The sequence below is a fragment of the Gouania willdenowi genome, chromosome 12, assembly GCF_900634775.1.
Source record: "Gouania willdenowi chromosome 12, fGouWil2.1, whole genome shotgun sequence".
NCBI classification, from domain to species: domain Eukaryota; kingdom Metazoa; phylum Chordata; class Actinopteri; order Blenniiformes; family Gobiesocidae; genus Gouania; species Gouania willdenowi.
In genome coordinates this window covers 1,834,883-1,897,262 of record NC_041055.1, presented here as the reverse complement: position 1 = coordinate 1,897,262, position 62,380 = coordinate 1,834,883, and the positions used below count along the sequence as shown (strand labels likewise).

Here is a 62,380-nt window from a genome sequence, read left to right as displayed (position 1 = left end):
TGTAGTTTGTGTGTGTTTTATCGAAGTCATTTTATGAATTTTTGAAGTCATTTTGGTCTTTGTTTTTATTTTGTCATTTGTGTGTTCGTTGGAGTCATTTGTGCCTTTTTGCTCTTAATATGTGTAATTTTCTGTCTTTTTGTAGATTTATATTTTAATGTTGTTTATTTTCCAGCACTTTGTTTTTTAATGTAGTCTTTTTGTTTGTTTTTGGAGTCATTTTGTGTGTTTTTTGTCAGTTTGTGTTTATTTATGTCAGTTGTTGTGTTTTTGGAGTCATATTGTGTGTTTTTGTTCTTCTGTCATTTTTGTGTTCTCTGAGTCATTTGGCATTTTGTTGTCAGTGTGTGTAGTTTTCATTTTAGAAAAGTAATTTAAATTTTTATTGTAGTTGGTGAGGTTATCAAAGTCATTTTAGTCAATTTTTGAGTCATTTTGTGTCTTTGTTCTTATTCTGTCATTTATGTGTTTTTTCGAGTCAGTTGTTTTTATGTTGTCAGTTTGTGTAGTTTCTGTAATTTTGCTTGTTTTTTTGTAGCCACTTGTGTATTCCATGTCATTTTGGCTATTGTTCATCATTTTGTGTGTTTTTACGTTGATTTAGTGCAGGACTGGTTAATATAGTGGAGAGACCCTGACGACTGTCTATGAGAAAGCGCTATATGAATTGATATTTATTATTTTTCCTTGTAATTTTGTGTTTTTCCATCATTTTGTGTGTTTTGGAGTCATTTTAGTTAAGTTTTTACATTTTTGTTTTAATTTTGGTATTTTCCATCATTTTTTTTCTTCTTTGTAAGCATTGTGTATTTCTATGTTATTTTGTGTATTATTCCATCGTTATGTGTGTTTGTTCCATCATTTTGTGTTTTTGAGGTCATTTTGTTCATTTTGCTTGTAATTTTGTGTATTTTTCTAATCAATTTTGTGCATTTTTGTTCTATTTCTACCTGTTTGTGTGTTCTTTGGAGTCATTTGTGCATTTCTTTGCCAGGTTTTGTCTATTTTTCCATCATTTTCATCATTCGGTTTGGTATGTTCTTGAAGGCAGTTTTGAAGGCATTTTGTGAAATTTTTTTTGTCATTTTGTGCATTTTCATTGTAATTTTGAGTATTTTTCCATGGTTTTGTGTTTTATAGGAATCATTTTGGTGTTTTTTTAGGAATCACAGTTAGAAATGCACAGAAACTAGCACACGCTGCGGTCATGACAGAGTTGGTGCGTGAGATTTAAGGCCCTAAAATTTTGGTTTGTATAAATGTGTGAGATTGTCCCAAAACATGGGGGTTTTATAATATAAACATATTTCCATTTCAAAAGGTGAAATCCATCATATCTGACCACCATTTATGAAGACTGAGTTTAATGTGTGATATTGCATTTTCTGCTTGATTTTGTAGTTAATGTAGTTAATACAAGATATTTTGTACAATATTTCTATACTCTTTTGTTTTCCAGCGGTTCAGATGAAAACGGTAACGGACCCGTTGACCACGACAGCGCTCGTCCGCTGAGAGCTCCTCGGAGTCGGGCTCAGGACTCTGAGGATACTCAGCAGACTCCCCACCACCACAGAAGAAGAACGCGAACAAATCACAATCCAAGGTAACGTTAATGTTGTGCCACGGGTTCACCGAAGGAAATGAATCATCCACAGTAGATGTTATTCTCTTCTTACAAACAAAGCAAAGGAAAAGTTATTTTAATTTTATTGTAGTTGTGTGTTAGTGAAGTCATTTTAGTGATTTTTAAAGTCTGTCATTTGTGTGTTCTTGGAGTGATTTTGGTGCATTTTTGCTCTTAGTATGTGTAATTTGCTTGTTTTTTTAGTCTTTTTGTAGATTTATATTTAATGTTGTGTATTTTTTATCATTTTGTGTTTTAATGTAGTCTTTTTGTTGCTTTTCTGAGTCATTTTGGCATTTTGTTGTCAGTTTGTGTAATTTTCTGTAATTTTGCATATTTTTGGAGTCATTTTGTGCGTTTACTTTCGTTGGACGCACAAAATTAGATCGAGTGGCCCTCGGGCCACCTGTAACCCATGTCTCATATACAACAACAAGGATATAGATAAATAAATTGTAAATAATATAAAGCAAAGTAAATATGTGTTAAATGATGATGGACATCTAAATGTGTCAGAAAATTGTCCCTGTGTTTAATAACAATGTGATTATTAAATGTAGATATTGAGTCTAGATATTTGGCCTCTGTTGCCATAGTAACACATGTTGAGCGATCATCTTTTTTTTCCCCGTAGCTCCATCGGTGCCACCTGTTGGCGTCCTCGCCCTCCCGTTGCTTTTCTGCTCTATGAAATTCTCATTTCATCCACTTTGTCGTGTGACAGCGTATGAATTATTCATCCTCTTCCTCTTCCTCTTCCTCCCGCTGGTAACCAGGCTTCATCTCCATCCTCGCTCACAGAGAATCAGATACGATACGGCCTCACACTTTAGCGGCCCCGTGTGTTGTTTTTCTTCGTACGGATGCAGAGTGGATTTTCTGCTTCTTTTTATGGATGTTTTAAAAACGGCTCCAGGGCGTGTGTTGTAATCCCCACCATGGCGTGCACGTAAAGCGATCTGTGCACGTTCCCAGCATGTTGCGTGTGATAAAAACATATCTCTGAGACTCCAAACGGTGAAATTGAAACTTCAACTCCTCACTTCTCTCTCTTCGTTGTGTCCCTCTCTCCAGGTGGTGATGGATAACTCAAAACCAAGTCTCCTTATTGGAATTTAGACGACTGTGAGTCATCCGTCTTCACTTTGTCCTCCACTAGATGAGGAACATATTCTCAAATATCAGCTCAGATGAGATAAAAGTGGTTAAAAACCTGTTGCATCAGAGATGAGGATGACACGTAGGGACCGAGTTGTAGATATTTACGGACACGGTTCACAGGTTGAAAAAGAAACAAACATGACTCCCTCTAGTGTGACCTGTAGAATCACACAGTTTTGTGTAGCGTTTTTTTTTGTTCGCGTTTTAGCGACATGGTGAAGTTTTCAAGTATATCCAGTTGCAAGCAAGGTACAGTACAAACCACGCCCACACAAGCAAATTTTCAATACGCTGAGAATGTGCGACGGTGGCCGGTGAAGAAAGTTTTAATGTAACCTCCAATTTAGCCAGGTAGCGGTTAGGGTTAGTGGAAAGGGGGCGTATTTTGTAGGGGGTGTGGTTTGTAGTGGCTGCTGCTGCTGCTAGACCTTTCTTGAAGTTTTACCGCTGCCGTCAACACTGCTACCACGTTAGCTAGCTACGATAGCACAATGGAAGCATTAGCCAACACAGCTACACATCACTGGTTCATGCATATCCAATATGATATTGGATATTCAATATGATTGTTATGATATGCATGAACCCTAACCGTGTTTGTATCTTTCCTTCAGTTTCTCCTGTTCCTGTGAACACGTCCCAGTCTTCAGTCCTGTCTCCCAGCCTGATGTCTGACCTGGAGGGCCTGTCCCTGTCCAACATGTCCCCCACTCTACAGGTTAGTGCAGCTGTCCCTGTCCAACATGTCCCCCGCTTTATGGGTCAGTCAGTGTCACACGCTCTGTCGGTTAGGGATTTCTGTGCTGGTTTTGTATTTTTGTTTTGGTTTTATACACTTTTTTGTTATTTTTGGTGTTGTCTGGTATTTATGGCGTTGTTTTGGGTAAATCTTTTGTATTTCTGTTGTTTTTGTATATTTTTCTGTTTTTGTGTTATTTTTGCTGTCCCTTGTGTATTTTTCTGTAATTGTTTCTGTTCTTTTGAGTCTTTTCTTGTCTTTCTGTTGTCCTTTTTGTCACTTTTCTATTTTTGGTGTTTTGGGGTTTTTTGTTGTCCTTGCGTAATTGTCATTTAAAGTTTTTTGTTGTTGTTGTTGTTTTCTGTTATCTTTTGTGTTGTCTTGTGTTTTTTGGAGTACTTTTGTAAATGTTTGTTCATTTTTAGCAATTTTCAGTAAATCTTTTGTATTTCTATTGTTTTTACATTTTTTTTGTTTTGTTTTTGTGTTATTTTTGTTGTTCCTTGTGTATTTTTCTTTAATTTCACATGTTCTCTCTTGTCTTTTTGTTGTCCTTTTTTGTCACTTCTATATACAGTGTGGCAAAAAAATATTTAGTCAGCCACCAATTGTGCAAATTCTCCCACTTAAAAAGATGAGAGCGACTGTAATTTTCATCATAGGTAAACCTCAACTATGAGACAACATGAGAGAAAAAAGGTTTTCTCACACTGTTGCTGGTATTTTGGTCCATTCCTCCATGCAGATCTCCTCTAGAGCAGTGATGTTTTGGGGTTGTTGCTGGGCAACACAGATTTTCAACTCCCTCCAAAGATTTTCTATGGGGTTGAGATCTGGAGACTGGCTAGGCCACTCCAGGACCTTGAAATGCTTCTTTCGAAGCCACTCCTTCATTGCCAGGGCGATGTGTTTGGGATCATTGTCGTGCTGAAAGACCCAGCTACGTTTCATCCTCAAAGCCCTTGCTGAGGAAGGACATTTTCACTCAAAATCTCACGATACATGGCCCCATTCATTCTTTCCTTTACACAGATCAGTCGTCCTGGTCCCTTTGCAGAGAAACAGCCCCAAAGCATGATGTTACCACCCCATGCTTTACAGTAGGTATTGTGGTCTTTCTCCTCCAAACACGACAAGTTGAGTTTTTACCAAAAAGTTCTATTTTTGTTTCATCTGACCATATGACATTCACCCAATCCTCTTCTGGATCATCTAAATGCTCTCTAGCAAACTTCAGGCGGGCGTGGACATGTAGTGGCTTAAGCAGGGGGACACGTCTGGTACTACAGGGTTTGAGTCCCTGGTGGCGTTACTGATGGTAGCCTTTGTTACTTTGGTCCCAGCTCTCTGCAGGTCATTCACTACGTCCCCCCGTGTGGTTCTGGGATTTTTGCTCACCGTTCTTGTGATCATTTTGACCCCATGGGGTGAGACCTTGCGTGGAGCCCCAGATGGAGGGAGATTATCAGTGGTCTTGTATGTCTTCCATTTTCTAATAATTGCTCCCACAGTTGATTTCTTCACAACAAGCTGTTTACCTATTGCAGATTCAGTCTACCCAGCCTGGTGCAGGTCTACCATTTAGTTTCTGGTGTCCTTTGACAGCTCTTTGGTCTTGGCCATAGTGGAGTTTGGAGTGTGACTGTTTGAGGTTGTGGACAGGTGTGTTTTATACTGATAACCAGTTCCAACAGGTTCCATTAATACAGGTAACGAGTGGAGGAGGAGCCTCTTAGAGAAGAAGTTACAGGTCTGTGAGAGACACAAATCTGGCTTGTTTGTAGATGACCAACTACTTATTTTACTGAGGGTTTTACCAATTAATTCATTAAAAATCCTACAATGTTATTTTCTGGAATTTTTTTTCTCAGTTTGTCTGTCATAGTTGAGGTTTGTCTATGATGAAAATTACAGGTCTCTCATCTTTTTAAGTGGGAGAAATTACACAATTGGTGGATGACTAAATACTTTTTTGCCCCACTGTATATTTCTATTTTCTGTATTTTGTTTGGCTTATGTAATTTATTTCTGTAATTTCGCATTTTTTTTAAAGTCATTTTGTCATATTTACTTTGAGGGCTGCACATATTCAGACCATATGTGGTGTAATGTTTTTTTAAATTAAAAATAAAATCCCCCCATTCGTTTCTCTGATAATTAAATTTTTGATTCATTTGTTTTTGGGTAAAACTCCTGACAGATCAAAGTGAATTATCAGACCCGTGTCTTCTATTGGTGATCTTCTGTTAGTGACAGAGTGAGAGAATGAAGTCCATGTCTGATTGTCTCTCTCTTGTGTAACATTTCAGCTCCAGGTTTTAACTCCTGACCTTTTCCCGTGCTCTTATATTTATGGCCAGTCTGGACCATCCAGCAGCTCTGTCCGTTCCCTCACCCTCTCCCAGTCTGTCTCGCCCCCTCACTCTCCTTATTTCCTTAAACTCTCTGTGGGCGAGTCCGCCTCCCATTCTCTCTCTGTCAGTGTTGCGTCCCCCGGTGTCTCCGTGTCTGATGGTTGACCTTTCCCACAGTGACGGCTCCTTTCTCTCCTCGCCCACAGCTGTGGGTTGTGTACCTCGTATCCTCTGGCCTCATGGGACAACTGTGTATTTGTGTCAAATACAAACCAAGAGCCACGTGTTACAAGACCTGAGTGAAAATGTGGTACACAACAAAAGCAGCTCAACTGTGAGACTATTCTCAGCTTATGTAGTAGTGCCATAGTTTTTCAACCTTTATCAGCCCGCCACCCTCAAAAATAAAGGTCCCAGAGAGCGGGGACCCCCCACTAGCTGAAGGTGGTTTGAACACAGACATGGACCATTGAAGAGCAGTCATGTGGAGACAGACCATCTATAAGGGGGAATAAAGGGAGAGATTTTTTGGGGTCCATCCATAAAGTCAGTAAAATGATGGTCCATTGTTTTATGAATCTGTGATAACCACATTTATTTATTCATCTGAATAATATCCCCTGTTATCCAGGACGTTTATTATTATTATTATAGTCATCTTAAAGATGGAAAGTCCTGGTTTTAATCACAAATAAAATGGGTTCAAAGTGACCAAATATGGTGGAAAAGGTGGTGAAATGAGATTTTAAAAACCATAGAAATGGGTTAAAAGTTGCAAATTAGAGTGGATAAAAACAGACAGAAAAAGTGGTCAAAAGGTTCAAAGTGTTTAACTGGCAAATAATGGGCATGACAAATAGTGAATGTGTATAAATTGGCAAAAATAAGCATAAAAATATTGTGAAAGAGGGTTAAGTGACAATAATGGGTCAACATATGGATCATTAAGTGGAAAAAAGTGGTCGAAAGGGTTTAAAAAAATGCCCAAAAATTAGCTGAAAAGGTCAGAAATGGTAATAATGTTAGCAAAAATGCATTAAAAGGAGCAAAATATGGCAAGAAAAAGTGCTTAAAATAGGTTATAAATATGCAAAGTTTTGGTGGAGTTAGCAGAAAGGGTAAAAATATGCATAAATTTGCTCAATTGGTCAGAAATGATTCTTGGTTTCTTGAGAGCATCCCAAAGTCTTGCGACCCCAAGGTTAAGAACCCCTACTCTAAAGGAGTGGAAATACAAGGAGCTTGTACTGAATACTGCTACATCAAGGCCGTTAGGGAGACGTTAAAACTGACAGACATTTTTTTACATAAAACCTCCCTTTTTTTGTTATTTTTTATTTCTCTTTTTATTTTTTCATTTTTTTTTCCAGGGTAAATCCTAATTTAAAAAGTAGGAACAATTACTTTAAAATGCAAAATAATCATGAAATATGGTGAAAGAGGTTAAAGTGACATCATGGGTCACATATGGATCATTAAGTGGAAAAGTGGTGGAAAGTGTTTTTAAGTAATTAAAATGTCTTGAAAGTGGAAAAAATGTGTAGAAGAGGAATTGAAATTTGATGGAAAAGTGGTAAAAGTAGGAGTAGTGTAGCAAAAATGAATTAAAAAAAACAAAAATAGTTAAAAAGGTGGTGAAATGGGATTTTAAAAACCACAGAAATTTAATAAAAGGTGCAAATTAGAGTAGGCAAAAAATGGACAGAAAAATCAAATATTGGAAACATTTAGTTTAAACTGGTAAATTATGGGCAGGGCAAATGGTGAATGTGGTTAAATTGGCAAAAGATAAGCATGAAATATGAAGAAAGTGTTTAAAAGTGACAATAATGGTCAACATGTGCACATTAAGTGGGAAAAGTGGTGGAAATGGGTGTAAAATGACGAAAAAGTCTCGAACGTGGGAAAAAGTGTCAGAAATGGGAGTATTGTAGCAAAATACATTAAAAGAAGTAAAAGTGTGATGAAAATGTGGCAAGTTTGGTGTCATGCAGAAAAAGGGTAAAAAATAAACAAAATGGGCTCAAATTGTTAAACTATGTTTAGTTTCTTGTGAACCGCTGCTCTAAAGGAGGCAAATATAATTTATGTCTCTTTATTTTTTCCTTTTTTCTCATTTTTCTTTTCTTCCCCCATCTTCACATCCTATAGTGACACATTTAACTCAACAACCCTCCAATCACAGCCACTATAAACACTAGTGTGGTTTCCTTTCATCTAAAAGGGACTTTTGGATCATTTTTTAAAAGTTTCTTACAATCATTTCTTCTTCTCCTTCCTTTCCCGTCTCACGTCGTCTGTGAGGACGCTCCTCTCACATCCTCCGTCTGTCACTCAGTGTGATTGACGGCGGTGCTGGGGCCGGCGTTGATGCGTCCCGAGCCTTGTTAGTGCGTGTGGCTCCGCGGGTGAAGGCCGCGCCGTAATGGAGAATAGAAATGCAGATTAGAGCGGGAGCTTTTCTCACATCAGCATCTGATTTGGAGTCAATTCTATGCATAAATACATGATGGGCAACTACATTCATAGACAAGGGTAAATAAGCTCTCACCTTTATACACACACACACACACACACACGGGCGTGTACACTGGCCCTGGTGTCATTTCTATTTCTCTGCAATCTGCCCACGGAGGCAGTGAGTCAGTCTCAGCTGAGCGCTCGGGCCTTTTTAGAGAATTACTGCATGGTTATCAAAGGCATTTAGATTAACCCCGGTCACTGTCTCTGACCCCCCCACCCTCCTCTCTCCACACGCCGCCGCTCCCTCTAATAACATTTTGACATTAGGATCTCTCACAAATGCCTCTTAAATCCACCCCCCTTCCCCCCGGCCCGGCCCCCAAACCTCCTCCGACCGTGGTCCGCGTGTGCGCCGCCGCGGCCCGGGCTGATAACTTTTCATTCATAATTAGCGGTCGGCGAATGGGGCTGCGTTGAGAGGAAATTGAACTGTCAGCGGAGTGGCGCAGGGCGTTTGACCCCATCACGCCCAGAGGGGGCCATCATAATTTGTTCATTTGGTGTCCATCAGGCGGGCTCCTGCGTCTCCTGCTCACACGCTGACCCCCGCCGTAGCGAGCCCTCTGGGTTCACGTCTAATTATGAATCTCAGGAAGACCCCGAGCTCCTCCCGTAGCAAAGCTACTGCCACTCACAGCGTCTGAAACAAACACAGGAATGAATATCACTAGATGGTTATTGTGCTGCTGTTAAAGCTGATCGCTTCTATAGATCTGAGTCGAGTCATTTGGGTCGTCCCCTTCTCCCAGTACACGCAACGTCTTTCAATTCATTTTAATTATATTTTCTCAGTATTACTTCAGCAAGGAGAATAATGTTTGCTACAGAAAGAATGTTTGCTATGGGAAAGAAGTCGGTCATGGGAGAACGTCGGCTAAGGGAAAAATATTGATTAGGAGAAAAACATCGGTCATGAGAGAAATGAAGGTAAACAAACGTTGGCTATGAAAAAAAATACCACAAGTTGAACCTTGGCAACGGGAAAAATGTCGGCAACGGGAAAAACATGGTGAAAAAACTTGACTACGGAAAAAATGTTTGCAACTGGAAAAACGTTGGTCTTGAGAAATATGTCGGCTACAAAAAAGTCGGCAATGAGAGAAACATTGACCATGGGAAAATAGTCAGTGTGTGTATATATATATATTTATTATTTTATTTTTTTTAATCATCGGCAATGTGAAAAACGGTCACGAAAAATGAGGGTTAAAAAAACTTTGGCTACAGGAGTCCATCAGGCGGGCTTCTGCGTCGTAGCGAGCACTCTCGGTTCACGTCTAATTATGCAGACCTCAAACTCCTCCCGTAGCAAAGCTACTGCCACTCAGCGTCTGAACCAAAACAGGAATGAATATCATTAGATGGTTATTGTGCTGCTGTTAAAGCTGATCGCTTCTATAGATCTGAGTCGAGTCATTTAAATCATTTGGGTTGTCCCCCTTCCCCAGCATTCTTAGATAATTTAAAAAAAAGTATTTCAATGTATTTGTATTGTAATTTTGTCGGTAAGGAAAATGTCAGCTACAGAAAAAACTTTAGCTTTGGGAAAACATCGGACAAGAAAATAATTTAAGAGAAAAACGTTGGCTACCACAGAAATATGGGTAAAAAACATTGGTTATGAGATGGGAAAATATGGGTAAAAAAAAAAAATAGATGCGATGGAATGTGGGTAAATAAATGCTGGTTACGTATACTGTCGGCCATGTCAGAAATTTCAGCAAAGGGAAAAACATCCGTTACGGAAAAATCGTCGGCTGTGGGAAAAACGTTGATTATGAAAAACGTCAGCTACGGGAAAAATGTGGGGGAAAAACTCGGCACAGAGAAAAACGTCGATCGGGAAGAAAACCCCGACCAAGTGAAAAATGTGAGAAAAAAGTGTCGGCCGTGTTGGAAACTTCAGCTTAGGGAAAAAACTTTGGCATCTGAAAAAATATGGATTAAAAAACGTTGGCAAGGGGAAAAAGCCGACGAAGAGAAAAGAACATCTGCTATGAGAGAAACATTGATTATGGGAAAATTATGATTCCAATGAAAATATCCTTTAAAAAAGGTCATACATTTTAATTTACACTTATAATACTAATAATAATATCCATCTCTAGCGTTTTAAATCTGAGCATTTGGACGCTTTATTAATATTATTATTATTATTGTATGTTTTAAATTTTAAAATGTCCACTTGGATCACTTCCTGTGTGCAGAAACGCTGTTGGCTCTTTAATGTGGGAACATGAAGGACACCAGTGGTTCTCAATAACGCGCCCCATTATTGCTAATGCTCCTAAATGAAAAATTTCACTATTAATTGTTTTTGAATAGCTAATTTAGGGACAAATTGACACAAATGAACTAACCTCTGTCTGCAGACTTCTGCTTACATTAAAGTAGCTTCAGGTGGCCGTAGTAACATTTCTTTAATTCAATTTAAGTCAAGGTCCCCCGTTAATTGTCATCTCCTGACTGAAGGGAACAATTAGTCCCTAAAGTCAAGCACGCGTCCCTTTACTTTATCCCCCCTCGCCTCCCGTGTAGCGCCCTAATGGGATCCCGTCCTCGTTTTCAGCGCCTCAAGAAGCAGAAATGGATTTTCAATTCATGTCCATACGTCTCCGTCCCGTTTCTTCTAAATTATCCTCCGTACGGCGGTGGCGCCATGAGGCTCCTACGGCTGCTGTTAGCCCTATGTCAGCGGGATTTTCAGGTCATTTGCCAGAGAGGATGCTGGGAATGCCGCGTCCGGGCCTCTGAAGGTGACTCGGGTGTGTGTGTGTGTGTGTGTGTCATCCATCACCTGCGCTTCCTTTAAGTTGATGCATAATAGAGCCTCTCAATCAACTTCCTCCCTCTGAGCCACAAGTAACACAAGGAGTCAAGGTTACGTCCGTCCTCTTCTCTTATTTACACTTCAGGTGTTGTGTGACGGGACAACAATGGATGGATGACACCGGTGTCACGCGCCAACTGTCCACTGTGGGAAATTGGTGATGATAAGCGGTTTGTTGGCGCCGCATGGAGACCTTGAAGCAGGATGCGTGTGTCAGGGAGGTAAATCTCCACCGCGATGCGCCCACAAACATTACGGCGCGCTTTATCGACACCGACCGCTCTGACACGTCCAAAAGTGTTGAGATAAATCTCCAGGCTGGCGGCGGCGTGACGGGCGCCTGCGAGGGCACGGTGGCGTTAGCGCACGGCAACAAATGTTGTTTTTGACCTCCTTCTTTAGGGGAGACGCTTGTTTTACTATTATTTATTATTTATCTACCCACGCCATGTTTGACCAGAGGGTGGCGATACACGCGACAATTTATACAACATCAATATACCTGGGAGTCGACCTCGTTTTAGTTCAGGGCCAAATATGAACCAGTTGGATCACAACTGAGCCGCAGGTTTTAGGCTGGAAAAAAACGAACAATTTCAACAATAATGTGCCCAAGTTTAAAAATACAAGTTGGACAAAATATGGTGTAAGTGACAGATATTTCAATGTCCTTTGATTTATTCATTTTAACCAATTTTTTATTTAGTTTGGAGAGATTTTGTGGAATAATTTGAGGAAAAGTTGCAGTATTTTGGAAAAACTTGGAATTTTTCAACAACAATTTACAACTGAATAATTTGACAATGATTCATTTTCACTTCCTCCTGCGGTCCGAATCGGATGCTGTGAAGGGCCAGATTTGGCCAGCGGGCCTTGACTTTGACACGTGCAATATAAAGTTTACACAAATGTAAAAAATGAACGTTTAACAACACAAGTGTTTCTGTTGATGACTCAAGAAAAGAAAACAAGTCTTCAGAAAGAATTTACATCACAAAAATAACACAAAACTGAGTAAAAATGTCTGTTCCTGCAAAACACAAAATCTGCTACAGAAAAAGTAAACTAAGCAAAAGTTCTTCGTGACAAAAAAGTAATTTACGATATATAAATGTTCATTGCTCCTAAAAAAAAAAGAAATTAAATAAGACAAAAAATCACATCATGATAATAAAAAATAACATAAAAAGGTGAGGTAAAATTTTAAAAAAATGTCTGATTCAGAAAAAAAAACTAAGAAAATGTCAGTAATGTAATGAGAAAAAGAAATTAAAATGTCAGACGCAGGAAAAAAAGTTAATTATGACAAAAAGTTTATACAAAAATGTATTTTGCTGTGAAACAATGTTTTTAAAAAATGAATAAATAAAATTCATTGCAATACAAAAAAAGATAAGTCTTTTATGATACAAAAATCTCAATAACGATGAGAAAATGTCGGCTGCAGTAAAAAAAAATCAAAATATTTGTTACGATACCAAAAGAAGGAAAAACGTCTGAGACGACAATGCCCTGTAATTAAAAACATTTAGTAAGTCTGCTCCAATAAAAAATTGTATTTAACTTTTTCATTATGTTGAGCTTTAGTGAGCAGAAGTTTTTATGGTCCAATGTTTCCACTGTTATTAATAATTATCTTCATCACTCCTTTTATCCAATCAGAGACTGTCTTCCTCTTTAACCACGTGGACATGTGTTGATGAGCTGCTAAAACCAATGGCAGGGTGTGAAAAGCGTGCATGTGTCTTCATGTTGTTCACTAATTATCACCGTCAGTCACCAGAGGAGCGAGCGCCGAAGTTTGAACAAACGTGAACATGTTGGAGCCGATGTCATGTGATCACTCCCACATCTGTGCTCATACGCACCTTATTTTTAAATCTTAAAAATCAGCGTGCCATCGTATCTTCCGTGCTTTTTCCTCGCCTCTCACGGCTAATGTCATTTCTTTCTCTGAAAAGGTAAAAGCATCTTTTTCTCCCATTCATTAGAGCTGCTTCTTATTGGCCCGTCTCCACGGAGCACCGCTGATTGAGGACTTTTTATAAATGTGTCTTCTTTGCCCCACAGAGGTAATGAAAGGGGGGGCTGTTTGGCGGCAGCTTAGCTAAGAGGTGGTGCGTTCAGGATGCTGATTGGACGTGGTAAATGGGAAGCGCGCGGCCCCTCGTGTGGATGCATTTACAAGCGAGAGCCACAACAAGGGTTTACAGTAGTTATGCTGCACAGATGTGCTTTAGCTGCTGTTTGTTGGTGGAACCTGAAAATTATGTCTCAGTTAAAGCACAAAATACACATAAAATCACTCCAAGCATTACGAAACCATAAAAATACACAAATGACCCCCAAAACTCATGAAATGACAGAGAAACACACAACAATGACTTTAAAAAAAATTACAAAACAGCAGAAATACACCCTAAAAAACACACAAATGACAGTGGAACACACAAAACGACTCCAAAATTAAAAAAAAAAGAAAAATATACAAAATGAATCTGAAAACACACGAAACGACTTCAAAAAAACAGATAAACGCATCTGATTTGATGGTCACATGACCAACATTCATGTCAGCATTAGAATAATGACCATCAGAGCATTAACACAGCAAACAACAAAAAGTTTGGTGTGTTTCCTGTTATTTTGTAGTTTTATTTAAATATTTTGTGTATTTTTGTTGTTGATTTGAATATTTTTCCCTCATCCTGTGTATTTTTGTGTGTTTTTTTTAAAGTCATTGTTGTGCATTTTTTGTTGCCATTTTGTGCATTTGATTTTTGTGTTTTTAGTCTTTTTGTGCATTTACTTAGGGCGCCTCACAAATTAGACTGATTTGGGATCATATCACATTTTCCCATAGTATTTTATACCATTTATCAAATTAGACACATCTGTTATTTTGCTAGACATTTACTCAACTGGTTTACTGGAGAAATGTAGTGTAAATGCGTCAAATTGTCCCAAAGAAACATGCATGTGAGGTACTTCTTTGTCTTGTTGCGGCCTGAATTTAAATCATTACATTTTTGAACAAGTGTTAGAATCTACAGCAGTTGTTCCACATTGTAAATATCTGTTGCTTGTGTTCTTTAACGTCCGTCCTCCAGGTCACCTCTCCGACGTTCAGCCCAGTGAAAACCCACGAGCTCCTGCACCACATGAGTGGGAAAGGTCTTTCCGCCACGTACCACTTCCCCCGGCAGCCGTGTTTGTACCAGCCCAGCATGGTGTCGGTTCAGCTCACCCTCACCAACCACTCGGACCAGATCCTGGAGGAGATCCACGTGGGGGAGCGCAGCCCGGCCGGCCTCAGCATCCACTGCTTCAACACCATCGGTGAGCATCAGCTCATTAGGAGTCACTGCAGCACTCACAGGCGTTGGTTAAAATGGTAATGACAACGTGTGATTGTTTTCATCGTTCAAAGGTCGACATGGGCAGACAAATGTCAAATTAATCCAGAAATAATCACAACTTTATGTATTTAAATTAAAACAAATCGTAATTAAACAGACAACAGCTTCTACCATCACTTTTATTACACAGGATTAACTCTGCTTCACGTTGCCAGATACAGCTGATAATTCTGCACAGAAACGATCAAAAATTCACTAAAATGTCCCCAAATCCTCTTCTTTATACACATTAAACCTAACCTGGCAACACAGCTTCTGCAGTGTGGTACATCTGCTCAGTGTTGCCAGATACAGCAGATGATTCTGCACAAAAACAGTCAAAAATCAGCTAAAATGCCTTTAAACCCTCCTCTTAATACACATTAAGCCCAACCTGGCAACACAGCTTGAACTGTAAGAAAGTAGGAAGTGCAAATATTTGTGTGAGAATTAATTAATTAAAGTTAGTAGAAAACAAATACCTGAAAACCTACTGACGTATGATTCAATCGCAACTTAAATTCCTTAACAATTGATCTCAGTGGAGTTAATCCTGAGTTACTGGTGAGTTAATTTCACCTTAAAATGCAGTTAATTGAGTCAATCGCAAAATCAAGTTTATCATGTGTTATAGTGAGTTAAAAGTAATGTCACCAGAAAACGACAAAACAAATACTTGTGAGCTACGTACTTAAGTTAATAGTTATTCACAAGATAAACGTGACCTATTCATGAGTTAACTGTGAAATAATCACATTTTAAAAGTAGAAAAATGACATGAAATGAAAGAACAAATACCTGAAAGTATGATTTGATCACAAACTACTTAATCTCAAGTTAATTGAGATTTAAAATCATGAATTAATTGTATGTTTGAGGTTTAATTTAGTATTTGAGGTTTATTTTTTTAAACTCACCTGTTTTCTGGAGTTTTAGCCTCTGAAAAGTCACTTTCATGACACTTCTAAAAACAGGCTGTTTTGGGGCATTCATGCATATGCTTGAGTGGGCGTGTCTACAGACGCTCTTGGAGAAGGCGTGGCTTGCACTTATATTATACTGCATCAGTGTTTAGTGTGTGGGATTCTAACTGATCGTCATAGCAATTTTCTTTTTGCTATCCACACACTCTTGTTATGGTTTTCAAGCCAAAAAACTGCACATTAGAGAAAACACATGGCTATTTAAGAGGCTATTGTGATTGTGAGTCCGACAAAAACGCTGTTTCAGGATGTGTTCATCATTAACAATCAGTTGTTTCAAACACTCACCGGAACTGCTAAGTCACTTCCATGTCCTCCTCACCTCTTCTGACCATTTATTTAAGATGATAGTTCATTGTTTTGTTCAACCGCAGCATTGCATTTGGTCACAAACACGTCTGATCATCCTATAAATGTGATACAAGGTGATTAAAGTCAAAGTGATTGTGAGCGCTCATGCTACGCTTCGGATAATCTATATACTGGACGTAAAGATATCGACCTGCCTTTGCCATGTTTGTTTAACTTGTGAGGTAGTTTGAGAGGGAGGAGCTTACATTCTTATGTAGGGTAGGAGGAGCCAGGATTGTCAGGAGGAGGAGTTTCCACCTTATGACTCATAAGGAGGCAAAAATCCAACTGTCCCCTTTGGAGTTGACTTTCTACAAAATGTGGAATAACAAGGGAGGGAGGAAACAGAGCTTTGTCAACTTTGTCCCTCTGAATGAGGCTAAAGGAATGTTTATCACCGTAGCAACACCATTAGAAAGTGATTTTTTCATAATACAGCCCCTTCAATAACGCGTTGCCTACTAATCACAAGTTAAAAGTAAAAACTTGCCTGAAAACTAGTGTAAATAATAAAAAACCCTACTGTAGTACAGAAACAAAGTATTTATACTGTACTTATTGTAATATAATCTATTGAATTAATGATTCTTTAGTTCAGAATGGTTTATGTTAGATCTCTCTATTGTTTGCACCTTTTGTGAACCTTCTACATGTGAAGTCTTCCTGTAATGGTCGACATCAACACTGATTCACCTGCAGTGAGTACACACACACACACACACACACACACACACACACACTCCCAACGACTGCAGAGTCTGGTGTTAAACCCTTTGATTCCAGTCGATCCCTGTTATTCCGTAGCTCATGAAAGCCTCCACTGTCACATATTTTTTTCTCTGTTCAATGGGAGGGTGATAACACACACACACAACGCACCACAACACCACACACACAGGAACAAATATTGGTGAGTGCGGTGGAGCGTGGTGAAGCTGCCGATTGCAGAGGATTGATTGTGTATTGAAGGAAGTGGAGCAGCCAAGTGTGGCTGATTTGGATTGATTGAGCTCTGTGACTGGAGATGGTTCTCTAAGTGGCTGAGGATCCTCGATGAATGCAGACAAAGGCTCACGTCGTACTGTTTATGTGAATGACATGAGTCTGTGTTTAAGGACAAATATTGACGTCTGTAGGAGTCCTCGAACCCATAACACAAGAAACACATTTAAACTACAGGACACGAGACTTTGACTCAGGAAATACGCAAAAAAATTTTTAAAAAAATACATTTACTGAAAAAAAGTCGTCTGAATAAATGAAACCTTAACATATTCAGGAAATGGAAGGAAGGGGGAAGTCACAATTTTTCAAAATAAAATTACCAGAACATAGAAAAAATAATTTTGTTTTTATGCCCAACATAAACCGGTAATGACCCACGACCCAGTGGTTGAGGACCACTGATATATTATTTATATTGTTGGATGGTTTTACTTTAACTTATGGTCAATAAAAGAACATTTATGGCAGTGTTTTTCAACCTTGGGGTCATAACTCTATGTGGGGCTGTCTTAAATGTCTTATAAAAAAATTACTGATTACAAATATACAGTATATAAATATCTATTAATCTATATATTGAATTCATTGACTGCGACAAGATGGGCTATTGTTGTAATTAGCGCTATATAAAATGAAGTTTAAATTGAACTGAATCATTATTAAATAATTTTTATAATCAAAACAAAACATTACATTTTAAATCTGTATAAAAGTATCTGATCATGGCTACTTTGTATCTTTAACACAGGAGAACAAACAGGATCAAAAACTAGTTCTAGGGGTGAAGAAATATCTTTGGGGTCACCATAAATTTGTGATATTGAAATGGGGTCACGATCCATAAAAAGGTTGGGAACCATTGGTTTATGGGAAGTGATGCAGAGAGTGCAAAGCCAGAAGAGAAACTACACATCTGTGCTGGGCCTGGGAACGTGTGAGTTACAGAGGAACCAACGCATTAAACATTAAACATAGCACAAAGAGCTTTACTGTAGAATAAAAGGAAACAAAAACACACAAAACAAGATGTAGAATGATTAAAATGTTACAACATGAATACTTTATGATTATTTCCCACAATGCACCTTGAAAATACCTCAGTTATGTACTGTATGTGTTTAGCAGTAAAGTTTGAAAAACAATAAGGTTTTAACACCAGTGACACAGAGCAAAAGTTTTGTTGTGTTTGGTCTGTCCGTTTCCACGGCAACAGTGTTTTGGTTTTTGAAAAACTGAACTTGTTAAGACTGACTCCAGATTGGAAGTTTTTGAAAACGCTTCCTTCTCCATGTAAACAGGGAAACGACACTTCCTGTTCAGTTAAATTCACACCAACAAAGTGTTGATTTACTTCATCATCACTTGGATCAGAGAAGACGTATTTCACGTCTGCACCAGATTCTGACCAATCACAGAGCTGCACTCCCTGTTTGGATTAGAGCGAGAGAGACTCACAAATGGATGGTGAGGAGGTGAATGTACATGAATAAATGATGTTGAAGACTTGTAAAGCACTGGTGTTGTTTGTGTTACAGCAGCAGTAAACCTCTATGTAGCATCTGTAGCTTAGCATGGAAGCTGTTTGTCATGTTTATAGTTGGATGTAGAATGAGTGACTACATTCTACATCCTTTAAACTCTGAGATTAGTGTAAAGAAACTCACATCAGATCAGATCAGATTGTTCTACATGTGAACGCCAAATGTGAACAGTATTAGGCAGTAATGGGTTTAGTATTAAAGAGAGATCAGCTTTATTCTGGTTCAGGTTGTATTCTGTGGGTCTGATTAAAGCTGTAGTCTCACTGTGTTCAGAGGGAGTATATCTGCACATGCGCCTATTTTGGTTCTTGCCTCCATCTGTTGTCCTGGTACTTTTACTACTTCGTTTTTCTATGTTTCCCGTGGTCTCATGTAAATAAACGGAGGTCGTTTTGGAAACGTGTGAATGAGGAAATTTTTTGGTAAAAAAAAACGGAAACAGAAACAAAAAATGTTATTGTGTAAACAGGGCCTTATGCTGCGTTCACACCGGACGCGTCATGAAATGTTTACGCCACCAGATTCCATACAAAGTCAATGGGATAGACACGTTAAGAAGCTAATTATTCTCGTCTCGGGCGGCACGCTTTGATCCATGTGGCATGTGCGCTCCTGATTTTCCGTTACATTTGTCATTTGCCTGAGTTGAAACCGGACTTTTCACCCATTTCAGCATAGAGGAGAAAATAATGTTGGTGGGGTGTGACCACCTGGATGGTGAGAAGAACTGGAGTCTGGTTGGCGGCGCTTTTATATTCGCTTCAGACGCTCATATGAAGCAAATATGGGCAAAACGTTTGTCCGGTGTGAACGGAGCATTATAGTCCAGAGTGACTGACTTTTGGACTTCCCCATCATAATTTGAAACCACTATGACTTTGTAGAATATGGTAACACAAAGCTTTTATTTAGATTTCCAAAATTTCCGAAATTAGAAAAGAAACAATAGTGAATAATCTTTGAAACGTGTGTAATTTTAGACACTGTAGACGGAGTAAAGCTGGATGTGAGGCTGAGAGGTGTAGAGGACATTTGTGTTGATGGTTCACCTCGTGCTGTCAGCCTGTCAGCGCCCCCCCTCCCCCCCGGGCGCCCACCACGCCTCATCTCTCTTCATGCCGACGCTGGTGTTGACAGGCTTGTTTCTGAAATGTTGGAGTGCTTCATGTGCTGGTGTTTCCTTTGTTGTTCTGGAGCTGGAGATGAGATTGAAGGATTGGATTTCTCACACGCTGTGGCCATCGCTTTGAAGCTGGAAACACAAGCAGTGTGTGGATGTACGTCGGTTCCACTCCGATGGTACACCTCCCTCCATGCCCTTGTCACTCATATCCTCTCTTTCTTCTCTTCTTTTCTTCCTCCCGTTGTGTCTTCCTCAGAGCGACTCCAACCAGAGGCCTCGGTGACGGTGTCCATGGGGATCGACTTCAGTGACTCCACACAAGCAGCCAACTTTCAGCTCTGGTAGGAATCAGAGAGGAGCTCAGAGTAGAGCTGTGGAACATCAGGTGTTCACGTTTCAGACGCTGTAGCTTCAAAGTATTTCAATTTAAATTATTTCTAAAAACATAAGGAAAATATTCATCACGACCCAAAACTGCAAACAGAGCTCCATGTTTGATCACATGACTTATATTTATAGTTCGATCTATCGTTTGCTGCTTCTGGTTAAAGGAAATTATTGTTAATGTAAAGTTTATAGTGCGATACATTTTAAATCTAATAATAATAATAATAATAATGGTTTGCATTTACAGTATATGGCACTTTTTTTCAAGGAGACTCAAAGTGTATTATAGATGTTACAGAAACCATTATTCATTCACACCAGTCACTCACATCAGTCATACCAGTGGTGGTAAGCTACAATGTAGCCACAGCTGCCCTGGGGCAGACTGACAGAAGCATGACTGCCTCTGACCACCACCAACATTCATACGAGGCAATGTGGGTAAAGTGCCTTGCCCAAGGACACAATGACAATGACTCGTATATAGAGCGGGATTCGAACCCCCAATCCTTCGGTTATTGGACGACCCGCTCTACCACTGATTCTCGACCAAACACACGACATTTATTTTTGTGGTTCCAATCGATGAGTTATTTGAGTTGATTGTGAGTCAATCTAGTTTATCATGCTTTAATTGTATATTATTTGTAAATCACAAGTTATCCATTAGTTAATCATTAGTTAATTGTCTATAACCACAAGTTAATTGCAGGTAAATCAAGAGTTAATTGTATTTTGTGAGTTTGGCGTGAATCAATCGTATATTATTCACGAGTTAATCACAGGTAAATCCCAAATTAATTTTGAGTTAATCGTGAGTTAATTGCAGGTAAATCAAGAGTTAATTGTAAGTTAGTTGTATGTTAATTGTGACTTGTGCTTGAGTTAATTGTGGATTATTTTTGTCGTGACTTAATAGTATATTACTCACATGTTAATCACAGGTAAATCACAAGTTAATCTTGAATTATCCACCGGTAGATCACGAGTTAATTGCATTTTAAATGTGATAAGTCGCATGTTATTTATATGTTAGTTGTGAGTTAATTGTGAGTTAATCGTAAAATTAATTGTAGGTAAATCATGAGTCATTTGTGAGTTAATTTTATATTATTTACAGGTTAATTGTAGGTAAATCATTAATTCATTGAGTTCATTGCATATTACTTATCATGAGGTAATTTGCGTTAATTGCCAGATATAGTATTTATATATTAATTACACTTTATCACAATCTAGTGGTGAGTTATTAGTAATGGAATTTCAAGGTATTCTTGTGATTAATCAAATTAAAGAGGTTAACAAAACCAATAACTAATAATTATCTTTAATGGCAACATTTCTTTACATAAAGCAGTATATTAATATTTATAAATGTAGAACCATAAAGAATCACGGCTCTTTCTGATTCCAAACATCTAAAATCATTTTTAGTTAAATGTTACATGTTTGTAAAAAGCCTCCAAATCTAAAACTCCTGATTAATTCTCTCCTGTTTCCTCCTCACCATCGTCTTCCTCAGCTCTGCTTCATCTCAGAGTTTCTGACACTAAAGTTCAGCTATTTCCAATCCTCCCAGTCCCTGATTCGCTCTCCCAGATGAAACATCAGCCGGTATTGATCCAGCCCGACTGGGATAACAATTATTCCTGCAGTAATCGTCCCCTCTGAACGTGGCCGATCAATGAGCTTATCAGAAAATCAGTTGAGAGGGAGAATCAATGGGAGGAGAAACGTTTCATAGCCACACTGAAGCACAAACCCTCAATAATAAATGAATGTTTTCTCTGGTTCTGTTTGTGTTTGTGATGTCAGCACCAAAGAGGATCAGTTCAATGTTTCCATTCAGCCGGGTGTAGGAGAGCTGCTCACGCCCTGTACCATGACTCAGCAGGATTTCAGCAAGGAGCAAGGTGAGCCAAAATAAACCAAACATGCAGAAAACACGATTGTGCACCTTAAATAGAAAGAAAATGAAAAGTACTTCTCATTTATATGAATTAAAGTTCAGAGTATTAAGACATAGTGTGGATCAATAAATCAAAGATCATTTTTCCCAACATCAAAAAAAATAAATGTAAATGGTTAAAATCATTCTTACATTTCTGCTGTTTTCACTGAAAATTGCAGCAAAACAATGGCAAAATGATGGTCCATTGTTCTATAAATGTGTTATAAGCACATTTATTTATTCATCTGAATAACATCCACTGTTATCCAGGAACGTTTATTATTATTATAGTCATCTTAAAGATGGAAATCCTTGTTTTAATCAGAAAACTTTTAATAACAATACACCTTCAGCCACTGTCAACACTAATGGACTAACATCACAATCATTCACACTGCACAGGGGGACTAGGCAACGATGCCCACGCTCTCCCTCACTATTCACCATCTTCATAGAACCTTTAGCTGCTGCCATCTGACAAAACACAAATATCCATGGAATAAAAACACCAAACCACCATCATAAAATCAGTTTATATGCCAACGACATACTTGTTTTTTTTTACAGAAACCACACTTATCACTACAAGAAACAATTAAAACAATAGGAACATACTCAAAAATTTCTAACTACTCCATTAATATTTTTTAGGTATTCATGTTATTCATGTTTCCCCCAGGCTGTCAGAGTTGTTCACCCTCAACTACACCCTATTACTCAAAACAATAACAGACACTCTTCTCCATTGGATGAATTTACCACTCTCTTTAATTGGCAGGATAGCAACAATAAAAATGACAATCTTACCAAAAATAAACTATCTCTTTAATATGATTCCATCCAAACCCACTGTTTCCTGGTTCAAATCTCTAAGTTCCATTATCAATAAATATTACTGAAAAAATCAAACACCGAGAATCAAACTTACAACCCTGCAAAAACCCGACACAGGGAGGTCTTTTAGCACCAAACTTCCATCAATACTTCATTGCAAATCAATTACAGTACATATTTAAATGGATGTGTGGCATCAGGAGCAATCAATACCTGGAATACCTCCAAATCAAATCATCCATTAATGCAAAATATAACACTGCAGACCTAGACCAACATCTCTCACGTCCAACTTCAGAATTTGTTAATATAACCTCTACAAAAAACTCCTTTCAAAAATGTACAAAATAATATCTAAACTAGACAGTACCATAACATTACCAACAACAAAATGGGAAACAGATTTATTGATTCCTCCTGATGCCGACTTCTGGAACCACATCATCCAAAACATCTACTCCATGTCAAAACTGAGTCACTGAACACACCTCACTGGGCAGAAAATGTTTAAAATGAGATTCACTTCAGAAATGTGTAATAACTGCACCCTAAACACACCAGACACCTATACTCACGCCTTCTGGCCCCGCCCACCGCTTCAACAGTTCTGGAATGAGGTCACCAAATCACGCTCCTCTCTAATTGGCTGCCACATCCCCATGTGCCCATCACTCTGTCTACCTGGTGACGCATCAACAACAAACTGGAATAAACAACAATAAACTACTCCTCACAGCCCTGACTATCGCCAAGAAAACCATACTCGTTCACTGGAAATCATAGAAAAATACAAAGATCACACACTGTAAAAACGTCCTCATAGAACACATCTCACTGGAACTCTCACCTACCACTCAAACCTCAGGAGTAGAGCCCCTCTCTGTTTGGTCCCCCCTCTTTAACTTTTTACAAACATGAAATAACAGCCCTGGAGTTTCTTGAGAACCAGTTCCCTTATCCCTGACTCATCCAAACCAGAAATCCATTTACATAATACAGTAACTCTATTATTATTTTTTGTCTATTTATTTCTCATCTCCATGGCTACCACATCATTTTTTACTGTACTGTCTTTATTATATATGATGTATATTCATTCTACCATTGTCCTGTCTTATATGTAATATTTATTTATGCAGCTTGTTATATAAATATATATATATAAATATGTATATATATAAACAGCTGCCAGACCATTTTTCCAGTGTGTGTATATAAGAAATCTTTTAATAATCATCTTTTACTTAATTATACACTTATTTAATGTTTATTCTTTCTTTCGTCTTTGTTAACGTTGTAACATAAGCAATTTCCACTTGGGATTAATAAAGGAATTCTGATTCTGATTCTGAAATAAAATGGGTTAAAAGTGACCAAAACTGGTGGAAAAGGTGGTGAAATGAGATTTTAAAAACCACAGAAATTGGTTAAAAGTTGCAAATTAGTGGACAAAAAGAGACGGAAAAAGTAGTAAAAAAGGTTTAAAGTGTCAATATTGGAACAATTAGTTTATCTGGCGACCCTCATCATTTCAGGATGGCGTGATCTTTCCATCCTTTAAATGATCAAATATCTGTTTCTTTTCTGCTGTGAATATTTTCACTGTATTTACCGTCAAACATCGATGATGACTGACTAACGGTGTGTTCGTGTTCTCAGGGAAACTCATGGGAATGAACGAGACGTCGGCGACGCTCAGCGTGTCCACGGCCATTAGCTCCGCCCACGCCGTCAGTAATCAGGTGCTGTCTGTGGCCAATGTGGGCGTGGTCTCCTCCGGCAGTGTCAGCAGGTGAAACGACACACGACAACAAAACAAAAACCAGCGCTCACTCAGGAAGAGGAAGCTGTGAAATATATACATCATGACGACAAAAAAGTGTTAAAATGAATCAATTCTAGCAAAAAATTGAGGGACTTAAAGGGGACATATCATGCTTTTAAATCCTTCCTTTTTTACATATAAATCATACAGTTGTGGTTTATATAAAGCAGAACTGCACTGCTTGGGTCTGAATTCCTCATTATTATAGCTCCACCCCTTTTCTACCCTTTTCTGATGTGCTTCTAAGAGCAACTCGTTTTGGTGCGGTCTCTTTAAATGCAAATGAGACACTCCATACCCCGCCCCCTCTCCAGGTTGCAGAGGTGACACTCGGTTCAACTCCACCCTGTTCAGCCATTTTTGTAGTTTGATAGAAGAGATACAATTATTTAGCGGCTCAGAAACTTTTTATTCACACGTCAACAACGTTAGACTTGTCCATCTAGCCTTACATGTTCCAGCCAGAGTCTGACCCAGCTGAGCGAGATGAAAATGAAGATGATGAACCTGCAGAACCCTAACAAGTGAGCTAACATAAGCACCGAGCTAACGCTAGCGCCAAGCTAACGTCACAAAATGCATGAGACAAAAACGTCAAAATGAAATGACTAATGAAAACTTTAGACTTAAATTAAATCACGTAGGCCATATCATCAAGGATCTAAAACGAGCACACAGCGCTAACATATGAAGACGGTGCAACTGCTAATGCTAACAAAACGATGACAGGGACGTCTTATCACACTTTTTAGCGTTATTTACAGCTTACCGAAGTGCTCTGTTCATTGTCTCAGAAGCAGTCATCATTGAAGTGCTTCACACACATAAAAATGACCTTATCCACAGATGTGGGTACATTTCTATAAAAAATAAAACTCAACCGGGCACTTTGAAAAGGTTCTGATGCTGGGAGACGGTGTAATGAAGCGTGTGGGTTACTACATCCAACAACCCAACATTTTGACTTATCCTCTCATAACTTCAGCATCCTGGAGCTTGGACTACAAAATAAAAGCCAGAAATAATAATTTGGCAGATTGCTCGAAGTGTTGGGCCTGGAGTCGATGTCTTAATTTGGCAGTTCTGCTGCAAATACTGTGACGTTATTGTTCAAAAAACGTAATAGAGAATCTAAAAATCGAAACAGATTGAAAAATATGACCAAAACAGAATATAAAGATATCAACGGAGCACCTGAAGAGATTAATTTGAACTTTTCTGTACTTCTAAACAATCTAAATATACAACAAAATGCATTTAAGGGCTAAAAAAGTGGATTTAACATGATTTGTCCCCTTTAACATTCAGTAATACATAATGTCAGTTCTAATATTATTTATTCATTTTTCTATTTTAATTAGATTTATAGGTCATAATAAATGTTTATTTTTATTACTTGGTATTATGTAAAATATATTAATCATTTAAATCATTTTTATATAGAAATAATGAATAAATATTTATAAATGAAGTGAATTCTCTATATATGTTATACAGAAATATTAATTACATATTTATTTAGTATTTATTATATATTTAATAATATATTCTATTTGAATTAGATTTAAAAGTAATAGTAAATGTTTATTTTTATTATTTAGTTTTATGTTATAAATATAATCCATTTAAATTCTTTTATGTAGAAATAATTAATAAATGTAATATCTAATATTTATTTATGAATATTAGTTATATATGTTATACAGAAATATTGAATACATATTACTTATTAATTTTGTATTTATTATATGTTTAATAATATATATATTTAATTATATTAGACTTATAAATATATTATTTATTACATTTTTATTGATTACTATTATGTATGTCATATATCTTATACAGAAATATTAAATACAAATTAAATATTGTTTAGTGTTTGATAATATCTTCCATCTATTTTAATTATCAGATTTATAAGTAAGTAAATTATTTATTACATGTTTGTTTTTATTAAGTTTACTTTTATTTAATATATTATATATTTAAACAATTTTTGTATGCATTTATAAATATTAATTATCTATTTTTTATTATACAGAATATGTACCTACTTATTGTGACGTGTGTTATGATGTTTAGATGAAATTGTGAGAGTTATTATGGTGGCTGTGAGAGGCCACGCCCACACACAGTAGGAGCTGAGGAGAATGATGGCGTGAAGTCTTTATTTTTTCTGAATGAACTGCGTGCTGATTGGACGCTGGCCTCCCATTGATTTCCACTCACTCCGTCAACGCTCTGCGCCCTCGTGCCAACGTCTCGTCGTGACTTCCTGCTGTCGCTTATTTATGCACCGACATCACCTCCTCCTCCGATCTATAAAGAACCGATGTTGGGCGTTAGAATCTCTGTGGAGACGAGGCGACAGGGGGAGGAAGTAGAGAGAGGAAGAGGAGGAAGTAGAGGGAGGAAGAGGAGGCAGCGACAGATGGAGCAGCTGTAATTATCCGTCAGGTGTTCAGGTGTGCGTGACAGAGGAGGAAGCTCATTAGCACACTATGTGTTCACCAATTACACAGGCACGCGTCTCAGGGCAACATCTGCACACATCTGCACAGCTGCAGACTGGAGCCCACACACACACACACACACACACACACACACACACACACACACACACACACACACACACACACACACCTCAAACCTCACTTTTGGAAGATCAGTCCGTGACTGAAATCATTTCTATTCCTAACAACGATATTAAGATCACCAGGCCTCACATTTTCTATTTAGAAATGTCACAAATTCCCTTTCAGGAATTACACATTTCTGCATCACGTTTAGTTAACAAGTTTGGATGAACTACAGCAGGGCCCGCGGAACGTCTCTGCACCGAATAGCATGCACCACGTTCCCAATAAATCCATCAAATACCCCCTGGTACCCCTGTGGCACATACGGAGTAATGGGCCCCATTCATATATTGGTTTGTCTCAATGATTTGGTACCACCAACTGTTTTGGTGGTACCGAAACAAATAAGAAAACGACTTTAATGAAAATATCCGAAAAAAGAGTCCCCTTATTAAATAGTTTGAGGCATAATCATAATCTACGTTGAATTACCTATGAAACGATATATCACACGACTATGTTCCCATGAATTTGGAAATTACCAGAAATTGGGGGTGGGTCCCCGGGGCCCCATTTCAAAAAAAGAGCTCAGAGCGTCTCATCATATTCATTCATAGAGTATTCATACCAAACTGCATTCTGATCTAACGAGAACTAACGGAGGAGTTGTCATTTGAAAAATGGGGCCCCCTGGCGCCCCCGTGACATGTACGGGGCAATGGGCCCCTTTTATATATTGGTATGGACCAATTATTTGGTACCACCAACTGTTGCAATATTTGACAAACAAATAAATGAGAAATAGACTTTTGTTTTTTTTTCTTTCGGGGCCCCCCCGGGCCCCAAATCAAAAATCGGGCTCCGAGCATTGATGCATACACATCCATAGATTATAGCTACCTAGATCTGGATTAGAACATGAATGAAATGAAAATGTAACCGTCAGTCTTAGAATAAAATAGAATCATTTTATTGTCATTGCACACGCTCAATGAAATTCCACATGCCCCTCCCACAACTTTCATCTACACTTCAAAGCCAATTATGAGGCATTTTATGCATTTCTGTTGTCTTTATATTCATTTTGCTTCTTTGTGCTGTAAGTTTGCAGAGTCATTTTTCATGTTTTTCTTGTCTTTTAGTGTACTTTTGTTGTCATTTTTTTGTAATTTTGTATATTTTTCGGAGTAATTTTGTGTATTACTATTGTTGTTTTGTTCATTTTTGTTGTAGTTTTGTGTGTTTTTGGAGTATTTTCTGTGTTTTTCTTTTATCTTTTACTGTATTTTCCTGCAATGTTGTAATTGTATGTGTTTTTTTAATGTATTCTTGCTTTTATTTTGTGTGTTTTTCTGTCATTTTGTATGTTTCCTTTGGGGGCCACCAGTTTCCCATGTCTGGTATAAAATATTAGAAAAGATTTAAAAAGCGACAGTAATTTGCTGGACAGAACTTAGACACAAAAACAAGGAAACACACAAAACACCCCCATACTGAGGAGCAAAGAGCCTCTAACACACGCTGCCACACTTACCAAAAAAAATAAAAAATCTCTTTCTTGGTCCCATACGAGGACGGACATAGCTGGAAATGATAAAAACTATAAAATGAATTTATTCTCAAGCCACTAAATCAGTGTTTTTCAATCTTGGGGTCGTCTGGAACAGTATGTATTATGTATGTATACAAAATAACTGATGAGAAATACAAATTTATTTCAAATAAAATGCACTACAAGTACATACAGCTTGTCACTAATCCTGGTCGTACATAAACATGATTAAAAACTAATTCTAGAAGAAAAAAATATCTTTGGAAAATACTTAATATCAAAATGGGGTCACGATCCAAAAAAGGTTGGGAACCACTGCACTAAATACGGTTTAATTTCACTTAATTACACAATATTATTAAAAATGTTATCAGCATTACTGCTGATATTTTGAGTAAAATGTTGTAGTCAGACAAAGGGGGTACTTGGATTCAGAAATAAGAGAAAGGGGGTACTAGAGCCAAAAAACCATTGCTTTACTGGATATTTAACACCCTGAAATGGTACCAAACATGATAAATTGGGTTAATAGAGTCAAATCAGGGCTTTTCAACCTTGGGCTCGGGACCTCGTGTGGGGTCACCTGAAATGTCTAGTAAATTATTAAAAAAAAAAAAAAAAAAGACGAAATAAATATTATTACAACACAATCTTATACACCTGTATTATATTGATAAATATATATCTAGTTAATAATAATTATTATTATTATTACATGCAACTTGTGACTAATCCTGTTTTATTTGGTTCAGATGAATTACGTAAACAGGAGAGCGGCGTTAGCCACAATGCTAACCTTTAGCCACTTGTTTAACAGGAATAGTCCCATAGAAATGTGTGACATGATCCCAAAACATTATTTATGAAACCTTTATTTACCACCAAGCGGAGAATCGGCCTCATACTTTGCATGAAATCTGGCATAGCTGTGTGATTGTAGAGCTGTGACGTGTCACCAGATAAACTGATCACCAGTTCAGCTAATACACCATCAGCTAAACCTGTCTTTGTAGCAGAGCCGTTTCATATTTAAATGCAGTCATAATCATGTGAACCAACACATTAAAAACACACTTCAGATGAAGCGCTGCATTCAGGTTCAGTCACAAGATAACATGATCACCAGTGGAACCGTTACATGCACTTTCAAAACTACCAATCAACCCGTTTCCCGGTTAAAATGACATGTTAATGCGTGATATTGTCTCAAAACATGCATGTGTGGCATTTCCGTGTCACGTTGGGCCCAATTTTAGCGAATCAGATTGTTTTTTCTGTTTCAGAATGAAAATTCCATTTTACATTCCTGGAAAATCAAAGGCATTATAACGGATAACACACTTATGTTTTATTAACATCCGTTTAATAAAATCCTGTAAATATCCGTAAAAAAAAGCTCCAATCAGTGCTTCGTTTGTCATCGTAAGCTAAACATGCTAACTTTAGCTTCCACATTCGGTTCTGTTTGATAACTGATCCCTACGTCTAAGATGTAGTATACTGCTGTATCTGCTACTTTATAAAGGCTCAGGCACACACACATGCACACACACACACACACACGCGCACACACACACACACACGCACACACACATACATGCGCGCGCACACACACACACATGCACTGTGGGAGAAGGATCGATCCGATCGGATACACCCACTGAGAGCTTATTGTGGAGGTCATTCTTTATTAAGTGTGATGTGTGACCTTCTTTGGGGACGCCGTTCTTTTTATCCCTCCCTGATTTCACCATTAACCCCCACACACACACATACACACACAAGCACACACAAGCACACACGCTGACATACACATGAAGAAAGCTGAAAAAAACAACAGAAAAATTTAGGAGAAATGCCATTAAAACCAAGAAAAAAGACTAGAATTGGCTCCAAACGCACAGAAAAACCACGACAAATATGCACAGAAATAACAGAAAATTATAGAAAACAACAGGAAAAGACAAAAATGTGCTCCGACACAAAACGACAACAAAAATAGGCAAAATAACAGAAAAATATTTGAAACGACGGCAAATATCCACGAAATGTCCTGGAAAACAGAACATTTCTAAAGAATGCCATTAAACCAATAAAAAGACACAAAATGGCTCCAAATGCACACAAAACCACAACAAATGTTTAGAGAAATGAAAGTAATAGACAAAAAAGTGCTCCAAAAATTACAAAACGACAGCAAAATACAAACAGGACCACAAAAAACACACAAACCCTTTGTTTCTTCCTTGGTTAAAGCTCAGATTGGCCATTTATTATAAATTCTGACATGAATGTTGATCATAATAATGTTATTTCTGTGGACCTGCTGTAATTAAAAAAAAAAAAAGAGCCGCGTTGCCAGGTTTGGTTTTTTATACCCAAGTATTCTTTGTATCAGATCGGATCGTCTCACTGCAGAAAATTACTCCAAAAACACACAAAATAACAGAAATATATTTGAAACGACAGCAAATATCCACACATTGACCATTAAAACCAACAAAAAGTCATAAATTGGTTTCAAAAGCACAGACAACACCACAAATGGAAGATAACAGAAATACAAAAACAACCGCAATAGATAAAAATGTGCTCTAGAAACCACCAAACAACAATGAAATACACAGAATTACTGAAAAATCTGCAAAACAACAACAAAAATATTCTTCAGAAACACAAAACGACAACAACAACTAAAGACACACAAACCTTTTCTTGTTTCCTGTGTTAATGCTCAGATTGCTGATTATTCTAAATGACCAATAATCATAATAATCTTATTTCTGTGGCTCCATCTTTGCACCTAGCGCTGTAGAAGCTACGTTGCCAGGTTGGGTGTTTTTTGTGTTTAAAGAAGGCAGTTTTTAGGATAACTTGGTATATTTTTGATGTTTTAGTCCTAAGAATTCTCCGTATCAGACATGTTTGTGTGTGTTTTACTGTGATTGTTGTGATGTCGCGTCCTGCTTCATCCCTCCGTCCACCAGCAGGGGGCAGCACTGCTTCTTTCTGCAGCAGGAGGCTGTTGCTGATGGGGGGGTGTGCATGCCACAGAAACACAGAAATTGATTGCTGGAAAGGAGAATGGCAATAAATCAAGCAGGAAAGCAAATGTAGAGCGCGCTGTTGGTGTTTATGTCTAAACAGGCGGAATAGAATAAATGTGCTCTATTTTTCAGTCCGTTTGAAAGCAAATTTGATCGAGTTGTGCATGCATTGCCAATTCGGCTGGTTAGAGGCTAATTTTCACAACAACAACCACAAAATAACAGCAAAAAAAAAAAAAAAAACCCACTGCGCCGGTTGATTTATCAGCTGTGCTTTCTCTTTCCCTCACACTGCCATTAATTATTGCTTTAGAGACTCTTTTCTTTTCCACCATGTTGAGCTCTGTGCACGTGGGAATTAACGCCGTCAAACCGTGTTTTTCAACCTTGGAGACGTGACCCCCATGTGAACGTGGTGGCCTGAAATGTTTAGTAATTAATTTTATTATTTTTTTTAAATACTGATTAAAATGATGTATTTTTTAACATTTTAGTTATTGTTATTTTTCAAATGAAAACACAACACACCATCATAAACAACTGTATCTTATACTTTCACTTTCTCAAATATAAATGGAGTTTGAATAAAATGCAGTGGAAAGAGAAAAATGAAATAAATACAGTATAAAAATATCTGGGATCGCCAGAAATTTGTGATATAAAAATGGGGTGGGGGAGGGGGGATGAACATTAAAAACATCATTTCCAATAGATAGAATTTAAAAAACCAGATAATTAACATACAACACATTTTCATACAATAAATAATTTTGAATTAATTAATTATGAAAAATTTAAAACATAAGAAAATGATTATAATAAATGTAAAACACTGAATAAATCACAGTTTATTTTGTCCTGCAGTGACTTGTTTAACATCATTTAACCCAATAGATTAATTCATACTTTATTCATGTCCTGATTGGATGAAAACCTTCAAAGGATCCTACATGTCGTGTGTGTGTGTGTGTGTGTGTTGTGTGTTGTGTGTGTGTGTTGTGTGTGTGTGTTGTGTAATGTCGCTGTGTTTATTTGTTTCTCTTCATCCTCAGATGATCACGATGAGCCAGGAGAGCGTTTGTCTCGGTCTTTTCAAAATAAAAGCCCGCTTAGTTACAGAGCTGCTTGATTCTTTGCTCTGCATTCGTCTTCAAACAACTAACATTTAATCATTTGAAAAATAAAACTAGTCTGAAACACTTTGTTACATTGAAATGTGACTCTAAATGTTGTCGACTAAACGAGTCCTTTGAGGGTCATTCTTCACACTTTGGTCTCCAAAAATTCTGATAATTTTACAAATTGTTACAAAATTATTCAATCGTCACACTGTAAATGTTAAGTTTGATCTGATGAATACTTTCTGAGATTTGAACAATGTAGTGAGGGGTGTGTCCTTATGTTTCCTCTAAATAGTCACAAAGTCAGTGTGTGTTTGGGTCTGGAACATGTTCAGTAAACTACTTAGCATATGTCTCAGCTCCCTGTAATGTGATCAGCTTAGAGCTATGAACATAGACTGTTCACATCACTGATGATTAGTCACAGATATGCATTGGTTCTAGACTCACACGCTCTGGAAATATGAACATATACTGTTTTTTTGTTTTTTTTTTTACTATTTTCATTGGTCCATAACTGCATGTGAGAATGTGAGAAAAAAATTGATCTGTTTTAATTTATAGTATAAATGTTATTCTTTATTGGGATAAAAAAACTATTTTTCTTTCTGCAACTTCTTTATTTTTATTTAGGTTATTTCTATAGAAGCATATCACATTCACTGTTATTTCTGAGTAACTCATTTTTTAGTATTTTTTCCTAGATTACGGCGTACGCTGCGCCTCGGCTGCACGCCGTCATTAGCATTTCCTGATGCTATCTTCAGTGACCATTTTTCAGTTACAATTATGTTTTCAATTACCCATGTTCAATTACAATTTGATTAGCATTTTTTAATTTAATTACAATGTTTTTTGTATCCTTCGAAAGTCTATTACAACTATGTTCTCAATTGCTAAAGTAAAATTATAATATTTCACAATTACTGAGCCTTAATTAAATAACCTAATAAAAGTTAACCTTCCTCTTGTGTTAGCTTTCTGTTAGCATCTCTAATGCTAACTGCTCCTAAATCAGCTGTAAAATACACTAAAAACTATAATCTATCATCTAATTTATTTCCAATCTATTGATGAACTTGTTACACTTCCTAATCAATGAAAATATAGGTTTTAATATTTTAGGAGTGGACATCTGAGTCTGTTTTGTGTCATTGTACCCCTAGATTTACATTTTATTAAATGGTAAAATGTGTGAAAGCATTGAACTGTAACATGGTTCCACAGTTTTGCATTAAATTATAATTGACCGTTTTTATAGAATTTTTATGGCTCCCTTACTTAAACAAAAGTAAAAAAGTATGCGCTAATAAATGGACTAAAGTAAAATAAATGTCCCTTCAATAATAACAGGGTTTGTAAAACAGCAATTCCATTTCTTTTATTTTGGTAAATGTAAACAAATTAAATGTGTGGAGAATTTAGCACTCATAATAATAAATACAAACCCAGAGCAGCTAAAACATAAACACGCTTACCATAAACCTGTCTTCTATTTTTTCATAATTGTAGTGCGTGAGACATTTGTTCAAATGAGTCGTGATTCAGTTCAAAGATTCGACTCTTTAACCCGGATCTTTGATTAACCCACTGACTCTTTTCTCAGTGTGGGCGACGTCCTGAGCTCCGTCCTCCGTGTGAGGCTGGATGTTAAGGTGATGGTGGTGGTGCTTCCCATGCCGAGGTGCATTATGGGTAATTGCAGAGCGATGCTTTGCCGCAGCTTCTACAGATCGATGTCAATCCAGCGTCTCTAAGTCCAGGCGTTAGCTTTGCTTTTCTCTCATAACGCTGCAATTAATCCAGCGTGTGGCACAGCACCAGAATAGCAAGCGCCCGTTTACTCCTGCTTGACCTTAATCTCCCCTTATCTCCCCTTATCTCCCCTTATCTCCCATTTAAAGAACAAATTGATGGTGTTTAAGGCACACACGCACTCACATTCCCTTTTTCTGCTGCTTTGGTTTACGGACACGAGTTAACAAAAAGCCACGAGAATGCCTGAACGCAGCGTCTCCTGAGTGCGCCTGAACGCAGCGTCTCCTGAGTGCGCCTGAACGCAGCGTCTCCTGAGTGCGCCTGAACGCAGCGTCTCCTGAGTGCGCCTGAACGCAGCGTCTCCTGAGTGCGCCTGAACGCATCGTCTCCTGAGTGCGCCTGAACGCATCGTCTCCTGAGTGCGCCTGAACGCATCGTCTCCTGAGTGCGCCTGAACGCAGCGTCTCCTGAGTGCGCCTGAACGCAGCGTCTCCTGGGTGCGCCTGAACGCAGCGTCTCCTGAGTGCGCCTGAACGCATCGTCTCCTGAGTGCGCCTGAACGCATCGTCTCCTGAGTGCGCCTGAACGCAGCGTCTCCTGGGTGCGCCTGAACGCAGCGTCTCCTGGGTGCGCCTGAACGCAGCGTCTCCTGGGTGCGCCTGAACGCAGCGTCTCCTGGGTGCGCCTGAACGCAGCGTCTCCTGGGTGCGCCTGAACGCAGCCTGGGGGCTGGTGTTAACTGAGAGAGTAAATGATAGATTTATATCCTAAATCCATTAGCAGAGCCACGGGGGGGGGGCGCTCCACGCCTCAGGGCGGCTGACAGAGGGAGCCGACTAACACCTGGATGGTTAGCGTTAGTAATAGAAACATGTGCGTGCGTGTGTGATGGAGGGTTATCATTAGTTAGTGACAGAAAAAAAATACACAAAACAAGAGCAAGAATACATTAAAAAAATACAAAGAATTACAACATTGCAGGAAAATATAGTAATAGACGAGAAAAACACACAAAATACTTTAAAAGCACACAAAACTACTACAAAAATTAAAACGACAACATAATTACACAAAAATTACTCCAAAAAATGCTAAATGACACAAATACACAATGACTCCAAAAAACATATTTTTGACAGGAAAAATACACAAAAGGACAACAGAAATGTACAAAATGCCTCACACTGAGCAAGACAACAAACATACACAGAATGTGAGAAAAACACACTAAATTACTATGAAAACTCTTTGTTCTTTCCTGTATTAATGCTCATTATTCTAATGCTGACGTGAATGTTGATCATGTGACCCTCTGATCAAACAAACACTTTTTTTTTTCAGCCCTGCTGTGTTAATAGTTGCCGACCTCTGTCTTAGGGGTTTGCGATGGCACTACAGGGGGAAATGAACAAATAAAATGAGTGTTGGTCCCTCCCCAGACGTGATACGACCATAAATGATAAAAACTAACTAAAATAAATCTATTCATGAACCACTATGTGGGTTTGCCTGACATTTCTGACAAATTGAAATAGCTTTTTGAAATTTTGTAGTTATTCTTTTTTTTTTTTTAATTAAAACAAAACATAATCTTAAACAACTGTATTTCTATACTTTAACTTTGTGAAATATAAATCTAATTCAACTAAAATGCGGTAAAAAAAAAGGTTAGAAACCACTGTATTAAATACTGTTTATTTCACTTATTTACAAAATTAGATTCTTTAAAATGTGTATTATCACTCATTTATTTTATTATTATGATCCATAGATGTTTTTGAATTGTTTTCTAAGTAAAGCTACTGTATATGTTTTATATTACTGCACATTTTCACCATATTTTCCTATAGTTTAATGTGTAGCAAGAGTTTTAATAATGCACAAAACTAAAATCACTTCTGAAGCGTTGAAAAAAAACACAATTATTTACTATATTTATCTTCTTCAATTTCCATTAAGAATTTGTAATCATCTTTAGACATAAAGTTTGTAATAATTTCAAAATAAATTGGCACTCGTCGATAAAGTGCAGCAAAGCTAAAGCTACATTTACCTATTTTTATTTATTTATTTGTTTGTTCATGTGACTGCAGCTCAACTCACCATCATTTCATGGATGTGAAATTAAATATCAGTATAAAGTGAGTTAACATTTATTTCTTTTTGTTGTTTATTTTTAAATAGTTATTTTTATTACTTTATTCTGTATTTTATTAATTTCTTTATTTCAGTCATTCTTTGATTCTTATTTACATTTTTATAGATTTATTTTATTTTTCAAGCAGTTGTTTTCATTTATTTAGTTTTTATTGTGGTTGACATTTTTTATTCATTATATTTTATTCTTTCACTTTATTTTGACAGTTGTGTTTACACACGTACCTTTTGCACTACTTTGGTTAGTTTCCTGTTAGCTGTTAGCTTCCTGTTAGCTGTTAGCTTCTTGTTAGCTTCCTGCTGGAGTGTCTAATATTTTAATTAAGACTCTGATTGACTCCCTCTCTTGTGTTGATGGTAATTTAGCCCCTCCCTGGGGACGCCCCCCGCCCCTTTGATGGCCCCTCTCCCCGTCTTTAACTCCTGTGTGCTAATTGGTGAAGGCCTTCTCTTCACGGGGCCGTAGTGTGTGTGTGGGGGGGTCTTTGTTGCCTTGATGGAGCACTAAACGGAGGCAGATGGACGGGTGGCTGGGGTTGGGTGGGGTGGTGGGGGGCTGGGGGTGTCAGGCAGGGTCACACCCTCTGTCTGTGTCTTGTTAGCTCTCAATGGGAAACCATGTGTGCCCGTGAGGCAGAGACAGTCGCCACGGTAACGGGAGTGGGATTCCTCCCTGTGGACCAGAGAGAGCTGGTGGGACAGAGCAGTGACCCCCCCCCCCTCATCATAGACACCCAGAGTCCATAAAAAGGCCCTGATGGATCTGAGCTGCTATAATAGACTGTTTAGTCCCCCCCCCCACACACACACACACACACACACACACGCACCCCCAACCTGAGGATTTATGGTGGACAAGTGTGGACTGACACTGAGAACAATAACTAAATAAATAAACTGTATTTAAAGACTAAATGGATCAGTTTGAGGTCAAACATGAATGTGTTTAAACTGATCAATAATATACTGATCATATCTGATCAATAAGTGACAGATATTATTCCAGTGTTTCCCAACATTTCCACAGTCCCGTACCCCTTCATACCTTTACCCTGAGCCCACGTACCCCCTCCTCCTCAACACTTATAACATAATGATGTAATGTCATATACAGTGTAGCACTACAGTGTCTCTGAATTTTACCTATGCTGGTGAGGAATAATATATAATAAAAAATGTTTCATAATAATCTGTAAGCACACAGTTATGTCCATTTTTGAAGTAACTTTGCTTCTTTTTATTATAGTTTTGTGTTTTTAGTCATTTTGTTTTATTTTTATTATAGTTTTGTGTTTTTAGTCATTTTGTTTTATTTTTATTATAGTTTTGTGTTTTTAGAGTCATTTTGTTTAATTTTTATTATAGTTTTAGAGTTTTAAGTGTAATTTTGTGCATTTTTATTGTAGTTTTGTGTGATTTAGCCGTCATTTTTTATCTTTATTATAGTTTTATGTGTTTTTATTGTAGTTTTGTGTGTTCTTATTATAGTTTTGTGTCTTTATTTTGGGGGCTACATAAAATTTGATCGTGTGTGTCACTTCTTTGTGAGTTTTATCTGTGAAGTTTGAATAAACCCAGGTGTTCTTGGTCCTGGTCTGCTGTGGACCAACATGTTCTCTGCTCAGGACGTTTACGGTTCTGTGTTTTTTTGAATCGTTTTGTGTATTTTATCATAGTTTTGTGTGTTTTTTCCACACATTACATCTAGCACTGAGCTAACGGAGGCTGTTTCCTGTCCTGCAGGTTTGCAGCTCGTACCGTGAGCAGTGGAGCTCTGGTCCTGGTTTCTCTGGAGCTGAAAGAGTCCAGCTCAGCTTTGCTCACCATCAACACAGAGAAGAGTGTCATGGCCTCCATGTTACTGAGAGACCTCAAACAGGTCCTCACACACGCCTAGAATCACTGTCAGTTTAAAGTCCAACATTTCACTTTTTTACATTCCTGCATCCAAGTGTTTAAGTGCCTTCAGAAAGTCTAAACAGATGTTTTATCTCCATGTCTCAACAATAAAGATGTGACTTTACCAAAACAAACTGTTTCTATTATTTATTTACTCCTTCCTGTGTCAGAATTAAAAGAAATATGTTTTTTGTTTCCCTGTAAATGTATGTTTGCATTGGTTTTTATTTTTATTTTTGCTCATATTATGTGGTATTGGAGTCATTTTGTACACTTTTCTATAATTTTGTGTATTTTTGTATATTTTTCTTGTGGTTTTTTAAATATTTTTCTGTCCTTTTGTACATTTTTGGAGTAAATTTATGTGTTGGCCTTAGTTTTTGGTTGTTTTTTTGTTATTGGAGTAATTTTGTACACTTTAATTTTGTGCATTTTTTTGTGTCATTCGTATATTTTTATGTGGTTTTGTATATGTTTTGTCTGTAAATGTATGTGTTTTTGCTTTGTTTTGTGTGTGGATGTTTTTGGAGTCTTTTTTTTTTTTACATTTTTCAATGTTTTTATATATATTTTTGTCCCATTGTGTCTATTTCTGTTATTTTGTGTGTTTTTGCTTTGGTTTCATGTGTTTTTCTTGTTATATTGTGTGTTTTTCTTGTTATATTGTGTGTTATGGGAGTAATTTTGTCAATTTTTCTTCAGTTTTGTGTGTTTTTGAAGCCATTATGTGTCTTTTTCTGTTTCTGTATATATTTTTTGTCGTTGCGTGTTTTTTTTTTTTAGTCTCAGACACCCACGCTGATCAGTGTCGCTCACTAAAATACAAACAGAGTAATTAACTGCCTTGCTACAGCTGTGACTAATTATCCATCAGAAGCGCTCCCTAAACCGCCCTCCCCTGTCTTTGTGCTGTATACGCACAAAGCTCCATCGCGTGTTGTCGTCACTAAACACAACGATTATTTCCTCACTCGGAGATGCAACGGAGGCTCCGCCCCTTTCTTCCAAAATAAAACTCCAAACCTCTAAAGTCTACGAGTCATTGGTCGACTCATAATTCTTCACTTCTTCCATTCAACGTGTTGTAATTTCATCTCAAAAATCTTGCGATGCTGTCTGCGCTGCGTTGCCAGTTTGGAACGATGATCATGCACAAAAATGATCAAAAATTCACCAAAATGTGGCCTGAACTTCCTCCTTTAGACACGATCAGATCAACCCAACCTGGCAACGCAGTTGTTACGTTTCCATTCATGCAGATTTTTTGTTCCCAGAAAAACACAAAATGACAGAGAAATACCTAAAATGACAATTAAAAATTCACAAAATGTCTACCAAAAATGTACAAAAAAAGCAGAAAAATACCCAAAACGACTATAGAAATGCACAACATTTTTCCAAAAAAAAACACACATTGTCAAAAAATACTATGACACAAAAAAAACTATAATAGAATTGCACAAAATAACAAAAACACAAAATCTTTGTTTCCTATGTGTTTATGATCTGATTGGTCATTATTCTAATCAATGTTGATCATGTGACCCTCAGATCAGATATAATCATGTTTGCTGTGATTAGTTGCTCGTCTCTGTTTAAAAGTACCTCATTTGGCCTGAAAAATTGTGAAACTTGTGTAAATTATCGTTTTTTTGTAAAATTATGTCTGTCATTTAAATTTCAATTTTTTTCTAAATAGTTTTGTGTGTTTTTGGAGCCAGTTTTCTACAGGAAACAACAAATAGTTTGTGTTTGTTTTTTTAATATATTTTTGTTTCATTGTGTGATTTGTCATTTGTGTGTGTGTGTTAGTGTCTGTGTGTGTTTTTCAGTGTTTTTTTATTTTTATTTCCATTCATGTGTGCTTTGTTTTCCCTGAAGGTGAAGGACAGAACAAGAACATACCTGAAACACTAAAGTACAGTAGTGTGTGTGTGTGTGTGTGTGTGTGTGTGTGTGTGTGTGTGTGTGTGTGTGTGTGTGTGTGTGTGTGTGTGTGTGTGGTGTGTGTGTGTGTGTGTGTGTGTGTGTGTGTGTGTGTTGTCTTCTCTGCCTCATAAACTCATCTCTCTGAAGGCCGTATAGTGAACACCTGTTAGCTCATCTGTCACACGAGCTCCTCTCACATCCATCACTTCTCCCTCTGAGCTCATTGGCTCAACCAGCTGTTCACACACACACACACACACACACACACACACTGATCAGGTTTTAGCTTCCACTGATATTCAGAGCTTTATTGTAACTTTGACTTCCTGTTCTCACACTGTTTACGTCTGGTATGTTTCATATTTCCTGTGTTACAATAAACAACGATGTGCTTTATCACTCTTTCAAACTAACTTCTGATTTTTAAGTTTGGAAAACTGCTGAAAGTTTGATAATTATCCTAGATCACGAATGTCAAACCAAAGAAAAAAAGAAATGGCAATAAAAACACAGAAAATGCACTAAATATATATATATTTTTTTAAACACCAAACAACTAAAAAATAATTATATTCCAATAACACATGGAATGGCAACAAACACACGTGCGTGCTGCGTGTGTTCTGCGTGCGTTCTGCGTTTGCTCTGCGTGCGTGCTGCGTGTGCTCTGCGTACGTGCTGCGTGTGCTCTGCGTACGTGCTGCGTGTGCTCTGCGTGCGTGCTGCGTGTGTTCTGCGTGCGTGCTGCGTGTGCTCTGCGTGCGTGCTGCGTGTGCTCTGCGTACGTGCTGCGTGTGCACTAGGTGTGCTTTGGTTTTTTTCTTTGTGGTTTTTTTTAGTTTTTGCTTTGGTTTTGTGTCTATTTTTGTTATATTGTGTTTTTGTTGTTGTTTTGTATGTTTTTCAGTATTTTTTTGTACATTTTATTGTCCCCTTGTGTCTATTTCTGTTTTTGGTGTAAATATTTGTGTTCTTGCTTTGGTTTTGTGTGTTTTTGGGTCATATTGTGTGTTGTTAGTCATTTTCTGTGTGTATGTTGCCGCACATGTTTGATATCTTTGTCCTTCATCTCCAGCTTTATTTTTTAGTGTTTAGTTTCAACTGTTTCTCTTTTCTTTCATATTTATAAAGTCAAAGAAGTTTGCACTTTATTCATCCAGCAGATAATTCATAATATTACGTCTGTATTGTTGAATTGTTTGTCCTAAATCTGGACATATTTGGTCACATACATCTTTTTTATTCGTTGACTTTAGGCAAAGCTTTGCTTTATTTCCTCTCACATTTGAACACGTGGCCGTACATTTAGACACTTCACTGACTCTAATGTTCCCTGTCCTCATTCTTCTCAATCTGCTTTTATTCTTTTGCTCTTTTGGCTCGTAGACGTTACTTTAAAATGGCCTCCGTGTGTGTGTTTGTGCCTTTAAAAGGTACTAAACACGCACTCTGTGTTTTACCTGAGCAGCTAAAGCAAACATTGCTAATGAAGAGACAGGGTTTCAAAATAAAAGCTTTGATTGGGCTTTAAAAATCACTCAAGTCCATTAAAAAGTGATCGGCTTCATTAGACACACACACACACACACACACACACACAGAGGTTAGAATGAGTTGATGTAAGTTAATAAGTTAAAAGGGCAGATGGGAGGGAGAGTGCAGGAGAGTGCTCCGCTCACCCAATTTATCCCCATAAAGGATGTCATTAATGAAGAGCTGCTCGCCACAATAAAAGCACCCTGTCATTAATGAAGAGCTGCACGCCACAATAAAAGTGCAGCGCCTCCAACACTTAGCGTAGCGGTGCTAACACTTAGTGTAGCGCCTCCACCACATGATGATAAAAGCCTGTTTCCAGCGTTCATTAGAAACCTTTCTTCTTAATTTGCTGCCGTTGGCTTGTGTGTGTGTGTGTGTGTGTGTGTGTGTGTGTGTGTGTAAACATCCATCATACGATATGTTTTATTAGCTATGTGCTAACGTTTGTAGTCCTAAAGAACTACAATGCTAGCGTCTCGTTAGCGTCAGAAATCATTTATAAAATCCTACAAAAAGTGAGGATAAAGAACACAACATGTTGGGCGAGCGTGGATCAGTGGTAGAGTGGGTCGTCCACTAACGGAAGGGTTGGGGGGTTGAATCTGAGTCATTGTTTTTGTGCCCTTGGGCAAGGCACTTTACCCACACTGCCTTGTATGAATGTTGGTGGTGGTCAGAGGAGCCGTAGGCAGCCACGCCTCTGTCAGTATGTCCCAGGGCAGCTGTGGCTTCATTGTAGCTTACCACCACCGCTATGAGTGACTGGTGTGAATGAATAATAGTTTCTGTAACTTCTGTAACATGAGTCTCATCCTGATGCTAATGCTCTGTTTATTAAACGCCACTGCTGCTCCTGACCTATTGGAGGCCCCGCCCCCATGAGCCCTGGCCCCGCCCCCATGAACCCATCGTTCCGGGCGTGTCTGATGGACTCTGAGCTCAGTTAAACGGGCATCTCATTGTCACGCTGCTGCACACACACAGGAGGGTAGGAGCAGTTTAGCATGGCTTTAATCCCCTGAGAGGGCCCTCAGAGGGGCGTGGCCCCCGGGGGCCTCGCGCTCACTTAAATGCTTTTGGAAAGCTCCTTTTGTTTGTCCCACGCACACGGCGCTGATCCTAAATAGAAAGTGACGGGGCTGTAATTGGAGAGCTGTTGTCATATGGAGATATTTGAATAGAGATGAGGGAGCGCTGCTCTTCAGGACCACATGGGGGCCTCTGAGGGCCTCTGAGGGCCTCTGAGGGCCCGGGGATTACATAAATGGACTCAATCGACCAATTAACACTTTAACATGCTGGTTAACATTTGAAAAGGCCCGTTTCACTCCTCCAGGAACCTTTGTCCTCTGCTCCATAACAGATGTGTCCGAATACTGAGAGGATTAGCAAAGAGGAGGATGTAATCCAGTTAGGATTAGAACTACAGACCCCACAACACTACAGACCCCACAATGTTAGAACTACAGACCCCACAACACTACAGACCCCATAATGTTAGAACTACAGACCCCACAATGTTAGAACTACAGACCCCATAATGTTAGAACTACAGACCCCACAATGTTAGAACTACAGACCCCACAATGTTAGAACTACAGACCCCATAATGTTAGAACTACAGACCCCACAATGTTAGAACTACAGACCCCACAATGTTAGAACTACAGACCCCATAATGTTAGAACTACAGACCCCATAATGTTAGAACTACAGACCCCATAATGTTAGAACTACAGACCCCATAATGTTAGAACTACAGACCCCATAATGTTAGAACTACAGACCCCATAATGTTAGAACTACAGACCCCATAATGTTAGAACTACAGACCCCACAATGTTAGAACTACAGACCCCACAATGTTAGAACTACAGACCCCACAACAAATGATCTTTTTGCATTTTTCCAATATTAACACTTCAGGCTTTAAAGGAAAAGTTCCTAAATAAACACTTTCTAGTAATAAATGTCTATTGTAGATATGTGTAATCTACGGCCATGGGGCCACATTCGGCCCTCAGTCTAATTTTGTGCATGTGGCTCCGCCCCCTGTGATAAAAGTCATCCATGTCTGCATTAATTGAATGAAACTTTGTTTTTATAAACAATGAAAGTCAAACTAAGTCTTGATGTGTCGATGATGTTCCATCATTTTATAGATAATTTGGAGTTTTTGTAGATTTTTATTGAGAAAAGGTTAAAATCAGTGAAATCTGTGATGAGTTCACGTCCAGTCACAGAGGAGATGATTTCCTGACAAGGTTACACGCTGCGTTTGTTGGGACTTTAACGTCTCTAATCACACCGTCTCCTATTGTGTGATTTATTGTGTGATTTATTGTGTGATGTATTGTGTGATGGTGTGAGTGTTGGCTGTGATTAAAGCTGCACTTTGAACGTGTGTAAACGGCCTTTATTTATCACCGGTGCCACGGACCCCCACAGCGGAACAGTGGCTCCCCAAATTGAAATATAGCAGAGTTTACTCTCCTGATTAGGTGTGTGTGTGTGTGTGTGTGTGTGTGTGTGTGTGTGTGTGTGTGTGTGTGTGTGTGTGTGTGTGTGTGTGTGTGTGTGTGTGTGTGTGTGTGTGTGTGTGTGTGCACTAATCTGTGTCATTTTGTGTCTTTTTTACTTTGGGGGCCACACAAAATTAGACTGAGAGCCACTTATGGGCCACGGGCCACCAGTTGCCCACAGAAAACAACAAAACGTTTGTGTGGTTGTTTATATTGTTGTGTTTGTTTTGTGTATTCGTTTCTGTTTTGTTGCTGCAAATGTCTGTGTTTTTGCTTTGGTTTTGTGTGTATGTGTGTTTTTTTTGTCATATTCTGTGTTATTGGAGTCATTTTGTATATATTTTTTGTTCCTGTGTCTATTTCTGGCCTTTTGTACATTTTTGGACTAAATGTATACGTTTTAGTCTTGGTTTTGTGGTGTTTTTTTGTCATATTGTGCGTTATTCAAGTAATTTTGAACAATTCTCTGTCAGTTTGTGTGTTTTTGGGATCATTTTGTACATTTTTCTGTGGTTTTGTATATATATTTTTGTCCCATGTGTTTTTTTCCATCCTTTTGTATGTTTTTGGAGTAAATGTATGTGTTTTTGTTTGTTTTGTCATATTGTGTGGTTTTTGGAATACTTTTGTACATTTTTCTTTAATTTTTTGTGTTTTTGAAACCATCAAAAATCCACCAAAATCCACCAAACTGCAGCTCAGGATGATTTAAAGCCTTTAAAAAATGAGTCAAAGTACATCAGAATAATCCAGAAAAACCTAAAACTGACACTTTTTACTGATTATATTAATAGTTTATGGTTTTCTGCAAACATTGTTTTTTTAATGTATGAACAGAGAAAAGTTGCACAAGAATTGACACGTTTCACTATTTGTATTTATTCAGTTATTTGCTAAAATGTGTTTTTCTACATAAAGAGAAGGATTTTTTTTACATAAAAAAGAGGAGAATAGCAGCACAAATGATAAGTTGTAAAAAAAAAAAACGAAATGACAACAAAAATACTCAAAAAACACAAAAAAAAAAATCCACAAATTAATACAAAAAATATGGAAAACAACAACAAAAACAAGCCCTAAAACACACAACACTACAAAAATACACCAAATGAAAAACAAAAACAAAACAAAAATACAGAAAATGACAAGAAAAATCACTAAATGATTACAAGAACACAAAACAACAACCATCAGGTGCAAAATGAGAGAAAAATGCACAAAAATATGGAAAAGGACAACAAAATATTCACAAATGATTCCAAAAACACATTAAGGCAACAAAAATGCACAAAATTACTCCAAAAACACACAAAAAGAAGAAATATGTAGAATAGCTGTTACTGTATATACTGACGTTTAAGCATTTGTGTGTGTGTTGCATGTGTTGATAATCACATATATAGTTTGTTTATTAGAGATTAAATCAGATATTTGTGCTGCAATGGTTGGAGGTGGTGCAGAAAGTAGCAGTGAGTGAGGAAGAGGAAGAGGAAGAGGAAGAGGAAGAGGAGAATGTAGATATAAATGTTTTGCTTAACCAGAGGAAACACTGAGCGTCGTTGATCCATTAAAGTCATTTATTAAAAGTCATTTACTGTGTGTCATTGAGCTGAGTAATGCTGAGGAGAGCTGCAAATCAGGGGGCCAAAGGGGGCCATTGGGGGCCCCAGCAGGGGCGTACGGCCCTGACACAAGGAATTAGGAAGAAATGAAGAGGCTTGTTCATTCAACACTTTCTGCTGCCTCATCTTTTCTCACTATTGAACTTCTATGTCCAATAATGAAGCTGGAGAAGCAGCACTTTGTGGTGCGTTCAAGTGCAAATCCTCCTTTTCTTTCTTTTTCTTTTCTTTCTTTTTCTTTTCTTTCTTTTTCTTTTCTTTCTTTTTCTTTTCTTTCTTTTTCTTTTCTTTCTTTTTCTTTTCTTTCTTTTTCTTTTCTTTCTTTTCAAAGTTTTGTCTTTGATTTATCAAACATTTCAGATTTAAAGTCATTTATGGAGAAAAAAACCAACACGGCTCCTGTGGCGTGACACACACACACACACACACACACACACACACACACACACACACCACACACACACACACACACACACACACTGAGGAACCTTGAAAGTTAAAAAATTAATAATTAAAAATAATAATAATAATAATGTCATTAATATTATTATTATTATTATTATTATTATTATTATTATAATAATAATAATAATAATAATAATAAAAATAATAATAATGTCATTAATAATATAATAATAATAATAATTATTATTATTATTATTATTAATAATAATAATAATAATAATTCACCAACCTGTGCTAAAATAAGAACCAAAAAGACTAAAGACTTTTATCACAGGGGGCGGGGCCACAAACATGTGATTGCATCTGAGGGTCACATGATCAACATTCATGTCAGCATTAGAATATTGACCAATCAGAGCATTAACAAGCTTTGTGTGTGTTTCTCTTATTTTGTGAGTTTTGGTTGATTTTTGTTGATGTTTTGTACATTTTTCTCTCATTGTTTATTTCTGTGTGTTTTGAAGTCATTATTTTATATTTTTCTTTTGTTTCTGAATATTCATGTTTGTTCTTGGAGCAAATTTGTGTATTTTGTTTTCTTTTTTGCAATTTTCTGTAATTTTTCTTTTCTTTTTTGTTTTGTTTTGTTATTTTGGAGTCATTTTGTGCAAAACAAATTGACTGAGGGCCGAATGTGGCCCCTGTTGCACATATATCTACTATAGACATTTACTACTGGGAAGTGTTTTTGTCTACAAATGTTTCTCTTAAAGTGTAAAGTCTTAATATTGGAGAAATGCAAAAAGATTTTTATTTATTTAAATTAAAAAATGAACAAATATATCCTTCAAATAGCTGTTTTTATTCATAGAATAGCTCAAAAATAACCATATTTAACACATTTCAACAGGAATCAGTTAAAAGATTAGTTTGTGTGTTTCTAATCTCTTTTTTGTTTAATATATTTATGTGCTTTTTGGTGTAAATGTTTGCATGTTTTTGTCTGTTTTGTTGCATTTTTCTGTATTTATTTATTTATTTTAGCATTATTTCGTGTATTTTTGCTGTTGTTTTGTGTCATTTTGTGCATTTACTTTAGGGGCCACACAAAATGGGGGCCACAGGCGGTCTAGGTTTGATGATTCCATGTCTAAATACTAAATAGTGAGTAAAACAACAGCTTTTGATCCTAAAACACACATTATGAACGCAGAGAGAGAACAGGGGAGTCTTTGTGGAGCACGTGGCTCCTTCATTGTCACTTCCTCCTCCTCTTCCCCTTCCTCTTCCTCTTCCTCCTCCTCGGCACTGATGTATGTTTTGTTGTCCGCCACCTTAATTTTGATTTATAGGCCGTCCATAAATTAGAAAAATATGTTTTAGACTTCCATGGCGTGAAAAAAGGTGTGTGATGTCAGGGGATTGGCTGATATTTAAGATGTCAGAAATACATATTGGATTAGAGGCTTTGTTCCCCCCCCCCCCCAGGATAAAGCAGGTGTTTAATCATGGCTGATGGCTGCAGACAAATGCACTGGGACAGGCTGGGCACAGACAACCCAGCACTGACTCCCATCGTGATAAATCATGTGTTACACACACACACACACACACTCCTCACGTGTGTGTGTGTGTTTATTGTGCGTCTGCTTCGTACTTGTGTGTTTAAATGTTTCATAAAAGCAACAGAAAACCATCAAAGCTGCACTTATTACATTACCATAGATCAACTGTTTAAGAAAGAGACGCACAACGGGGGCCCAGGGGCCACATGGGGCTCTTTAGACCCTAAGAAAAGGCATCAAATTATACTAAAAACACACCATTATAAAATAATAAACAAAAACTAAACTACAGAACAATTTACAAAACAAAATGATTCTGGAAACACAAGAATAACAGATAAATATACAAAACAAAAATACATAAAAAAATACACAAAATGGTAATAAAAATACACACAATAACTAAAGAAAATACCAAAAATGACTAAAACTCCCACAAAACACAGGAAAATATACAAAACAACAGAAATACACAAAAATGACTCCAAAAATACAAAGTCACAAAAATAAAGAAGAATTAGTGAAAGACCCACGTGGCCCCAAAACAACAAAACCCTTATTATGTCTCATTTTTTGTGGCCCCCCAAAAAACACACCAAGAGACACTAAAACACACAAAAATATAGAAAAATAAACAAAACAACTTCTAAAATACACAAAAAATAGTCCAGAAACACAAAACAACTCAAATACACAGAATAAGTAAAAAAAACACATCTACTGTAATAGTTTCCTGTGTTAATGCTCTGATTGGTCGTTATTCTAATGCTGACATGAATGTTGATCAGAATAGGCAACGTTTATCACAGCGAGGCTACAATAATGTGTTTGTTTGATCAGAGGGTCACATGATCAACACAAACTAACTCTAAACACACGAAATGACTTTAAAACTCAGGAGAAACAAATGTATTGTGTTTTTCTGTCGTTCTGTTTGTTGTTGTCGTGAAACATTTGCTTGTTTGTTGGTACTGTAGGTTTGTGGAGTCATTTTTTCATGTTGTTCTTGTCTTTTTCTGTAATTTTGTATATTTTTCGGAGTAATTTTGTGCATTACTGGTGTTGTTTACTTCATTTTTGAGTAATTTCTGTGTTTTTATTTTGTCTTTTACTGTATTTTCCTGCAATGTTGTAATTATTTGTATTTTTTTATATATTCTTGCTCTTGTTTTGTGTTTTTTTTTGTTTTTTGTACATTTTCTTTGAATCTTGTTTAATTTATCTGACAATGAGTTACATAAAGTTATGGTTAATAAATAAATAATAATAATATTTCCTATAATTAAACCAGATCAAGCTGATGATTTCATCATTCAGTATATTTCGGTGTAATAATCTCAATAGTAAAATTCATCTAATGGGACCAGCTTTGTCTGTGAACACGTGAAATATAATTTAAAAATAGTGACATTAGCATTTATGCTAACATTTATTTCACACAACGTGTGACATGTTTAGCTTTTATCTGACCATAAACAAATCGATGGTTCTCTGTGGTTTTATAACAGTAAGACATGTTCTTTTTACTTGGTCTATTCCTTATATGGAGTGGTTAGCTTTAGCTCTTAGCCCAGTCAGTGTGTCGGTGGGTTAGCTTAGCAAAGATAGCTTTAGTTGAGTTCGTTGCTGTGGGTTCATCTCTGTACCCGTATTTGTGGAACTTTGGGTGGATCTGATGGAGGAACTTGGATTGGTTCCCTTTGTTGGATGGTCCGTGTTGTATCGCAGCTTCAGGTAGCCGTGATGTGTGTGAGGGCTGGGGGCGGGAGCGGCAGTGGTGCACACCGTGGAGGCTCCGCTGAGGAGCTGCTGTGAACAGCGTTCCGCTCCAGAGAATAAGTTGTTGACAACAAACTTGTGGACAATTTTGGCCCCTGGAACAAGGTTTTTAGGGCCCGTGGCCCTCGCTGATTTCAGACATGGGATGACATATTCTTACCGGCGAGAATGTTTTTGACGCTATATCGAGAACGATGATGTATCGCACATTCTTAGTATATATATATATATATATATATATATATATATATATATATACAGTATACACACACACAGCATTCACACCATTACTACCAGTATATACAGGATATATATATATATATATATATACTGTATATATTGGTAGTAATGGTGTGAATGCTGTGCTTTGACTTCTCTCCATAAGTCGTGCTGTATTTGGAAGGATTGGTTTTCTATGGACGACCCTCATTCTCACCCTGAGGTGACGATCATTACATGTGACGCCTCATTCTCGCTGCTTCCCTGCGTTTACACCACATTTCTGTAGCAGATAATGGATCACTGCTCCTCCTCTGATGGAGCACAAACACAAAAACCACTGAGACCACTGAGTCATCTTTTTTTGAAATTTGTACATTTCTTTGAGTCATTTTGTGTATTTTTGCTGTTGCTTATCTATTATTTTGTGTTTTTTAATCATCTTGGGTAATTTGTGATTAATTTTGTAACTTTTATTTATTTTTGAGTCATTTTTTATTTGCTTGGGTGTATTTTTGTTGTCATTTTGTATTTGTATGTATTGTTTGCATATTCTTGTGTATATTTATAGTGGTTTGATTTTTTTTTTATTTATCTGTAATTTTGTACATTTATTTTGAGTCATTTTGTGTAGTTTTGCTCTTGTTTTGTTGAATATATTTTTTTTCCTGTTATTTTTGTTTATTTTCACCTTTGTGTATTTTTGATTTGGTGTGGATGTGTTTTTGTTTATGTTGTTATTTTATTGAATATATTTCTGTGTATTTTTTGTCATTTGGTGGTTTTGTATTTTTGGTGCAGATGTATGTATTTTGTATGAAATTTTTAAATTTTCCTGTAACTTTGTACATTTCTTTTGATCATTTTGTGGATTTTTGCTCTTGTTCTGTATATTATTATTATGAGTTATTTTGTGTGTTTTTTAGTCATAATTTGTGATTAATTTTGTTATTCTGTTGTTGTTTTTATTTATTTTTCCTTGTGTATTTTTTTGTAATTTTGTATTTTTTTTGTCATTTTATTTGGTCTGGGTGTGTTTTTTGTTGTCATTTTGTGTATTTCTGTTGTGTATTCAGTATATTTTTGTTGTCATATGTTTTTATTTTATTTATTTGTATATTTGTAGTGTTTTTATATTTTTGGAGTAAATTTATGTATTTTTGTTTGTTCTTTCTTTAATGTTTCTGTAATTTCATAAAATGTTTTTTTTTGTATTTTTGCTCGTGCTTTGTATGTATTTATGATTTTGTACATATTTTTAGTTATTTTGGGTAATTTGTGATTGATTTTGTGTTATTCTGTTGTTGTTTTATATTATGTTTCTGTTACTTTTGTTTATTTTTGTCATCCTTCTCTATTTTTCTGTCATTTTATTTGTTTTTTAGTCATATTTTATTTGATTTGCGTGTGTTTTTGTTGTAAGTTTGAAGTGGTTTTGTATTTTTGGAGTAAATGTATGTTGTTGTTTTTTCTGTCACTGCTTTTTTCATGTATATTTTTCAGTTCTTTGTGTATTTTTATGTAATTGTATTTTCTTTTATAGTCATTTGATTTGGTTTTGCTGTGTTTTGTTTGTTGTTTTGTATTTTTTTCCTGTCTTTAAGTGTAATTCTGCTGTTGTTTTATGGATTCTTTTTTGTTGTTGCATGTTTTGTGTTATTTTTCTTTATAATTGTAGTGGTTTTGGATTTTTGGAGCAAATTCATGTATATTTATTGACATTTTTGAATTTTTCTGTAATTTTGTACATTTGTTTTGAGTAACTTTGTGTATTTTTGCTCTAATTTTGTATATTTTTGTGCCGTTCTATGTGTTTCTGCTGTTGTTTTATAAAGTGTATCTTTGAGTATTTTTGTTGTACACTTCTCAGTATATTTGTAATGGTTTTGTATTTTTTGAGCAATGTATGTTGTTTTTTTGAATTTCTTTTGTAATTTCTTACATTTTTGGAATCATTTGGGTGTATTTTTGCTCTTGTTTTGTATATTTTTCTGTTATTTTATTTTATTTTTTAGTCATTTTATTTATTTGGTGTGTTTTGGTAGTTGTTTTTTTCAGTATATTTTTTGTTGTCTCATTATTTTCGTGTTATTTTTCTTTGGATTTGTAGTTGTTTTGTGTGGCGGGGTTTGATTTTTGTTCAAAAAGAAGAACCACGACCATCCATATGGCAAGTCGACTTTCATTTATTTTTCCAAAAATGGTGCCGGTGCTTAATATTTACAGTGGAACACAAATATTTACACAACCTGGTCCCAGCTCTACTTCCAGCTGAGAAGCTTTCAGAAATGTTCAGGTACATTGATCCACATGCACCTCCAGAGAAAGACTGCCCTCTATGTAGCTTTTAACAGGTTAGCCCCTCCCATGGGTGTGGTTTAAATTAAACCAAAAACAATTATTAAGGAATACAAACAAAAACAATATTCACATTTTTTTCAAATGATAACTGATTTTATAATAAACAAATGCATTTTTCAAATCACATCCTAAATTAATCCCCTTAGTTAACTCCGCCCCGTTTTTTCCGTCAGATGCTCAGTGACGTCATGTCACCGGTAAGAGTTTCCGTGTGTGTGTGTGTGTGTGTGTGTGTGTGTGTGTGTGCTGCTCGGTTAGTGACGCTGCTCCGTCACATTTTGTATTTTTGGAGCAAATTCATGTATTTTTATTGACATTTTCAAATTTTTATACATTTGTTGTGAGTCATTTTGTGTATTTTTGCTGTTGTTTTGTACATTATTCTGTTATTTAGTGTGATTATGAAGGTACTTTGTATGTTTTCTCCACTTGCCCATGCGTCGTCCAACCTGGTCGCTCACCTTTGTCCTTCGTGTGCGTCGCTCTGTGTAGAAATGAGTGTCACAGTGTTGTAGATTGTGTGCTAACAATGACCCATTACAGGATAACTGAAAAACTAACCCAGATAATTGTTTATAGTGGCTCTAATTATTGCACTAATGACTGCATTTCATGCCCTCTAATGAGAATAAAGTATATTTTCCAAGCATGCAAAGTTTGTGGCCAATAGGGCGGCTAATTGTCATAATGTCTTCTTATTGATATTTATGTAAATAAGCCAAGTTTGTTTGTATCAGGTGAAAAACGTTTGGATTCATTACAATGCAGGCGTGGAGAATCAATGCGGCGTTAATTCTGAGCATCACGGACAGACGCCCTCGAGCCCACGACGTATCGGCCAATTTGCATCTAAAGCGACTCTGTCAAACACGCTTTGGCGGCGACTTTATGAGTGTTATTTCAGCGTTAGCGCCCAGCATTAAGACTGATATCAAGGTGGATTATTTTCCCACTGAAAACACACTTTGCCGCTAAATGGCGGCGCCGTTTGGAAGTGGATGATGTGGCCATTTGTCTTTGAGCTGCTCAACGTGACAGTTGTTGCTCACAGCAGGTGATCACTAAGAAACAGGTGGCGTTCATTACGGAAAACACGCTGAAATGCACACATTTGCATCTATTCAGCAACTTTTATGGCACATGTAACCATTTAAACAACATTCGTGAGCAGAAAACAAATGTTGGTATTTATCACAATGCTTTCTATTGCCTAATGTTGCTTCTTTGCCATGAGGAGGAATTTGGAACAAAATTAGGTTCAAAATCCACAAATATATCCCCATTTATTTACTCATGTTTTATCATTTGTGTTCTTTTATAGTCAATTATTTATATCCACTCATGATTGTTGAAAATGAGTTTGTGGATGAACTGAAGCACGGATGGAATTTGGAGGGAAATATTTTTACCCTTTTTCCTTTTTCTGCAGCAACTTTCCATATTTAACCTATTTTCATCACTTTTTCTTGCCATATTTTTGCTCCGTTTAATGTATTTTTGCTACATTTCTCCTATTTCTGAATCTTCTACATCACATTTCAATGATTTCTGCACATGTTTCCATGTTGACCCATTATTGTCACTTTGAACCTCTTTTCACCAGATTTCATGATTATTTTTTCATTTTTTATTTGTCATGTCCATTATTTTCCAGTTTAATCTAATTGTTCCAATATTTACACTTTGAACCCTTTTTACCACTTTTTCTGTCTGTTTTTGCCCTCTGTACTTTACAATTTCTGTGCTTTTTTAAAATCCAATTTCACTGCCTTTTCCATCATTTTCCACCCATTTTATTAGTGATTAAAACAGATTTCCATCTTTAAGATGATTATAATAATAATAAACGTTCCTGGATAACAGTGGATATTATTCAGATGAATAAATAAATGTGGTTATCACAGATTCATAGAACAATGGACCATCATTTTACTGACTTTATGGATGGACCCCAAAAATCTCTCCTTTATTCCCCCTTATAGATGGTCCTGTCTCCACATGACTGTTCTTCAATGTTCATGTCTGTGTTCAACCACCTTCAGCTACAGTGGGGGTCCCTGCTCTCTGGGACCTTTATTTTGGAGGGTCCCCGCTCTCTGGGACTTTTATTTTGGAGGGTCCCCGCTCTCTGGGACTTTTATTTTGGAGGGTCCCCGCTCTCTGGGACTTTTATTTTGGAGGGTCCCCGCTCTCTGGGACTTTTATTTTGGAGGGTCCCCGCTCTCTGGGACTTTTATTTTGGAGGGTCCCCGCTCTCTGGGACCTTTATTTTGGAGGGTCCTCGCTCTCTGGGACCTTTATTTTGGGGCTGATAAAGGTTGAGAACCAGTGCTGTAGTGTTGAAGAAACTCCATGTGGGGCGCCTGGTGACGATGCGTCAGCCACAGATTAATGAGGCAACCTCTGACGATGGAGAGTTGACCAGTGGTGAAGATAAATCAACCCTTGGCAACCCGTCCCCTGGCAGAGGTGACAAAGGTGAGATGACCCCCTGATGAAGACGAGTCAACCTATGGCAGTGGAGATGAAGACGAGTTGACTCCTGGCTGAGGTGAGTTGACCTTTGACCTTTGATGAAGGTAAGTTGACCCTTTGTGATGGTGACAAGCCCTAAAAGACTCCTCCCTTTTCCTTGATATGCTACGACAGACATCAGAGCTACTGGTTTATTTACTTGCGCGTGATGATGCATTGGTCAACATGTAGTAGTGTGGACATGCTACATGGACATGTGTGGACATATGTGAACATGCTACATGGACATGCTACGTGGACATGTGTGGACATGCTACATGGACATGCTATGTGGACATGCTACATGGACATGCTACATGGACATGCTACGTGGACATGTGTGGACATATGTGGACATGCTACATGGACATGCTACGTGGACATATGTGGACATGTGTGAACATGCTACGTGGACATGTGTGGACATATGTGGACATGCTACATGGACATGCTACGTGGACATATGTGGACATGTGTGAACATGCTACGTGGACATGTGTGGACATATGTGGACATGCGTGGACATGCTACATGGACATGCTACGTGGACATATGTGGACATGCTACGTGGACATGCTACGTGAACATGTGTAGACATCCTATGTGGACATGTGTGGACATATGTGGACATGCTACATGGACATGCTACGTGGACATGCTACGTGGACATATGTGGACATGCTACATGGACATGTGTGGACATGTGTGGACATGTGTGGAGATGCTACGTGGACACGTGTGCAGGAGGAATGAGTAGCGCGTAGGGAGATGATTTTTCATTTTGTGTTTGGCTCCATCTCTGCCCTCTTCTTGTGAGGATCCAATCAATCTGCCAGCTATTAAGGCCGTTAATTGATAATGCATACTAATTAGGCTGAGCGCCGCTCCTTTGGAGACTCTGAGGAGGTAATTGTAGGCGCCGCTCCAAACGCCGTTTAAAACAGTCTGTGCCAGGTAAAAATTCATTAGGTGGATAGATTGGAGAGGAAGTGGGGAGCAGAACAGGTGGAGGAGGAGGAGGAGGGGGGGGGGGTCAATGCTAATGCCAGTCTTTGGAGAAATTTCCCACCTTGATCCAATCATTGTTTCCTTACCGCGGCGCTCACCACTTACACAGGGAATTTGTTGTTGTTCTGTAAACTTCTGCTCAGCGCTGAGGTCAGGAGACAAAGTTTATCATCTGCTCCAGACAAACTTATTCAAACTTTTCAGAGTGACGCATAACGTCTTTTTAAGCTTTTTTAAACAACTAATCACAGAACAGAAGCTTGAGATTTACCAACATATGGACCAACTGAAAGTCCACTCACTCCACAACACAAAAAATATCAACAGAAATACACAAAAAGACAATTAAATACACAAACTGACAACAAAAACACACAAAATTACTCAACAATAAAATATACAAAATACATTTCATAACAAGAAAATTCTCTAAATGACAACAAAACCCTACAAAATGACAGAAAACTCTTTAAAATGACAATAAAAAAGACAAGCTGACAAAAAAAATCACACATAATGATTCTAGAAACACATTGAAATATTCAAAATCAGTCTGAAAATGCATTACATGACATGAAAATCCACAAAATGACAACAAAAAACACACAATATGACAAGAAAAATCACACATATTTACTCTAAAAACACATTAAATGACCATAAAATATTCAAAATGACTGAAATTAAATGATGAGACAATTCACACAATGAAAGAAAAACACACAAAATGACAACAAAAACAAACAAATTACTCTTAAAAAAAATTAAACAACAATAAAACATTCACAAGGACTCTACAAATACTAGAAAATTCCCAATATGACACAAAAATGTCAAAAAAAGCAAAAAAAAAACACAAATTGACAAACACAAAACAACAAAAACTTACAATATGTAAAGAAAAAATCCACAAAATGATTCCAGAAACACACAAACCCTTTGTTTTTTTCCTTTATTGATGCTCTGATTGTTCATTATTCTAATGCTGACATGAATGTTGATCATGTGACCATCAGATACAATCACGTTTGTGGCCCCGCCCCCTGTCATCTGCTTGTCGTGTGTAATGTGAAATATAAGTAGACGTGTGTGTAACATGAGGAGTGCTGTGAGCGATGCGTTCACTGACAGTTGTGTATCCCTGTTAATGGAGATGCTGTGGTGTGTTCACTGTCCCTGTTTCAGTGTCAGTCTGTTGACCTTTGACCTGTCCGTCACTCTCCTGTCCCTCCCACTGATGTTAGAGCTCTGCCTCACTGGAAACCAGTGACACCAGTGACAGAGACACTAAGTGGACCAGCAGCAGCACACACACACACACACACACACACACACACACACACACACACACATTCTCACATTTGCTACTTTTTAAAGACCCCATTCTTTTGCTATTCCTGTAAGGACCCTACTTTACAGCCATCCTAGAAACATATGAAATGCCTTCCTTGACCAGAAAAAAAATGTATTTTAATGCCATCACCACAGAATTCTTTTACACACAAAGAGAAGAAAAATATAGATTTTTAAAGCCCCATATATTTTCACTAATTTCTTTAGGACGTTTTAAAAAAAAATATGATTTTACTATTTTTGTAAGGACCATGTGATATCATCATGCAATTAAAGCACGATGTGACGTCATGCTTAAACTGCACAAAATTCCAAAATCCAGTTATGTCACAGCGGACTCCTAAATGTAAAAGATAGATTTTGGCTTTAGAAAAGTTTTTATGACATTTTTAGTGAGAAATATAATCTTACCTTTCCGTAGTTTGTTTGCTTTTCCGCGCAGAACGTACCGGAAGTGACGTTTTTTTCAAACAGGAAGTGATGTCGATTTACATGTTTACATTTTAGAAACAATTAAAAATTCCAAAATCCAGTTATGTCACAGCGGACTGCTAAATGTAAAAGATAGATTTTGGCTTTAGAATAGTTTTAATGACATTTTTAGTGAGAAATATAATCTTACCTTTCCGTAGTTTGTTTGCTTTTCCGCGCAGAACGTACCGGAAGTGACGTTTTTTTTCAAACAGGAAGTGATGTCGATTTACATGTTTACATTTTAGAAACAATTATTTACTTTTTAATATTCGTCATAATATTCATTCACATGTGAATATATCTCCAAACCTCGAGACTAAAGTGTAGTTTGAAACACTGGAATGTTGGAAAAATGGGAATATGTTTTTATTTCTTTATAAAATGTGTTTTGGTTACTTAACAACGACCATTTTTAGATTAATAAAGTCTGATAAGCTGTATTGTACAATAGAGCATTGTAGAAAAGTTTAAAAAGATATGCATATTTAATTTTTTTATCCGTTTTTTCGATTTAAAAGAGGTCAAGTGGCGTGTGCTCCATTAAAGTCTATGGGGGTCATCAGACCTCATATCTCCCCTGTGCAAAGGGCCAGGACTTTGAAATTCACATATGACATGCAGCTCAAAGAGACCTTTCTAATGAGCCCAAGTCTCTGGCCACTTCCTGTCCAAAGTTATGTCCCCTACTTCCCTGCTCATCATAAGGGCATTTTGATCCATAACTTTTGAAATTCATATATGATATTCAGCTTCACGGTGATGGGGTTTCATTCCGATTTGGTTCATTTCAGAGTTCAAGTTGATTCCCTAACCCTTATCAAAATTGTATTTATTTCAAAATGTTGGTTTTATGTTGTATTTCATTGTGAATGGGCTTCTATACAACAGTTGTCTAGTAGTGTGTGTAGAAAACATTGCTCCATGAGCAGGTGTTTAATTGAAGCTTCCCCTCCCCCACCTCCCACAGCTCTACACATAAAACCTCCCTAAAACCATTACACAGCACAACCATTTTACCTTACACTACTACAATTTAGACTACATTTATTTATCATGTATTTTTAAATTAATAAATAGTTAATAAAATAGTTAGATGAAGTCTTTGACCAAGTCTTTGACCATCTCATGTCCAAAGTTATGACCCCTAATTCCCTGCTCATCATAAGGGGATTTTTATCCATAACTTTTCACAGGGAGCTTGGATTTTAAAAACAAGTGCATATTATGATTTATCTCTGGGTGACCTTTTGGAAGTGGGTGGTCTCATCTCTGTAGACTCTTGTTTAGTCAGACAAGGGCCTAGGAGAATGGGACTTGAATATGTTGTGCGGCCCCTCTGGACGTGCCCAAAAATGATTCAATGAAGTCTCAGAGACTTACGGTGGTGAAACGACAACCCTTCAAAGGGTGTCTGGATCAAGGATTTGGGGGGTCCTAGAGGGCGAACCCTGGCACTTGTAGTAACCATTCCGCATGTTCTGGACTCAGTTGGAGGAGACCTTTCCATAGAGGTCTCATTTGTGCAGATTGGATGAAAATTGGCAGAGTTGTGAATACGGAGGCCAAAATCTCACATGGTCTCGAGTTTCAAAGGCCAAAGGGCCTATTTTGGGTGATTCTGGATATGAAGACATTAATCCAGGAATCTGAAATTCACCTATCTTTTAGAGGGTGGTGGGACTTTTCCAACGGTACCTTCCTCACCTCTTAATGACCTTTGGATCATGAGAGAGAGCCATTTGAAGTTTTCAGGACAGTTTCTGGAAAATGCTGCAACTTAATTCATTAAAAATCAACAGAAGGTTCTAGAAACCTGAAAATTCACACAATCTATGGTGAATTGATGATAAATCAGGGGTGCGACTTTGGAGGCTGTACTCCAAAGTTTAGGGGGTCATTCAGGGTCAACGTCGGATCTGGGAGTGAGAAACGGCGTCCCTGGCAAGAAGACAACACACCAGAGGTCTATATCTTAAATATGTTGATGTGGTCTTTGAGACGATGCAGGAAACGTTGACCCCGTGTTGATACGACTTTGCGTTCCGGAGTTATGGCCATAGGTCACCAAAGGTCACGATTGAAGGCCGAAAAGTGGGTTCAGGGGGCTACCTCAGCCATCTTTAAACTTATCGGAATGGAAACAAGTCAGGCTCATACGGGGGTCCTAAGGATGAGGTGTGTGAAATTACTGCTTTCTAGCTTAAAAATTGAGCTCAGTACAGGCCAAAAACTGATTTCAGGCATAAAATGACATTTTTGCGGCTTTTTTTATTTAAAGTTAAAAAAAATCATTAAAAATCAATGGAAAGGCTTAGAAACCTGAAACTTTGCACACTCTGTTATAAGGTCACAGCCTTCTGATTGTCCAAGGTTGGAGTTCCTGTGACCTGCCCTTCATAGGTCAGAGGTCAAGTGGTGTGTGCTCCATTAAAGTCTATGGGGGTCATCAGACCTCATATCTCCCCTGTGCAAAGGGCCAGGACTTTGAAATTCACATATGACATGCAGCTCAAAGAGACCTTTCTAATGAGCCCAGGCCCAAGTCTCTGGCCACTTCCTGTCCAAAGTTATGTCCCCTACTTCCCTGCTCATCATAAGGGCATTTTGATCCATAACTTTTGAAATTCATATATGATATTCAGCTTCACGGTGATGGGGTTTCATTCCGATTTGGTTCATTTCAGAGTTCAAGTTGATTCCCTAACCCTTATCAAAATTGTATTTATTTCAAAATGTTGGTTTTATGTTGTATTTCATTGTGAATGGGCTTCTATACAACAGTTGTCTAGTAGTGTGTGTAGAAAACATTGCTCCATGAGCAGGTGTTTAATTGAAGCTTCCCCTCCCCCACCTCCCACAGCTCTACACATAAAACCTCCCTAAAACCATTACACAGCACAACCATTTTACCTTACACTACTACAATTTAGACTACATTTATTTATCATGTATTTTTAAATTAATAAATAGTTAATAAAATAGTTAGATGAAAGTTCATAACATTTAGAAGACACAGAATTTGTACATTTGGTTTTTGAAATAGAAAATCTGTTCACTTTTAAAGGGGAGTATTGTGTAGAAATCCCTTTTTCAAGCTTTATATCATGTTAGTGTGTCATTCCCTCCTGAAAAACATTCCTCCAGTGTTGTTCAGGTTGATTCATGTAATTTTGAGTAATCTTTTAATCTTCTGCCACCACTGCCATCACTGATTACAAAACCACTCTCATGTTCCCTCAGTTCAACCCAATTTAATTTTTATTAATGTATGTTTTCTAATCCAACATTTCATAGCACATATATACTGTATATGAAGGGTAGATTTGCAAAAACGGAGGAAAAAAATATACTGACGGCCCAGGGAGAGAGTGACATGCGCGCACCTACATGTACATACAGTTTTATATTAATAATTTTAATAATTGTTATTAAAATGACATGATCATTGAACAACACTGCTGATCAATTGGCTGCAGCACCTGTAGCCATTATAAAAAGATGCACAGAGGCTAATCTGACAGCTGGATGGAGAAGGGTACGTCTGCGGAGGGGTAGCCCTGTAACTGCAGCACTCTACGTGTGGCCTCATAATGCAGGAAGCGGCACACAAGAGGATCTACACTGTAGATTCTACAGAGACCAAAGAGACTATGACTGATAATGTTCGGTGAATGCCAATGCTATGCCATTGTTAATGCTAGGTTAATACTAGGTTAAATGTCCCCATTGCGGGATTAATAAAGATACTCTACTCTACTCTAATGCTAGGTCAATGTTAATAATCCAATGCCAATGATACGCTAATGCAGTGCAATGCGGGTCAGCACCTGCATCTTTGCTTGTATTTTCTTCAAGAAGTGCAACTATTTTAGTTAATAGGATTTCTCAATAGGATAAGTAAAATTCACTGTAGGGCTACTTTGTATATGATATTACATTATTGTTTATTAAGTGTGCAGGACTATTTTTTTTTTAACTTGTTTTTTCCATTTTCATTCATTCACTGTATATACTTTATGTATATATTCATATTCTTATTTTATTTTTATCTATTAACTTCTTGTTAAGACATTTCCTCATAACCTGCAGCTTCCTTAACAAAATCCTATCTGCAACACTTCTTTACCTCAATGTCTCAGTGATAAACATTTATAACCAAGATGGTTAATTTAATACACAAACTTATCTCTGAAAACATCTGTCACCTGTATATATCTTTGTTTTAAGTCTGGCTAGTAGGACTGGGTGATATATCTAGATTCAATAATATATAACATTTTCTATTTTGGCAATATAGAAAATGTCAATATCGCTTATTTTGGTATATATTTTTATAACTTAT

General features: G+C 37.3%; 1 protein-coding gene across 1 annotated transcript; it reads left to right on the top strand.

Annotated features, from left to right (window-relative positions):
* The first annotated feature begins 2,727 nt into the window (after positions 1 to 2,727).
* LOC114473613 (AP-3 complex subunit beta-1-like) lies at positions 2,728 to 38,807 on the top strand. The gene is made up of 7 exons (XM_028463352.1): positions 2,728 to 2,752; positions 3,403 to 3,506; positions 14,345 to 14,573; positions 19,892 to 19,976; positions 21,838 to 21,935; positions 24,467 to 24,599; positions 38,593 to 38,807. Exons 2-7 carry the CDS (start codon positions 3,456 to 3,458, stop codon positions 38,744 to 38,746), a joined length of 750 nt encoding a protein of 249 aa, XP_028319153.1. The 5' UTR covers positions 2,728 to 2,752; positions 3,403 to 3,455; the 3' UTR covers positions 38,747 to 38,807.
* Positions 38,808 to 62,380: the final 23,573 nt, after the last annotated feature.

Coding starts and splice junctions, on each gene's coding strand:
- LOC114473613 (XM_028463352.1), top strand. CDS start 3,456: ATGTCTGACCTGGAGGGCCTGTCCCTGTCCAACATGTCCCCCACTCTA. Junction 19,977..21,837: donor GCAGCCAACTTTCAGCTCTG/GTAGGAATCAGA, acceptor TTGTGATGTCAG/CACCAAAGAGGATCAGTTCA. Junction 24,600..38,592: donor TCCTCCGGCAGTGTCAGCAG/GTGAAACGACAC, acceptor CCTGTCCTGCAG/GTTTGCAGCTCGTACCGTGA.